At 39.0% G+C, this 60948-nt stretch overlaps 2 protein-coding genes across 2 annotated transcripts; one reads left to right on the top strand and one right to left on the bottom strand.

The window, feature by feature from the left end:
- Positions 1 to 5290: 5290 nt before the first annotated feature.
- Positions 5291 to 10696, top strand: FAM237A (family with sequence similarity 237 member A). The gene is made up of 2 exons (XM_022568280.2): positions 5291 to 5923; positions 9744 to 10696. The coding sequence occupies exons 1-2, from the start codon at positions 5512 to 5514 to the stop codon at positions 9881 to 9883; spliced, it is 552 nt and encodes a 183-aa protein (XP_022423988.1). The 5' UTR covers positions 5291 to 5511; the 3' UTR covers positions 9884 to 10696.
- A 1480-nt stretch (positions 10697 to 12176) lies between these two features.
- Positions 12177 to 56309, bottom strand: DYTN (dystrotelin). Its single transcript, XM_022568281.2, has 11 exons — positions 54914 to 56309; positions 51988 to 52189; positions 50058 to 50143; positions 49447 to 49547; positions 45058 to 45129; positions 44635 to 44798; positions 40036 to 40147; positions 38443 to 38591; positions 22304 to 22463; positions 19304 to 19811; positions 12177 to 12940 (listed from the first exon to the last, which is right to left on the bottom strand). The coding sequence occupies exons 1-11, from the start codon at positions 55011 to 55013 to the stop codon at positions 12837 to 12839; spliced, it is 1758 nt and encodes a 585-aa protein (XP_022423989.2). The 5' UTR covers positions 55014 to 56309; the 3' UTR covers positions 12177 to 12836.
- Positions 56310 to 60948: the final 4639 nt, after the last annotated feature.

The following is a 60948-nucleotide window of genomic DNA, read 5'->3' as shown; positions in this document are numbered from 1 at the left end:
CCAACATACCATACACAGATGTATCCATATCCAGAGGGAGCCTTTCTTTCTCCTTGTTCAGAGAGCAAAGCTATCCCTTCTGTGTAATGCTGACTCTTCCTTATTCCCTTATCCTTATTGCTTCTGTGTCTTCTGAGATTGTTAGTTATCCTTCTATCTTGAATTTAAACTCCCCCCTGTCTGTTGGTTTCTCTCCCTTAGCTTGTAAACATAACAAAGACCTAACCCCTAACCTCCTGTTCCAATTCTTCTCCCTCTTCTTTTCTAAACTTCGTAGAAAGTGCTTCTCAGGGGCTGTCTGCACTTCCTTGCTTTCCATTTCTGCCTCAGCTCACCATTTCTCCCCCAACACTCAGTCAAAATTGTTCTTAATAAGAAATTTGGTGACGTACTATTTTTTAGAGCCAATGGAAAATTCTTTATCTTCATTTTATGGACTCCCTTTTCTGAATCTGTGTGCTGTGGTTTATTTCTTCCCTCTGTGAAAATCTTTATCTCATTGGTTTCCAAGGCACCACATTCTCCTGGTTCCTCTTAACTCTACTTTTTAATCATTTAGATATTGACATTTCCCAGATTCTATCCTTAGGTTACTATTGTACCCACTGTACATACTTTCCTATGAGGTTTTGAACTATTGCCCACAGGTTGACAAAATCCTGAATTTAGACTTCTTTCTTGAGCGCTATGTGTGTGTTTATCTTTAGTTCCCTCTTCTTCCTTGACTATTCAGCTTCTCCATTTTGATGTCAGTCATTTCAAACTTAACGTGTTGAAAAGTAAATTCTTTTTTTTAATTAGTTTCAGGTGTACAACATGGTGATTCAAAATTTTATCTATTTTAGTCTGTTTGAAGTTATTATAAAATATTGGCTATATTCTCTACACTGTACAATATATCCTTGTAGAAAAGCATATTCTTGAGTTCCCTTTCCCAAACCTATTCCTCAAGCCATTTTTCCTCTCTCAGCTGATGGTTCCAAACCTCCATTTGCCTAGCCCCCAAAACTTGAAGTAATCTTGAATTTTTCTCTTTTTCTTGCACAATACATCCAGTCTATCAATAAATCCTGTCCTTTCTACCATCAAAATATATTCAGAATCTGATCACTTTCACCAACTGTACTGCTACCACCCTTATCTAAGCCACTATTACATCTCATCTGGATTATTGCACTAGCTCCTAACTGGACTCCCTGCCTCTGCCTTTGCTCCCCTCTAGTCTGTGTTCTACCGAGCAACCAGAGTGGATTTCTGACCACCTTTCTGACCTTACCTCCTACCACAATACCCAGAAAACACTCTTATCACACCATGTATGTTCCAAGGCAATTATGCTTCCCCTATGCTCTACCTGGAGCATTCTCTCACATACATATGCACGACTCACTCTTTCACATTAATAAATCTTTACTTAAATATCTCTTCCTCAGGAAGGACTTCTCAATATTCCATATAAAATAGCTCTTCCCCCATTATCCTTTCCTACTCCCACTTTACTTTTTCTTGGTGATCCTTTGTTTTTTTCTTATCATAACTGACACATTACACATATACTTTTCCTCAGGCTTCAGAATTATAAACACTCATTATTGACTCATCACACTATTTGTTTATTTAATTAACTAGTTGTGTGTTTGTTTTTGATACACAGCTGTAAACTCATCATTTAACCCAGAAACTAGAAACACAAATCATTATCCATATATAATTTTTAAATTAAAATATAAATTTTCTTCTCCCACCTCCACTACAGCATAAGCTCCATGAGTACAGGGAATTTGTTTTATTCCTTCTGTGTGCACAGCATCTAGAATAGTGCCTGACACACAGGCACTTGAAAATAAAGTAAGCACTGCATATTTATATACCAATATTTTCAAGGGTAGTGTAACTTTCAACATGTCTAAAACCAGAATTAAATCCCCACATCTTTACCTCTGTTCTCCTTTCTCTCTCTGCACTCCTTCCCTTGACTTCCCTTCTTCCTATCACTTGACGATTTTCCCCAGAAGCACAGGACTGCTCCCTCCCTGCCTTTGATCATGCTAACTTCCCTGCCTGAAGGAGACCATCCACCCCCCCCCCACCCCCGCACCATGGCTCCAGGAAAACTGTATAACTTTTTCTTCAAGAAGGTCACCAGTCACCTCCTCAAACACACTGTCTCTGCCCCCTCCTTCCCCTTTTCCTTTCTCAGGGTTCTCCCACACCAATCTCTATCCCTTGTGCTCACACACTATGTTTCTGTAATTATCTTCTCCAAGAAGCTGAGAGCTCCTTGAAGTTCAGGAAGCAAGTTGAAGCCCTCATTTATGATCTTTTCCTACTTCCTCAGAAGATAAATAGAAGCAGACATTAGTATGTTCAGTTCACAGATTGAGAAACTGATTTCAGAGGAAGAGAAAAAGCCCAGAACCCCTAGGAATCCTCTTGAAATCTCTTCCTACCACTTGGGTAGAGGGAATGTTCCTTGTGTCTTTGGTAAACCTTGCTATAAGCCTGGGTTCCTCCCTGTGCCCCTCTGGAAGGTAACCATGGATACTACTGAGCTGGCACAAAAGCCTTCGGTTAGTGGAGACTACCAGTGGTTTTCAGGATGCTTCGAGGGTTTTGAGGTGAGGGGGCAAAACCTGGAAACCGTGGCAAAGGTAAGACTTTTGCCTCAGGCTCTTGGTCTGGGTGTATTTCAGTTAGGGTGGGCCCTAATTCTCAGCAGAGCCCCTAAAATGTGACAGGACTGACTAGGATATTAACTAGCTTTGAGTTGAGAACCAAAGAGAATCCCAGACGTCTCCTCTTCTTGGAAAGCAGGAACTCCTCTGTGAAATCTTGAGCAGTGGGCTGACTCAAGCAATACTAGCGGCAGCTCGGGCTACTGGGGTGATCCAAGCCACAGAGCCTGGAGATAATGGGGTCTCCTGCCCCAGTCAAGGGGAGCTTCCAGTGGTGCCTTGTCCCTACCTGCATTCTTGCCTCAAGGGTGTGTTCCTTTTCGGAGCCCTGGACCACAGGCAGGCAGGAGAAATTCACACCGAGGATGTCACTGGGATGCACCTTAACTTCCTTACTGACCGCTGTGAGGGCACCCACGTGCATTCTCCGACCCTAGGAGTCCTGAGTCTTCCCTGCTATCACTTTACTCTCAAACAAGGAACGTCTGGAGAGTAGAGATCTAGGGAGCCCCACTTGCTCCTTGAAGGGCGCGGGACTGGGCCCCAACTTTCCAGTTCCCCGCCAGCAGTGTCACACCTCCCAACGTAGGACCGGGAAGCCAACCACACAAAAGGCTCAGTTCCGCTGGTGGAGGAGGGGGTAGGGGTCAGTGTCAATGAGGTGTGTGCGGCTAAGCCTCCTTGTTTTCTGAAACGAAATCTTCAGGGGAGGGAGGGAAGAGGAGGGTGCAGGAGATGGACTTGGGGGCGAGAGGTGGCGGCCGTTTCCTGGCGTTTTGACGTAGACTTGAAGAGGCGCCGAGCACTCCCACTGCTTAAGAAGAGGCACCGTAACCTTCAGGACGCTGAAGGTGGGGACCGCCGCTTGCTCAGGGAGCAGTCTGGACATTTTCTCTCCACGCACTCCAAGGAATCCAGACAGGGCTGCGCAGGTAATTGCGGAGGGGCTCCCTTCTGTGACCTGGGAGTCAAGCCGCGGAGTAAGGAGGCTAATGGGGCACGAAGGACACAGGGTGTCCCAGGCAGCTCCGCCCTGAGGAGGGAGAGGTGGTGGAACCAGGTGCGGGATCGAGATGTAGGGAGCACAGCGCGGGGCTTGTGGCAGGACACACGCAGGATCCCAGGGTTGAGGAACTTCCAGGCTTGGGGAAGACTCTCGGAAGGGGAGGGAACCTGACGGAGCCAATGTGAGCGCTGCGGCGCGAGCGGGCAGCGAGTCACGGACTCGCCAACTTCAGCACCCTGGACAGTATCCCGTCCCTGGTCTTCTAATAAACTTAGCACTGACAGCTTCGACTTGCCCCCTAAGGAAAAACTTTTGCGGCCCCTCGACTTTGATATTTTAGTTCAGAAGAGGACATATTAAATTTGATTTTGTTCAGGTAGGTATCCTGTGTAAATAATCTGAAATATAGAGGAAATATTTTTGAATAATTTTGTATCTCAACATGCCTCTTCAGGAATGTGCCTGTTCAAAGAGTTTCTGAAATACCGGTTTAAGGGAGACTCAATATGTTTTGCTGCTGTACAGAAGAGAAAGATTCCACCTCATGGTGTTATCATGAAATGTTTCCAATATAGACATATCCTCATGAGAATTCCCATGAGCTGTGCCATGCTTGCCTTCATGATACTAACATCTAAAAGATTTGGAAATATAAAACTGAAAGTCAGCTGTATATGTCCTCCTGCTTTTTCTTCACACTAGAGTTGTTTAAGTGTAATATACATTTTGTATATCATATACATTTGTGAAGATTCAGGTAAACCTTTTTTCCTGGGAAAAAAATTGGTTTGTTTTTATTATTATTATTTTTGTGGTACGCGGGTCTCTCACTGCTGTGGCCTCTCCCGTTGCGGAGCACAGGCTCCGGACGCGCAGGCTCAATGGCCATGGCTCACGGGCCCAGCCGCTCTGCGACATGTGGGATCTTCCCGGACCGGGGCACGAACCCGCGTCCCCTGCATTGGCAGGCAGACTCTCAACCACTGCGCCACCAGGGAAGCCCGGTTTATTATTATTTTAAGTACATCATTTCTCATTGGACTTGTCTGAAGTGTAACATAATAATTTCAAAGTGTGTATGGATGTCTTGGTTTTATTGCAACCGGCTGTGAAAGCCAGAAAAGCTGAATGAGAGGCAAATAATTTTTGTTAAAATTCTTGAGATTTATAGCAAGACGAGAAAAATGAGAAAAGATCATCTTTATGAAAGTTATGTCAGAATTGCAGAACATTTCAGGTGTTTGTAAAATGTTTATTAATTCTACTCTAATGGGTTGAATATACCTTGTTTCCCATACTTTTATCACACTATCTTGTGTTTATTTTTTATTTATAACATTTTACAATTCTTATGCCTTTTTTTTAATAATAAAAGGAACCATAATAGGAAAGCATCCAAGGGTAAAATATGTTCAAATTCTTAATTGCATGGGAGTCCTGGTTTAGGATAGCTAGGCTAAATTATGCAATTATAGAATAATAAAAGCCATGTAGCAAGACTGAAAATTTTCACTTAATACTCTTTTAAACTATATTTCTCTGTACTAGGGAAAAACAAGTTTACTTATTTATCTTACAAAAGAGCACATCTTAGGAATAAATCTTTCTTAATCTAAGCATCTTGGTTTTGTACTACCCGGCTTGACAGTGCATCATTTTAGATAGAATGGGGCTTGTGAGATGGGAGGTAGGATAAGACTTTTCCCAGAGATGATGGTATGTTTCCTTTGCTGGCACCAAGGTTCTTAAAGGCATAATTATTTTCTTTACTGAGTAGAGCACAAGCAGGAACTCATATGAAATATTTCCATCTTGCACAGTTTCAAGGCCATGGCCAATCCTGGGAACAGAGGAGGGATCTACCGCCACTTGAGTCTCACCTGCTCCCTGCTCATTGTGGGAATATGCTGTGTGTCTCCTTTCTTCTGTCACAGCCAGACAGATCTGCTGGCTCTTAACCAAGCTGATCCTCAGTGCTGGGAATCTTCCTCAGTACTCCTCCTAGAAATGTGGAAGCCTCAAATCTCCAACACTGTTTCAGGTTTCTGGGATTTTATGATCTACCTGAAGTCATCTGAGAACTTGCAGCATGGGGCATTGTTTTGGGATCTGGCCCAACTCTTCTGGGACATCTATGTGGACTGTGTCCTCTCCAGAAACCATGGCTTAGGAAGGAGGCAATTGGCTGGAGAGGAAGAGAAGATCTCAGCAGTGCATCCACAGCACACAGGGAGAAAAAAAGGTGGTCAACCCCAGGTCCCATGTCTTTTGAAAGGATCAATCAAGTGTGAATGTGCTGAATTGTGAGGAAGAGGGAAGTGGCTTTAGGGCAATCCATTGCCACACATAGCCTCCTCAGGGGTGAGCCCAAAGAGTACGCAAGTGATAGAAAGATAGATAGCACTTCCTTTTGTAATTTGCAGTAGGTGTTTTTATCAACATTGTCCTCATCTTCATACTTCAACAGCAGCAAAGAAGAATCAGAAAGACAAGTAGGAAAAGACATGATCCCTAAAATACAATATCAAGGTATAAAGGGATGCCCCCAAATTAATATTATTTTTTTCAGTAAGGCTGAACATTGGTAGTCATAACCTGTGTTCGCTTGCTATGGAATTGGGAAGATTTGAATATAAGCCTGGGGAAGGCTCTTGCCCCTTTTAAATAGAAAAACAAAAACAGAAACAAAAACTAATTGCTTTCATGTAAATGGGAAGGACTCCTTGAGATGTACTTACTTAGCTGATGGATAAATGGTAGAAAAATCAGCTGGCTTGCAAATTCACTCTTCCTTGTTTTTTGGAACAAATTGCAAATAAGTAATTAACTTCCAGCAAGCTGAGTAATTAATTTTTAGAAATCTGGAACTTCCTACAAATTTAGAGATTTTTCACTGAAGTAAATATGGTATTCAAATGCAGTCTTCTCCAGGGGCACTAGAATATCCTTTATAGAATTAAAAGGAGGGTGAATAAATCACTGTAAGCTGAGAATAACAGCCTTATTCATACTGTTTTTGTTCCTTTTTTGGTGTTGTTTCAACCAATGTGCTTCTAAAGCTTGCAGCAAGGGCTGTTTGGGTGGTAGTAACTATTTATGCACTAGTGGAAAACTGAAGCATAAATAATTTTTGCAATTGTACATTTGATTGTGAGAAATCAAATGATTGTTATATGTTCCTGTAAAACATCTATTAAAATAGCAATTAACAGTAATAATTATAGATCAATCTTTTCCCAAGATATTGTAGAACCTTTAAATATCTAGTTTGTTTTAACCTCAGTAACAAAAAATATTATTAGCTGATCCATAAAGCCAGATAATCCACTGTAATTATTTATAGATAAATTTATTAATTTGGCGAGTGTTATTGTCACTTAAACCAATTTCATTTTTTAGAGGAAATATTCTTTTAGCAGTTTAGTTACTAAAGCAGAAATGCAAAATGACTATCTTTAAATGTTGGTTACCAATATTTTAAAAATATTTTGAACAGAGGCTTCCCAGGCATCAGCATCAGTAGGGACTGTATATTTTCTTCATCTGTACTATAGGCTCTTTTTTCCATTCTTTTTTTTTTTTTTTCCATTCTTACTCTACTTAACAGTGGTACTCAAATTACTACCACTATTTCTTGTTTTGTATTTTGTACTCACTTTGCACTTTAAGTATCTATAGAATAAATGAAAATAATGTTTGTGTTCAACTTAACAGGAAAATAATTATCTATAATTATATATTATAAATAATTAAATTATATAATTTAATTGCATATTAAAATTACATATATATATAATCTCAAAAACAGCTTTCAGTTTGCTTGCTTGCAACAGGCTACCATAATAGTCTGAGACTACATGTAATTTTCTGAGCATACTTCAACATGGCATTTCTATCTTCTTTTTTCAAAAAAAAAAAGTAGATTTGTCTTCAGCTTTGGAAGTCACTTCCTTCATCTTGCTGCAGAGTTGCTATTGACCCAGCTGGTCTGCAAACTTTACTAGGAGTTGCTTTGCAAATATTAGGGGTAAACATTTCACTTTATTGAAGTTATTTTAATGTTTGACATAATTGTTGCAGACCAGGAAATAAGACTTTCCGTTTGTATTGTATAATCAGTCAAAGAGGGTCTTGGGTCAAGAAGAGACCCTGTCTGAAAGTTAGTTTCAGGAACATCGAGATTTCATCTCAAGAGGCTTGATTAAATCTCTAGTGGCTCAACTGGGCTCTGGATGTACCTGCAGAGATTCTTCACTAATTTTTTCTTTTGTCCCTGGGGAATTAATATTCTAGTAGGTTGGGATGGGGGTGAGGGTGAAGAGGTGTTTGTCTCCATAGTTCTCAGGGAAATCACATCATCAGAGCAGAAGAAAAAAACTAAAATGAGTGTCTACATAATACCTGGAAAGGTTCTTGCTATTTTGATGTCTTCAAGTTAAATAGTTTAAATTCACTTGAGAAATGTTGCAATGAATCATGCCTTATTAAAAACACAAAACTCCTATATAAATTTGTATGTTAGTATATTTGTTAATATTGAGTCAGCAACTATGAAAACAAGAGATATCAAATAGCTACGTAACATTGGGCAAGTTAATTGACTTATTTAGCTCTCAGTTTCTTCATCTGAAAACGAGGGATATGGGAAGAATTAGAAGGCCCTTAAAGTCTCTTCACATTCTGTGTTCTGAAGTTCTGTGATTCTATAAACAATAAATGTATGAAAAGCGTGGATTTAACTACAGAAAGAATCTGGAAGAGCCTTACTCCAAGGAGAGCTTACCGAGCTGAGTGATGACCTAGACATTGTGGTGGTTTATAACTTTAATAAGCAGAAACAGAGGTGATCCAGAAATGAGAATTCCAAAAATTCTGAGGGCCAAAGATATCATCGTTTGAGAAGACTCAAAAGAGCATTGTTATTTTGTCTAGAAAGGTACAAGCTAACAGCTGAGTGCCAAAATGGTCAGAAGGCTGAAGAGGGTATACCCAGGCTTCACTACTAAATTATGATGGATTCTGTGAAGGCAGAGAGAGAGAGAGAGAGAGAGAGAGAGAGAGAGAGAAATTGATTTAGGAAAAGAGTAGGCTGATAATATCTCCCAGATAGAAAATAACAAAGTTGAGGTTAACACAAGGGTTAGTAAAGGCTTTAATACAAATGAAAGGATTTTGAAGTACATCCTTGTTTGTGTCAAAAGTGATGATCTCTTCCTTCAACAAATCTTGCTCTGCCCCTGAGAGGAACAGAAAAACTTACCTGCCTGAACCTGGCAGTTTGGACGGTCTAGAAACATTGTGTCTTTGCTTTCCTCTGTGATGTGAAAGTTAAAATTTAGATTTATAATTTGATGATGTTTGCAGTCAGTGTCTAACTAGCCGGCAAATGTTCATAATGCTTATTTTTTAAACATTAAGCAGAAGAGAAAACAATGCTTCAGAAATATAAGTTAGATTCACAAATGCTTGATTTTCTACTTTACTCACGCTGAGAAATTTTGTAAGCAACATATTCAGAAATTACCAATCTAGAAATCTATTCTAAAGAATCATTCAGAGCTGTAGCCAATTTTGCAGTATAAGGCTCTTCACTGCAATATTATTTATAGCAACAGAAAATTGGAAATAATCTAAATGCCCCATAATAGGGTAATGGTAAACTAAATTATGGTATAAAGTATGTATGTGTAAAACTGTGGTTCTCTCTGGAAGATTGTATTATGGGTGGTTTAAACATTTTTCTTTATATTTTTATATTAAAATTATATGATGACAATTTTTTACTTTTTTAGTCAGAAAAATATATTTTAATACATATTAATCAAATAGGAAATGTATTTATTATAATCTACTTAATTCATATTATATAATTAAACTTCATAGGACACAAAGTTTTGCACAAATAAAAATTTCAAATACACCTCTGCAAAAAATCTATACAGAATATTAATAGCCGAGTGGCAGAAACAGCAAACATTCTTTTAAAAACCAAGTCATTGATACTTAATTAGCCTGAAAATAATTTGGTGACCTAATGACTAGTTGCTTTTCTCTGCTTTCAGGTGTATATCCTCAGCAACCAAGAATCCCTTCCCTAAAGAAGAAAGAGTTGATTGAAGGCTTGATAAACATGCATGTACATAGGAGTGGGTCTAAGTTCATTGGAAAAGTGACCAGTAGCCTGGAAATAAAAAGAAAATAAATCGAACCTCAGAGCTAATGCACATCTTGGAATTTAAATATATATATATATATATATTTTCTTGACTACTGATCGTTTATTTACTTGAAATGGTGGGAGCATCCAGAGATGCTTAAGCCACATTCTCTGAGTAGTTTCATTCTTTTAGGCTGCTAGCATGTTCCTTCAAATGGCGACATTACTGCCAGATCATCCCACTGTCTGAAACAGTTAAAACAGCTTCCAAAGATGAGTAGGGGATCGTGCTACTCAGATTCTTTGTATTCATCTTGATCATTGTTTTGGGATGCTTGACATTGTTAATGAACTAGAGTGCCACACATTTAACTTGAATACACTGCATGACTTTGAAATATTAACCACTGTATTGTTTATGCACAGGCCAATAAGAGACTATATTTATTAATTACCAGTTATTGGTGGTAGTTACTTGAATTTTGTTTGAAAGAATATTTTTGAATATTTTGAACTGAGTGAAGCAAAAAACAAAACACGAAACTGGTGAATAAACCATTCTTCTAATAGAAACAAAATGAATAAAAGCTCTCTACCCCAAGTAATGTTATTGGAGTCTTTTTATTTCAATATTTAATGTTACCATTAATGATAATCCAAACTCTAATAAAATAGCAGTAGGTATAAATTTTTTCTCAGTTAGCATATTTTCTATTGTATTAAATATTAAGATTATAACTGGTTACACTTTACATTGAAAAGAAAAGTAAAAATCAAACGAACAGCATTATGAGAAAAGAACCCATAAAAATATTTGCTCTCAAAATGACTAGGCTTGAATGAGGTTCATAGCAAAGAAGTCCAATTAACAAATATATTTGAGTTCCAGACACAATGCTATTTTTATCTCTAATTACGCTCATCTCTCCAATCATTCTATTATAATTGATGGTTGACAACCAGTTTGAATTTCAGATATGTTAGCATTTCACTTGCTTTTCCCAGGTCCAAAGGAAGCCTCAGTAAGTGTTTTCACTGAAGGTTTATGGCCCTCCTTAAGTGAAAAATCTTACCCAAAGGGTTATTATTAGAAGACACAGATGCATCTGAAGATTAGCCAAACCTTAACAGTAGGGGAAGCAAGTCTGGGGAAGGAACTGGGGCGGGGGGGGGTCCAGCCTCAGCTTTAACTTGATTAGAAGAATAAGCACATTAAAAGCTGCCACTCTTTGACTACCATTTCTACAGAGGCTCGTGGTTTTGCTTCTGTACTACTTTCTCTAATGTCTTGCATCATATTCTTAAAAACCATTATATAAACTCATTACCTCTTATAAATCGCTGAAGAGATGCCTGCCCCTTGTTCCTCCCACACCTTGGTACTACAGAACGGGGGCTGCCAATTTTTTCTGATGCTTTGTGGGCCATCCAGTCTCTGGCGCAACTAATCAGTTCTGTCTTTGTAGAATTAAAGCAGCTGTAGATAATATGTAAATACATGAGCACGGCGGTGTTCCAATTTTAAAACTTGGCTCGCGGACACTGAAATTTGACTCCATGTCATTTTCAACTGTTACAAAATATTACTCCTCATCTGATTTTTTCAATTATTACTTTTTAAATGTAATAATTTCACAGCCTGCACAAAACTGGCAGTGGGCAGATTTGGCCTATGGGCTGTGTAGTTTGCTGACCAGTGCTCTGGGGCATACTTAACAAACTTGTAAGGAACAAGCTGGAATGAAGTAAGAAGGAGAGTGAATATGTTGAACAACAAAACCAAAATAAAAAATTCATGATAGGCTGAAAAACAAATTCAAAAAGATTAGGATGAGACTGAACAGGGGTAACCTAGTCCTAATCCTACCCAGTTGGACATTATTTCACTCTGGAAAGATTACTAGAAGTTATGGATCATATAAATAAGAGCCCAGAGCCTCTCTGAATGTAATATGGACTGCACATCAAGAAAACAGGTGAAACAATGGAACCATAACAATATTTATTTAGAGAAAGTGCAAGCAGTGGTTAGAATACAGGCTTAGGAGCTGGGTTCGAATCTCAACTTTGTCAAGTAGTGACCAAACGACTTTGGACAAGTTACTGACCCTCTTTGTGCCTCAGTTGTCTCATAAAAAGAGATATCTACTTACCAGGTTTGTTCTGAGGTTTAAATTAGTATTAATACATACATGGTGCTTAGAAGCTAAGTGCTCTCACAGTCAAAAAATTTTAGCTACTACTTTGGACATTATTAAGCATCTATACCCTAATCATACATACAGAGGATGGAGGCACACAAGTACTTTGGCCAAATTCAATGAATGTGGGGTTTTAGTGAGAAACATTCATGTTTTTAAAATAAATTTATTTTGAGATAATTGCTGATTCATATACGTTGTAAGAGATAATACAGAGACATCCTGTATACCCTTCATCCAGTTTCCCTTCATAGTAACGTCTTGCATAACTATAGTACAATAACACAACCGGAAGATTGACGTTGGTACGATCCACAGAGTTCATTCAGATCTCACCAGATCTGCATGCACTCAAGTGCGTGTCTGATATGCACATATGTGTGTGTATGTGTGTATTTAGTTCTTTGCCGAGCCTATTCTCCAGCAGGAGCATCTAGATAGAATATTAGGTCATCAGTTCGGTAATTCAGATATGGAAGAGGATAGTTGCATGAATTCCTGTAGATCACACACTTGAATATTACTACCAATGTATTCAAAGAAAGGGCCTTTATTGGAAATGCAGCACATCTGGATTTGACTTGGCTCCTTCTTTCCATTTTCCTCTATCACTCCTCATTCCCAAGGCTTTACTCTGAAGAACAAAGACACATGTGTAGAGACATTAAAAAATAAAATTTTCTTCATGCTTCATGCCAGACTATTGAGAAAGAGGTAGAAGGTTTAGTTCTTTTAGTACAGATTTTGAAAACACGTTTCGTCATCACCACAAGGGGCCTTTGAGTCTGGACTCTTTTTCACTTCAAGTTGGGCAAAGTGATCTGATCAACAAGGGCAGAGAAGGCGCTGCATACTCGCTCAGCTCCACAATACAGGTCCATATTTACTGAAGATTGCGGGTCTGAAAACAACAAACAGGAAAGTCCTTCAGAGAAAGCACCTGTAGGTTCTCAAGCCGATCTTAATAAAGCTCTAGCACAGAGAAGGAATAAAATCCATCTCTCTGCAGTTCCTGATGGCAATGCCCTTTCTCTAAGCTAGCTTGCAAATGAGATGGGTATCATTTACCATGATCAATTACTAATTCAACCAAGTTGTGGGTTCTTTTTTTTTTTTTTGCGGTACGCGGGCCTCTCACTGTTGTGGCCTCTCCTGCTGCGGAGCACAGGCTCAGGACGCGCAGGTCTAGTGGCCATGGCTCACGGGCCCAGCCGCTCGGCAACATGTGGGATCCTCCCGGACCGGGGTGCGAGCCTGTGTCCCCTGCGTCGGCAGGCGGACTCTCAACCACTGCGCCACCAGGGAAGCCCAAGTTGTGGGTTCTTAAAGAGCATTTTCCCATAACTTCAAGCACGAATCTGAGTAGCCAGAAAGCCCAGTCTAGAGCAGTGGTTTTCAGACCCTGGTGTATGTTAAAATCATCTGGACAGTGTTAAAATACATTGCTAGGTCCCACCCTCAGAGTTCTGATTCAGAATACATGATGGTTAATTTGATGTGTCAATTTGATTAGACTGTGGTGTCCAGATATTTGTTCAAACATTATTCTTGGTGTGTCTGTGAAGGTGTTTCTGGATGAGGTTAACATTTGAATTGGTAGACAGAGTAAAAGCAGATTGCCCTCCCTAATGGGATGGACCTTGTCCAATCAACTGAAGGCTTGAATAGAACAAAAAGTCTGAGTAAGAGAATTCCTTCTGCCTTACTGTATTCCAGGCGAGACATGTTTTCTTCTGCCTTTGGACTCAAAAGGAAATATCAGCTCTTTCTAAGGCTCGAGCCTGCCTGCTTTTGCATTGGAACTACACACTGGCTCCTCTGGGCCTCCAGCTTGCTGACTACTGATCTTTAGACTTGCTAGCCTCCATAATTATGTGGGCCAATTCCTTAAAATGAATCTCATTCTATATCTATATATACATCCTGTTTGTTCGGTTGCTCTGGAGAACTCTGACTACCATAATACATCAGGGATGGGGCCCAAGAAATTGTGCTTCTCATAAGTTCCCAGGTGATACGGATGCTGCTGGCCTAGGGAAGATGCTCTGAGACCTCTGCTCTATAGTTACTGATTAATGGTTTGAGTGGTCCCCTATGACCTTTTGTAATAGGAATTGTGTTGTAGAAAGCTCTACAATTTGGCAGTTATTAACCAAAAGTTGGATACGCATAATTTTTAAGCTAAAAGTTCCATTTCTAAGAATTGATCCTACAGAGATATTTACATATGAGTACAAAGATATATGCTATAAGAATACTCACCAAAACATTCTTATGATAATAAAAAATTGGGAGCCACTGAATTACACACCAATAAATAAATTATAGTATATTTATACCCTGGGATATTATGCAGCACTTAAAAAATGACATTGCCCAATGTCTAAGATATTTTGTCAAGTGGAAAAAGCAAAACAAGTACAACCTAACTTATGTTGAGAAAGTAAAGACACATATATGCAAAGAAAAAAGTCTGAAGGAAAAACTCACTAAACTGCCAACATATTTTACCTCTGAGAAACAGGTGGCAGGGAGTGAAGGACATGATGATGAATTCATTTTTGAAAAACATGTGCACTTAGGCATTTTAATTTTACAATGAGCACGCTGTATAATATTGTTTGTATAATTTAAAAAATAAGATCACAGGAAATAAAAACATGTAAAGGCTTAGTTTGTTATACACTTTAGTTACATGATTTATTATGGCTCCATCTGTGCTGTTTTCTGTTGAACATGAGAGAGGGTTCATGTCGTTTTAATGTCTATTCTCTAACACTGCTCCAGAGCTACAAGGACCTTGAATAAATAATATTTTATTGCCTGAATAAAAAACTTTGTCCAGAGGCAAACTTATTTTAGGATATTCTATTCCTCAGCCCACAGTTATAAAAACTTTAAATATAATAAAGAAATAGAGAAGCAATAATTCATTTCATACATCTGTTCTTTTTTTCTTGTTTGGTTGTTTTATTTTTACGCTCTAGTCCCTTGAAATGTTAAAACTAGCCAAAGATATGCACCTAACACCAAGCACGTTGCTTGGCATGAACTTGGAATTCCATACATATAGGGACTGAATTAATATAGCATATAGTCAGAGGCCTAGTGAGATGTTAGATAGACAAACCTGTGAAACCAACAGTTCAGAGGAAATCACGATCGGAGAATAATTCACTTGAATGTAGTTAACAATCTATCTGGTCTCTGAATGAATTTGAGATGTGAGAGAAGGCTATCAGAATGATGGGTATAGAGGTTTAAAAGTATTAGATTATCTGCTCTATGATTACTCTTCTGGCAATTGAAATACTGAGCCCATGTCTTCCTTACAATAATAATTAATGAAGCAAACCAATATATATTGAATGTCTACTCTGGACTAAGACCTTGAGCTCCAGATTGTACATGCTGACTGTCACTCTGCTATTTCCATCTGGATGTCTCCAAGCAATTCACACTTAATGTGTTCAAAACAGAATTCTTGATTTGCTGACCTCCCTCCATCTCAGCTTTCCCAGCTTTCCTTATAGCAATAAGCGTATGACAATCTACCAAGTCCAAGCCACCACCACCTGCCCTTCTCCAAGCCACTTTCTACACAATGGCAAAGTGTTTTAAAAACATAAATCTACCCCTTTCAAAATGAATGCCCAGCATCAAGCACAGCTCTTGGCACATAATTAAATCTTGATGACTATTTGTTGAATGAATGAGTGAATGAAGGATGAACCAACTAGACATTTTTTTCTACATTCATGGAGCTTAATGCTGGAACTCTTGTGTATCTTTTCCCATCAAGAAAAATTACTTCTACTTTTTCATATATATATGTGTGTGTGTATATATATGTACATATATATATATCAGAGAGAGAAAGATTCACTAAGCGTTCAGCATATATCCTTAGGATTCCCAGGCAGCATTTGAGAAGTCTACCTTCTAAATAAGTGAGATAAAGATCCAGTGTTGAACTTCTACCTGTGGTTGCTAAAGCACTGCTCTTTCTTTTTCTATAACCTGCTAAAGTCCAAACTTTATCTTCTGATTATTTAAAATAATAGTTTAGATGATGGTTGCAGGTGGGAAAGAAAGGAACAGGAATAATTCTTCCACATCCCCACCCTCAGCCATGCCCTGCTAATCCCATCATCACTCCCTCACCTTCCCTTCTCATCCTTGAAACCTACTGTGGTAAACGGATGGCAAAGAGGGATGGAAGAGAAGCTGGGGAAAGAATTTCAGAGATGTAAGTAGGAAATTTCGCTCAGAAAGGGAAAGAAAATAATTTAATGAGAAAGTAAGACTAGAGCATTAAGCTTTGTTTTTTTTTTGTCACCACAGAAGCAAGTAGTGTTAGATGCTCTTTCAAATCTAATTCCTTTACTGCAAATTTGAACAAAATGTTTGCTACTGATTTTCAGTCCAACATGTGGAACTTAAAGAGGTTTGGGGAACCCCTTCTACACACTTTCTCTTTTCCATTAAGCTCTCAGGGTCTCCTGAAATCCTATTATCCTAGATCTTGATATTGAAAGACTCTATTCAGTTAATGTCAACAACTGCCCCCAAACTGACCATCATGCTTGCCGTTTTCGTCTTATTAAGTCTTAAGTCATATAAAGTTCATCTTAATTTCCAAAATGTGTTGACTCGTTAGCAAAGCTCCAATTCAAAAAGCTAGTCAGCTACAAGGATAATCACACACTGGGTGAATATGTTGACAGTCTGAGCAAATCTTAGTATACTACAAACAATAGATCTTTCTAATTTTTCCAACAATTCTCAAATTAAAAAATAAAAAACAGGGGCAGTAAAACGATTAGAAACTTCCTGCTGTTATCTGACGCATCTGTAACAGAGATAGAAATAAAACAAAAATGACCAATACCTTAATTTAGTTTGTTTGCCTTTCCACATCTTCATATGTGTGGTTATCACATTTCTGTCTCTGATTATGTTTGCTGTGATTTTGATAAGCATGCATAAATTACGGGGTGTATTTTTATAATGCATATTGCCAGTGGCTAAGTAGAGTTTACAAACAGAATCATATTCAATACCTGATTGAATAAGGATACAAACTTAGTAAGAAATATTTGAGTGAAGAATGGCAATGTTTAATAAATGTAGATATTAGCCATGAAGATTAACATAGATCCTATGCTTAAAAGCCTCAAAGAAATAAAACTGATATAAAAGAAATGACTATAAATCTAAATCTTGTCAATTAGTACTCACTGAATTATCACAAAGTATACAATGCAGTATAATAACAAAAAGGGAAAGATGCACTTCCCTGCTAATATCATAAGCACTTTTGTATAATAATGCATACTACCTACGGAAACATTTCAATGGTTCTATTTAAATTGTAAATGGAAGCAGAGGTAAATTTTTTGAGAATATATTTTTTATATTATCTACAAGATTGGATAATGCTAACTGCATCTTTATACATTATTGCATTATCTGAATTTAAAAATAAACTTTGCCTTTTCATGATTTCCCTTTAAATGATATAATGATGGGTGTATATATAGATACAGATACATTTATATGTATAGACCTTGATAAAGTTACTTAAAATATGCATGGATCTTTTAGGTATCAAACTGCATGTAGTGCTGGGATATTGTCTCCCAAATATGTGTAGTAGACCTAGTCTATTAGGAATCTGAAATGTACAATATAGCCTACTACATTTGTGAGGGCTGACCCAATACAATATTTTAAAAATCAACAGCTTTCATAAACTCAATTGGAGAAACAAAAAATAAAAATGAGATGAATATGTGAAATCCTAAAATAGTTTCTAAAATAAAAGTCAAATTTTTATGTGAAATTTCCCTAAAAAGGTCAAGTGGATATTGACTTTGCTTTGAATACTCACTATGACCCCACTGATGTTTAGATGGAAATAAGTGGGTGGAATCTTGTGCTGGCCTAAGAATCAGGCACAGGGAGTTCTCATCCAGTCTTTGTCTCAGGCAGCCTGAGCATGCTTCTGGTATCTTTGTGATCTTGTTTTCTCTAATACAGGATTATAATTCCAACTCTCTTCACAGTAGATATTTTTAGAATCACCAAGTAATTACTTCATTGACTTGGCTCTACCCAGTTCAATATATAACTGACATTATCATGTTCCCATTTTATAGCTCACCAACTATTATGGACTGAATTGTGTCTCCCTCCCCAAATTCATATACTGAAGTCCCACTCCCAGTATCTCCAAATGTGACTGTATTTGGAGATAGAGTCTTAAAAGAGTTAATTAAATGAAATGGAGTTTATGTGGTTGGATCCTAAACCAATACGGGCAGTGTCCTTATAAGAAGAGGAAATTTGGATAGGGACATGCACAGCGGGAAAATGGTATGAAAACACAAGGAGAAGACAGCCATCTACAGCCCAAGGAGAGAGACCTCAGAAGACACCAACACTGCTGACACCTTGATCTCAGACTTCCAGCCTCCAGGAGCGTGAGAAAAAAATTTTTTTCATTGTTTAAACCACCCGATCTGTGATACTTCATTATGGCAGTCTTAGCAATCTAATACACCAACTCAGAAATATTTTGGGAAGGCCTTCTTTGATGCAGAAACGCATGAGAATGTTATCCTTGTTTTATCACCTTGTTTTAGTCTCTATATGATCACTCCAACATAAAAGATCTTACACTTTCTTAAAAAGAAATGGATACAGATATAGATACATTAAGATGACAAAATACTCTATAAGTAAGACAATGTCACTGTAAAACAGCATAGCTGTAATAAAGAAGTATTAATAAAAAGAGCCTTTAGGTTTAACAATGAGACATAACTTACGAAGGTGATGATGATGATGGTATTATTGATCATACAGAGACCTTAGTCAATTATCTAGAAAGAGAGCATCATTCTTATCCCATTTTTAAATGGTAACATCAGGCTGCCCAGTTATATATGTTTTAGTACTGTTGATAATAACAATTGCAATAACGAAATAATAGGTATTTATTGAATTCTTGGTATGTGCCAGGTGCTATACTAAAACTTCATATGGCTTATCACTTTTAATTCTCACAATAACCCCATCAATTAGGTAACACTAGAAATCAAGTTCAGAGAGATTATTAATGTCCAAAAGACTCACAACCCTGTTACCCACTAGATGAATCGTAGCTGTAGGGCTAATACAGAGCTATAGGATCAAGTGTTTTAAAAGGCAGCCTAACTCCGTGGCCATCGCTATCTCTAGTGATTGTGTAAAATCTTACCTGAAGGCATTTCTAGAGTGAAGGCATCCATGAGTTTTGACAACAATTCTTGCAGTTCCTCTTCCTCCAGCTCATCCTTTCCCTCCTGGATGTTAACTGCCCCTTTCCTTTCCACAGGTGCCAGGGCAGGACTACTCATTTCAGCAGGAGCGATTTGGGAGGCGTCCTGCAGCAGTCCTTCCTGGGAACTGGGTAGGGAACTAAAGATTTCTTCCGAGGTCTTTTGTGCTTGGCTTCGTGCCCTGGTGCTTTGCGTTGACCTTGGCTGCAAAATGGCCTCTGGTGATTCTGAGTTTGGTAGACCATGTTCTGCATGTGCTGGACCTTGGTAACTTCCATCAGTCACAGTGGACTTAGGAAGTGTTTCCTCTTCTGAACCATCCTCAGTGGCACCCTTGATCTGGGAAGACTCTCCTCCCCTCTGAAAACTTTCTTCACCATTTCCATGGTCACGCTTGGCAACCATATTTTGCCAGGAAGATGAAGGATGAAGGGGCTGCAACACTGCCTGGGTAAAGAAAACTTTATTTATGAAGAAATGAACATTTATCTTACTTTTTCATTATGCATTAAATTTTAATATTCCAATAGGAAATTTTAATGCAAGATTTTCTTTTTTGTCTCTAAATACATTGCTGTTAATTTTATTTTATGCTGTTAATTCAATGTCAACCTAAAGGTAGAACAGCTCAGATTCTAAAACATCACAGAGAATAATCACAAGGAATTTGGGAAAATGCTAGGTTCTGAAAGCTCAGGTTCTAAAAATATCATAAGGAATATCTGGAAATGTCAGGATATCTTGGATTGATAGCTAAAAAGTATTACAATAAAACATTCATAATGATCCATTTAGGTAGGTATGTTGTGAGGGGTTTCATAATAAGCCATAGGAATAAAATCTGGGGGGTGTGCTCTCTACAAAGCACAGCCCTCAAAGTGTGGTCCACAGACCCCTGGAGGTCCCCGAGACCCTTTCAGGGGTCCATGAGGTCAAAATTATTTTCACAATAACACTTAGAGGTTATTTGCCTCTTCATTGTGTTGACATTTGCACTGATGGTACAAAATCAAGAGTAAGTAAAGCTAAAGTTGTTGGTGTTTACCGCACATCAAGGCAGCATCACCAAGCAGTGCTAGTAGTGATGGTATTCTTACCATCGTGCACTTGCAGTTAAAAAAAAAGGCAGCTCCTCTTAAGAATATCCTTGATGCAGATGAATGGGTAAAGAAGATGTGGTATATATACACAATGGAATCAAAAGAATGAAATAATGCCATTTGCAGCAACATGGATGGACCTAGGGATGATTATGCTAAGTGAAGTCAGAGAAAGACAAATGTCATATGACATCATTTATTTGTGGAATCTAAAAAACAATGATACAAATGAACTTATTTACAAAACAGAAACAGACTCACAGACATAGAAAACAATCTTATGGTTACCAAAGGGGAAGTGGGGGTAGGGATAAATTAGGAGATACACACGACTGTAAATAAAATAGAGAAACAGCAAGGGCCTACTGTATAGCACAGGGAACTATATTCAATATCTCATAATAAACTATATGGAAAAGAATCTGAAAAAGAATATATGTATTTATCTGTAACTGAATCACTTTGCTGTACACCTGAAACCAACACAACATTGTAAATCAATTATACTTCAATAAAAAAGAAAAAAAAGACTATTCTTGAAGGTGTAGCAAAAATTCTTATTTTTCTTAGTAGCACACGTCTTCTTAATATTATATGTGATGAAATGGGAAGTATGCATAAAACACTTCTTATGTTTACTGAAATATAAAAGTTGCCTCTTGTGCAAAAGAATTAGACGGTTATTTGGCAAACATTTTTTCAAAAATGAATGAAGTGAGACTGTGACAGTAAGGAAAACAATGATATGTGTTGCCAATTTTAACAGTTGAGCTTTTAAGCAAAAATTAGAATTTTGGAAAACTTGCATCCGCTACCATGAGCTTGCTTGCTTTCCAATTCTTAAAGACTTTTCTGATGAGATTCATGGTAGTATTAATGAATATGATTTTTTAATGATTTTTACATTAAATGTAAAAATGGGTGAGCATTAGGAAGTTCGGCATAGCTTGGTGAACTTCCAAATGACCAGTGTATGATGGTATAAAATCATGCCTGGATAGAAGATTCATTCAAAATGCACAACAGAATATTGTATTTTAATGAAACACGGTGTGAAAGAGATATGGTTTCAGATTCAATATTGCAACCATCCTTTAAAAAACAATCATTTATCATGTTTTGGTGTAGTATCAAAGAAGGTCTCCAATTATCTGAAAAGGCTATTAAAATATTCCTCTTTTTTTCAACTGCAAATCTGTGTGAGGCCATATGTTTTCATATTCTTCAGCCAGAACATCTTGCAACAGATCAAATGCTGAAGCAGTTAGGAAAAATGCAGCTGTCTTTTCTGAAGCCAGCCATTAAAGAGATTTGTAAAAAACGTAAAACAATGCCAGTCTTCTCATTAAATATATATAAATATATATAATTACTATTTAAAAATGTTCCATATATAATGGATTTATTATTTGCATTTTCAAATTAGTTAATAAATTTATTTTAAAACCACTTATCAGTTTTAATTTTGATTAGGGTAAACAGCAATAGATATAACCCACAGAAGCTCCTTGGGATCCTCAAAAAATTGTTAGTCTCTAAAAGGGATGCTGAGACTAAAGGTTTAAGGCTCAATGCTATAAAGAACCTCTTTGCCCCAGGTCTATTGTTTCTAAATGGTACCGATGCTGTTCTCTCCCAATGGCACTTCCTTCGCAAAAGTGGAAGATATCGTCTGGCTGATGAAAAGGGGAGTTGGTCAGGGTATGGAGAGAAGAGGGAAAGGGAAGAGGCTGATCAGAGTGAGGTGCAAAGCCTCAGGCTGCAGCCGACCCTCAGCCAGAAGATTCTAGGTCAGACTTTCAGATGGCCCAGATGGCCAGTGTCTCCCACATTCTATACCTGTAGATTCTGTCCCATTAGCTGTAGCTTCGTCCACAGACTGTCCTGGTTGGTTGTGAGTTCGTGAATCTTTGTTTCAAATCTGCAACTTTTTTCTTCCTGGCAGGCATGTATGGCTTGCAACTTGTCTTTGTATTGGTTTAACTGTTTTTTAAGGAGCCTGCAAAGAGGACAGGTCTGAGTGGGTTGGAAGGGCAAGAGATCAGCACAGCAAGATGCAAGAGCCCTAGCGAGATGTACCCTGGGTCCTCTCTGGGAGAAGATGCCGGAGTAGCCTGCGCCTCGACTATTACCTAACATTGATCAATCCTGCTTTAAACTGTTTGTTCACCATGTACAGCTGTCCTTCGTGTCTATTATATACACAATTCCCCCAAGAATTTCATTGGCTTTAGAGGTGTTTTCAAAAACTCATCATGCATGTTATGGATTACTTTTGACAGCATACCTTCAGCAACTCCTTAAATGCGAATATTGACTTTATTCATTATCCTTTTGTCCAGAAACACTCCATTTAGAATGATAGCATACATGTCATGGCTAAATACCTAAAACCCGACCAAGACCACAGGGAGGGAACAATGATGCAATTTGTGAATTGTGGGTCTTGGTTTCTCTTCCTAAGTCTAGTTGTTCACTGGTTTCAGAATGAACCAAGTAGTCAGGGTAATTCTTTTAAAACATAAGGCAGGGGACTTCCCTGGAGGTCCAGTGGTTAAAACTCCGCCTTCCAATGCAGGGGATATGGGTTCGATCCCTGGTCAGGGAGCTAAGATCCCACGTGCCTCGCGGCCAAAAAACCAAAACATAAAACAAGCAATATTGTAACAAATTCAATAAAGACTTTAAAAACGGTCCACATCCAAAAAAAAAAATCTCTTTAAAAATTAAAAGAAAAGAACCACAAAGAAAACCCATAAATCAGATCATGTTACTCCTCTGCTCAAAGCCCTCCAATGTTCCCCTCCTTATTTAGAATAAACCAAAGTCCTTATAGAGGCAGCCAAAGCTGAACAAAATGGCCAAGACCCTCCGCTTCCCTCCCTGACCTCATCTCTGCTTTCTTTTACTCACTGTCTGTTCTTCAGCCACACAGAGCTTCTGGCAACTCTTCGAACACACTGGGCATGTTCTCCCCTCAGAGTTGGCTCTTTTGGCCCCCAATGCCTCCTTCCCCCAGGTTCTTGCCCAGCTCATCCCCTCATCTTTAAGTCTTTGGTCACCATCATACTCTCAGTGAGGCTCTCCCTCACTGCTCTACTTGAAACTGCAAACCAGAACTCCTAACCTCGCCTCCATCACCTCCCATCTCCTTCCCTAGTCCTTCCCATCTCCTTGTCTCCATGGATTTTTGCCATGTCTAATTGCTACAGAACATGATGTGATCTTAGATTTTGACTTAGTCTTGAGACTTCAGACTTCTACACAGTCACTTTATATGACATACTACCTGTTTTACTTGTTATTTTACTTATATCTTACTTACTCTATTACTAATTGTTTATTGTCTCTTTATTCTGGCAACTTTTTTTCTGTTTTGCTTCTTGCCATATCCCCAGGCCCAGGCCTAAACTAGTTCCTGTTACAGTGTATGTATACAGTGAAAATTTGCTTTCTAAAGTACAGTCTTATTCTTTGACCAGTGCTGTGGTCATATTTGTGGAAGTTGTAGAAATGGGCTCCCTGGTAGGAAATGCAACAACATTTCTCAATGTTAGAGCCTTTGAAATTCTTAATTGCCACAGATCTTGGAGAGGTCTTGGAATTTAGCTGGGGCTCCTATCCAAAGCAGGCATCTCTAAAAGATGGCTCTCAAACTTCCAGGCAGCCACACAGGTGAAAAAGGAGTCTGATTCTAAAATCCTTGATTGTAATTGGAGTTTCAAGCACTTCTTTATGATGGACTTTTCAGAAAGGAGTCAGCCCAGGGATTTTATATAGCAGACAACAAAGAAACATTCTCAGAAGGCCTCTCTAGACAGTATTTTCTATACTTAGAGTGTTGTGCTTGTTATGACCAGTAGTGACATCAGTTTATCTTTCTCCCATGCTGTCTATCACCCACATCCCCTTCCTCCTTTCTGGCCCATCCACCATGTTTGAACATCTAGAAGACATGCGTTCCCATCCTTCCACAATCCAGGTGAAAGTAGGGAAAGCCCTATGAGAAGTGCAGCTCTTTTCTACTCTGTTTTTTGTTTGTTTGTTTGTTTTAGTGGAGAAATCCTCGGAGAGTCTCCAGTGAACATGATTTACCCAATGCCAATATTTCCAGCAACTGGGAGCCCCATACTTTCAAGGTAAATATCCACTGTTAACAAAACAGTTTAGATTATTTGAGAAATAATTCCTTTCAAATGATCTGAAATCTGTCTTTCCAAACTTTTACATCTTTATATGCAGTTCTGCTTCTTGGAGCTAAGGAGCTTGAATCTCCCATGTACCAGGTCTTCAAATAAACACAAAGGCAAGTTAATTCACCAGGCGAGTTAATCGCACACAGAGCAGTGGAACATTACTTTTCTTGATCAGCACCTAGCATAGAGTAATAAATAGATAACTAATAATTGAATGATACTCTTTCTTGTAATGTAGTCTGAGACTGCATTGCTTTTTAAATCATCAGTGACAAATTGTGGGCTGTTACTGAACTTACAGTTGACTATATATCTCAGGTCTTTCCACGCTATTTGTTGTGAACCTGGGCCTATAATTGTAGGATTTGCATTTAATCTTTTAAAATTTGGTCTTTATTAATTGTCCCACCATTCCAGACTGATATCTTAGTGATTCAAGACTGTCATTTAGCTTATTATCTATGCCTTTTGGTATCATGTCACACACATTTGGATGCATGCTCTCTACTATTTTATCCAGATCATTGATAAAAATAATGGGGCAGACAGGAATAGGGATAAAGCCTTCACATAGATTTTACTCACTAATCAGGCTCACACTGGTATTCTTTGTGTTGATAAATATCTTACTAGGAGACCAATGGTGTATGTAGTGGGTATGAATTATATAAAAGGAAATCATCTAGTTTAAAATAATTGTTTGAAGTAATTATTTTAAGAATTAAGTTTTAAAGAATTAAATTTCAAACTTTCCTTTTTATTTCTACATTTTAAGTTTCAAAATTGCCTTTTTATTCCTATATTATTTTCCTTAATTTTATTTTTAATTTATTTTTCTTATACCATGAAAAAGATCAAAATTATTTTTAACATTTAAATTATTATTAAATTACTTTAAAAGTGTTATTAAGCTTCTTTTCATGAGTTACCACAAAATTTTAAAATGTTCGTTATTTTTCATACCTTTGCATTGTGAAGCACATCTCATCATATATATATATATAATATATATATATATATATATATACATACATACACATATATATTAGATGCTCAGTAAATTTATTGATGACCTATTTTTATTTTAATACATATTTATTAATATATATTTACTCATTAATTTATTGAGCACCTACTAGATACCAAGCATTGTGCTTGCAAACAAAGGTCTTCCCTCAGGGGGACCTTCTTATTGAGGAGCCAGGAATTTTGTCTTCTAAAGGAATGACAACATGATACAGGAACTCAAGGGATGATTAGTCCTGGGACTTCCCTGCCTGGTGGTCCAGTGGTTAAGACTCCATGCTCCCAATGCAGAGGGCCTGGGTTCCATCCCTGGTCAGGGAACTAGATCCTGCATGTTGCAACTAAAAGATCCTGCATACCACAACTAAAGATCCCGCTTGCTGCAACTAAGACCTGGCACAGCCAAATAAATAAATAATTTTTTAAAGGAATAATTAGTCCTTTGAGACACAATAAGATGGTAGACAGTTTCCAGCCAGCATAGTAAATCTTTGAGAAAGTTAGATACTGTTGGAGAAATGTACTGATTTATTTTAGAAGCCATAAGACACACACAAGACACACACAATACTTCACTGAAAATGCTTAACCAAATTTCAAGGAATAAAATCACTCAATCAAAACCCCAAACTTAATGTAATTATCTGGGTGGTTTTAGTTATACTTAACTACTCAAATAGAGTCAAAGCCCCGTTTTACCTTCATACTGGAATCATAGCATTTCTCTGTTTAAGGAATGTCTTCCAAATTAAAGAGAAAAAAAGAGCACTGTAAAAACTTTGTAGAATTTCTTCCTCTAAAAGCGAAGCAAAATGCTATTGATGTGTCTCTGCTGTTAGTATTTGTCCACACATGGTTCCTACCTTCTGTCCCTATGGAGAGCATTAATGGATTCGTGAGTCCTCCACAGTTCATTCCTAATGCTGACTATGGTCTAGAGAAGCGAGAAATAGAGAAAATAAGTTTTTGGGTTGAATTTAACCCATATTCCTAAAAATTCATAATAACATGATAATGATATTTCAAAAAAATTTCTTTTTCAAAAAGTGACTGGTGGGCTTCCCTGGTGGGACAGTGGTTGAGAGTCCGCCTGCCGATGCAGGGGACACGGGTTTGTGCCCCGGTCCGGGAAGATCCCACATGCCGCGGAGCGGCTGGGCCCGTGAGCCATGGCCGCTGAGCCTGGGCGTCCGGAGCCTGTGCTCCGCAACAGGAGAGGCCACAATAGTGAGAGGCCCGCGTACGGCAAAAAAAAAAAAAAAAAAAAAAAAAAAGTAATAGTAGTCTTTTGCCCGAGTTAGGCTGCTGCTCAGAACGTCTCCTTCTCTAAAGGCATCTGCAAAAAGCAGTTGGGTTATTTTATTTCTCTTGGCTCAAGAAATCTTTCACTTCTACCTTCCACCTTCTACTGAGAGTTTCTTATCTTTCCATTGCTTGCGTACGGGGACTCATCACTACTCTTTGCATTCACCAAGTCTCTTTGAGTTAATAATGATCAGCTCAGTTCTCATCTAGGATTTTCTCACCAAACCTTATCTCTCAAATCACAGTCTGGTTCCTGAATTGCACCCCAAGAGCAAGTCCTGACCTGACCCAGCCTGGCTCAGGCTCCTGGGGCACCATGTACCAGCCCGTGGCACCCACTCATCTGAACGGGAGGTTGGATTTCATTACTCTACATTTATAAGCAGCTGTGGCTTTACTCTGTGGCCTTTTCTCCTCCCTACAAATGATCTGAAGAGGGACTGGCCACCTTGAGAACATTCTTCCATGGGAACAGCCTACAAGAGGAAGAGAGTAGGGAAGGGAGAAAAAGTGAGCTACAGACTTGAAGTCACATTCTCTGGTTGTTACATGCTCTTTGTGGCCCTTCTGAGTGACCGGTGCCTCTCTGCCTCTTCATTCAAATATTCAAACAGTTTCTACATGCCTAGCATAGATCACTTTGAATCAGTGAGCTTTACATCATTAATATCAATGTTATCATATGGTACATATCGTTATGCAACTGAGAAGCATTTCAGGTTAGCACATATGGACCTACCGTGGTATATCCAGAGAATAGATACCATGGTTTATTTAGTCATTTGCAATGGAAAGACACTAAGCTATTTTCAACTTTTCAGAATTATAAGCAATGTTGCAATGAACAAAGTGGTACATGCCTCCTTGTGCATACATGTGCAAGGTTCCCAGGTTTTAAGTTTAATAGATACTAACAATTTGCCTTCTTTGGGCACACACATGTACGAATATTTGAATATTTGGATGCATAGTATAAGGTCTGCAAAGATATACCCCAAAGAGATTACCTCTGGAAAACTCGGGACCAGATGTGGGCTGGGAATTAGGGCTGAAAAGGACTTTACTCTTATCTGTAGTATTTTAACTTTCTTTAAGGCAAACAGATTCAGGTCTTATTTGTATAATTAAAAACGTTTTTCTTTTGAATCAAAGAAAGAAATGTATTACATACAAAAGATAGGCTGTAGCAACTTTAAAAATGAGAAAGAGGTGACAGGGAGTAAAAAGAAAGTGAAATAAAGGAGGGAAAGCAAAACCTCTTTTAAATTTCTTGCCTCAGAACAAAGCAATGTTAAAGTGAAACAACCTGTCTCATTGTGAAAATGGCCTTTTTTCTTCTTTTATTCGAAGCAGGAAATGGAGCAGCTCTTCATTTGTCCCCACACATGTAACTCCTGCTCTCTGCCGGGCACTCCAGCCAGAGGCGTTCTTGGATGTGCAGTGAGGGGTGTCTGAGTGGTGCAGCTGCATGAGCTGCTGATGAAAACGCACACAGACCTGAAAAACCTCACCCAGAGGCAGTGCATAGGCTGCTCATTCCTGGGTGGTCACAAGACTTACTCTCCTCTTCACACTTCTACCAGGAGCAACTGCAGTATGAGAACTCGAATTTCTCTTTGATGATTGAAAAACATCACAGATGATCATATTTTGAAGACCTCCCTTAGGATCTGACTGTACTGATTACAATGATGAAGGGACACCTACAAGTGGAGTTGCACATGGGAGGGCAAGTCAACAACTGATTGAAAACATGATAAAGGAGTTGCAGACCGTACGCTTAAAAAAAAAAAAAAAGAAGCATTTCTAATTCCTTTGATGAAAAAAATTTCACTGAGATTTTTAAAAAAAGTTTCTTCCCTCTTATGTTTCTTTCACTTTCCTCTCTCATCTCTTCCCTTTGAAAATTCCTGAACATTTTCTTTATGTACAGATGAACTAATTTTCCCTTTTTCCCTACTTTTTAATTACATTGAATCTTAGACAGTGAAGAGTCAAGTTAAGGTATTGTGGGCAGAAGAAAGCCTTGTCTGTAAGTAAGCTATATTTAGAAGTTTCGGGCAGAGACTTGGTATCTATGGACACTGGAGTAATTTAAAAATATCAAAATTGAATACAGCTTCCCTTTAGGATGTAGACTTGGGAAGAGTCCCCTCAAAGCTAAACTTTATCCGTTAATTGTGCCTTAATTGTTCTTTTCCCCTTCGGACTCACCTGATGATGTGTGCTACTGCCGTTGGTTTGTTGAGCCAGAGATACTCTTTGAGGTATTTGTTTGAAGGCCTCTGTGGCTGCTGTTTCTACTGGTCTAGTTGGACTTACATACCTTGGTGCTTCAGATCTATTGTACTGAATGGAGAGCCTGTTATAAAAGTAGAATTTTATGAGAGGTTGTAATAATTTTTAATGATCAGGTATGACATTGAGGAGAGTCTTTTTAGAAAATGTCAAATCAGCTAGTCAATTTAATATCCCAAAATAGCAATAAAGTAGTTCAACTTTTTCCTCTGTGCTCTTTTCCAACTACTTAGTTGATATAGAGCTAAATAGCCAATAATAGGAACAAAAATTCCATTTCCCTCCTTCTTGATAATCTAAAAATGAGAATGCAGAGAAGTTCAGGGATGACTACAGAAAATCCCCCAGGTCATCTTGTCCAGGTCAGATACTAGGGGTTCTAAGTGCAGATGTGTGTTTATTATGTCATATCTAAAAGAGCGTAGAATAGACTAGTTTAAGGTCAGGCATATTCCATTTTATACAATTCCATTTAATTTCGTTCCCTTATTCAAAAACTATTTGAAGCATCTTACCATCTTGAGTTATTGCAGATAAAAAGACTTCTTTTAAAAAAAGCAGAGAACTCCCTGCTCACAGAGACTTTACATGTAATGAACAGACAAATACACAATCATTTCTGACATAGTGCGATTATTTCTACAGAATGCAATGAGAGTATAGGGAAAGAAGCGATTACTCTGGTACACTTTAATTATGTGTTTAAGGAGTGGGCACTTTGGGGTAGAAAAAAGCATAACCCATGACTTCTTTGTCACACAGCTTCTGAGTAACACACTCTATTCCTACCCCATCTCAAATCATTTTAACACCTTGGAGTTGTTCAACACCATCTTCTGCGTTCACACAGATGCTTACAAACAGCAAAGTACGTATTGAATTTGTTTTTGAAACAAAAATGGCATCATTCCATACACATAATTCTGCCACTTGCCTTTTTCTCTTAATGTATGATTATGAATGCCCTCTAGTATAGTAGATAGGTGCTAACATTTGTCCTTAAGTAGATTCACTATGTTCTCTTGTATGTTGTATCGTATATAATCGACCATTTATCTACCAGTGGATCTTCAGTTTGTTTGTTTAGTGCCCCACCCTCCAATGCTACAACGTTTATCTTATTTTCTATGTAGTAATGCTCTTGTTCCTATAGGACAGAGTTCCAAAAATGGATCAAGGGCCAAATCTTGTGTACATTTTTATGTTTAGTAGGTACCATTCTTCTAAAGCCAATCTCTCCGCATGTGCATAGATTCCATCCCCCCTTGGCTGCCGAATGACATTGCTCCAACAATTCCCCTCTCTTGCACCAGATCATCAAGTTTTCCTGCTACAAACTCATCCCCTTCAGTATACTAACACGACGTTATTTTCCCCATCATAACCAAACATTTCTCTTAACTTCAGATACTCTACTACCTACACTAGCTCTTTGTTCCCCCTATAGCAAAAAAAAATCCTGGAAAGAATTTTCTTGTTTGGTGTCTTGAATTCCTCAACTCTCATTCTCTCTTAAACTGCCTCTGGTCTGATTTTTTTCTACAACCACTGTCCTACAATACTCTTTTTGAGGTCATCAGTGAGTTCCTCAGTGCTAAATCCAAAGGTCAATTCTTACTTGATCCAGCAGCAGCATTTGACACTGTAGACCATGCCCTCCTCCCTGAAACACTCTCTTTACCTGTCTTCCAGGATTCCTCATTCTTGGTTTTCCTCTTGCCTCATCCATCACTCTTTCTCAGCCTCCCTTGCTGGTTTTTCACCTTCTCTCCAACTGTGTCATGTGGAGTGTCCCATGATTCAGTTCTCGGTTTTCCTCTCTTCTCCATCTACACTGTCTATTTGGTGATCTCATACAATCCCATGGCTTTAAAAACCATGTATGTCGGGCTTCCCTGGTGGCGCAGTGGTTGAAAGTCCGCCTGCCGAGGAAGGGGACACGGGTTCGTGCCCTGGTCCGGGAAGATCCCACATGCCGCGGAGCGGCTGGGCCCGTGAGCCATGGCCGCTGAGCCTGCGCGTCCGGAGCCTGTGCTCCACAACGGGAGAGGCCACAACAGTGAGAGGCCCGCGTACCGCAAAAAAAAAAAAAGAAAAACAAAAACAAACATGTATGTCAAAAATTCACAAATTTGATCTCCAATAGACTTTCTCCCAAATTCTGGACACGAATGGAAAACTGCCTACTCAACATCTCCATGTGGATGTCTGAGAGACACGTCAATTCTCAACATGTTCCAAACTGAACTCCTGATCTTGCCCTATGATTCTGTTCCACCGATAGCCTCCCCCATTTCAGATGACAGCAACTTTATCCTTCTACTTAATATAGCACCACCATGACCATACATCTAGTATATGCACAAGAATTTACCTCTAGATCTGAGGAAGAGAATATAAATTTTATGAATTGATTCAAGTATATAAGGAACCCTAATATATGACAAAGTTGGTATCTCATTGAAGTGGGAAAAGATAGATTGGTTATCCACCTGAAAGAAAGCAAGCTAGACCTTTGCTAAAATAAATTTCAAATGGGTTGAACATTTAAATTAAAATTCAAAATAGAAACATTAGGAAAAAATTTAGGAAAATATTTATATAGCCTTGCTTCTACGCTGCCCCCTTTAGGCTATTGTCAGTATTTCCTCCTTCGCTCCGTTCAGCCACACTAGCTTCCTTGCTGTTCTTTGGAGCTGCCAGGCACATTCCTGTGTGTGTCTCAGTTAGCGGTATGCTTTTGCAGGTACCTGTAAGATTCACTCCCTCACCTCCTTAAATTTGCTACCAACACTCCCTCTAAGTCTTGCTCTCTCTTACCTGGCTCTTCGTTCTTTCTTTTACTTTAGTACTTTTAGCTTCTAATATATTATTATAATTCATGTATATGCCTATTTTTAATTGTCTAGTTTCCCCAGTAGAATGAAAGCTCCTTGAGATCTTCATCTCTTTTGTTCCCTGATATATCCCAAGTGCCTAGAAGAGTGTTCACTAAAGATTTATTGAATGAATTATTTTTCAGATTATTTTCTGAAAAGTCTATAGCCATTTGTACTTCAACCAAATGTCAAGGGCACCTAATTTCTTCCATGTTCACCAGCGCTGGACGTTATTCATTTACTCTTTGCCATTCTGTTAAAGAAAGTGATAATATCTCATTGGTCCTTTCATTGGCATTTGTCTAACCACTAGTTAAGATGAGCATATCTTTGTGTGTTTCATGGCCATGTGGAATTCCTCTTCTGTGATTTTGCCTATTTATATACTTGGGGTCTTTTCCTCCTTGCCCTCACTCTCCTCTTCCTCATTTTCTTCTTCCTTATTTCCGTTTCCTTCTCCTCTTCCTTCTTCTTTTCCTCTTCCTCTTCTTCATCTTCTCCTTCTCCTTCTTCTTCTTTTTCAGTTTTTCCTATCAGTTTGTAGGGACCTTTCCATAGCATAGTTTATCCTCTTAGTGAAAATATTTTTCCAAGTCTGAGACGTAGTTTTGATTTTGTTTATAATATCATTTACCATGAGAAAATGTCTACATTCGCATGTCGTCATATATATGTGTCTTTCTATTACTTCATGATTCCTTATTTTGTTGTCTTGCTTAGAAAGGTCTCCTCTAACCCCAGGTTTCCTAAATTTTTCTAATATTTTTATTTTAAACTATTTTTACATTTAAACTTCAATCAATTTGGAATTTATTTTCGTTTATGGGGCAAAACAATGGATACCTGATGGATAGCCAGTTATGCATCTTTTTCCACTGAACTGAAATACCACCTTTCTCATATGTTAGGCTCTCATTTATGCTTGGATCATTAATCAAATTTTGTATTCTTATCCTCAGATCAATATACCCATTTCTGATTTATACTATATTATTTGGTCATGGTGGCTCTAGAGTAAGTTTTAACGTCTGTTCAAGAACAACCCTTCTCACAATTTTTTTTTAACATCTTTATTGGAGTATAATTGCTTTACAATGTTGTGTTAGTTTCTGCTGTATAACAAAATGAATCAGCTATATGTATACATATATCCCCATATCCCCTCCCTCCCACCCTCCCTATCCCACCCCTCTAGGTGGTCACAAAGCACCGAGCTGATCTCCCTGTGCTATGCAGCTGCTTCCCACTAGCTATCTGTTTTACATTTGGTAGTGTATATATTTCCATGCCACTCTCTCACTTCGTCCCAGCTTACCCTTCCCCCTCCCCATGTCCTCAAGTCCATCCTCTACGTCTGCGTCTTTATTCCTGTCCTGCCCCTCTCACTATTTTTTATTTCCACAATTTTAAATATCCTTGTACCTTTATTATTTCAACATGTCTTCAAATTTATTTTATCTTATTTAAAAAACATCATGATTCTATTTGGAAATGCATTTAATTTAAATGCAGTTCATTCTTATTATCCATGGTAGCTATGCTCTTTGCAGTCATGTGAACAATGAATTAGTGGAAACTGAACGATGGCTCCTGGGGGAAACACAGGGTTAGGATCTTGGAAGTCTGTGGTCAGAAAATTTTCATCAACCTATCAATATATAACCTTGTTTTTCATGTGTTTCTTTTCTTTTCTTTTTTTATTAGTTATCTATTTTATACATATTAGTGTATATATGTCAATCCCAATCTCCCAATTCATCCCACCCCCCACCTCCCATGTGTTTCTGTTTAAAGATATATGTATACTGTTTAATGTTTACTGTTGATTCATTAACAGTGAACCCATGTAACTCGTGTCTGAACGAAGCTTATTTCACACATGTATTTTTTGTTAAGACATATCATAGCCTTCTCGTGCCTAGGAACACTAGCCAGCACTTCAGCACCATGTTTGGAGGTTATTTGCAACAGTGAAATCACCAACAAAAAGCACAAAAATGTGAAAAACATGGCACAAGATAGACTGTGTAAAGGACGTGTTTATACTACAAGGGCAGAAATCAGAAGGCAGGGTGTCACTCAGTTCTACCTCAGCTGTGCATCAGGCAACTCACATTATTTTGCCACTCTGTGCATGTCTGCAAATGACCAAAGAAGCATCGAGAGTACTGATTTTAAGGTTAATTTTTGAATCGTGTACATTGTTATGTTACTGTCTTCTCTTTTAGGAATTTGCTATGTTTCTCCCTTTTGCTCAGGTCTTATTTTCTGTATATTCAATCAAATATTACAGCTTTCCTTATATGGGTTTTGTATCTTTTTTGTTAATTATTTTCTAGTTTCTTTAAAAAATAATTTTACAGATATTGTAAACGGGATTTTTATAAAATTTCTAGCTAGCTATTGCTGATATAGTGAAGAGCTATTTGTGCATACATATTTTATTTTCCACCACTCAAAACCAATTAATTCTACAGTTTTTGCTAGAGTTACTTGTGGTTTCTTGGGGATTCACAATCATATTAGCTGTAAATGGAAATAATTTTGTGTGTTTTTTCACAGTTTTTATATTCTTTTTTAGTTTTTAGTATATTTGTAAGAATGTTCCCAAAAAATATAATAATAGTGGTGATATTTGGTACCTGGATTTCAGTTATGTTTTTGTAAGTGAAAATATTATCAGTGTAAGCTATTGCATGGAATCCACGTTAAAAGGAAGGAGGCTTATTAGGATGAAGAATGTTTGCTGAATCAATGAATGAATTCAATATTACCATTTGGCAATAACCATGAATCTCTTAGAAGATGGTCAGTACCAATGTGCCAACTTAATAGATAGCAAGGATATGATTTTACCTATTATCACAATGTAAAATAGTAATATTCCACATTAATTTCTCCTTGACCAATCACTAATCAGAATTTTTGAATTCATCAGTATCTAGGCTAAAGTTGAAATTATTCCATTAGAATTTTACTTTGGTGAACAACTCAATTGTACTCTGGTGAACAGAATATAACACACCAACATTTAAAGAACGTTTAGCTTTGCGTAGGACATGCAATTCCCTTTCCTCATCTTGTCTCCACAAATATTACTCCGGGAATAGGAAGGACAGGTGTTCCTTATTCTCAGGTGAAGAAACCAAGTCTTAGAAACAGTCCCCGAGGCCACACACAGAGTTGGCTGAGAACAAGACTTCTGCGTCTCTCTGTCAAAGGTTCAAACTTCACTAACTTCTTCCAACACTGGGTAATTACTCCTTGAGACACTTTCATACCCCATTCTAAAAGACCCACTTTATCAATCAATTCATTAATCCCTCCATCATGCATCCATCCATTTTATTACTCGGTCCGTCAGTCATTCAACAAACACTTATTGAGCATTTATCATATTCAGACATTTTTACAGATTCTGGAAATACAACTGGAGACAATAAAAGTTTCTTCCCCCGATGGAACTTACATTATCGAAAAAAAATTTTAAATAAAAGTGAAATTTGTATAACGTCAGATGCTGATGAAGTGCTTTGAAGAAAAATAAAGCAAGGGAGGAGGATTGCGAGTGCCAGAGTGGGGACGGGGGCTAAAATGATAAATGGGTGGTCAGGAAAGGCCTTAAGGATGAGATGACATTTGAGCAGAACTTTTGCAAGTATTTAGGAGGTAGGCATCAAGTCATACAGAGAAGTGGTCTAGGAACATGAATTCTTTTTTTGCAGTACGCGGGCCTCTCACTGTTGTGGCCTCTCCCATTGCGGAGCACAGGCTCCAGATGCGCAGGCTCAGCGGCCATGGCTCACGGGCCCAGCCGCTCCGCGGCATGTGGGATCTTCCCGGACCGGGGCACGAACCCGCGTCCCCTGAATCGGCAGGCGGACTCTCAACCACTGCGCCACCAGAGAAGCTCTAGGAATATGAATTCTTTAAAGTAAAGGTTTACGTCTTAAGAGTGGGGGGATCTGGCTTAGTCTCATGGGGAGGAGGGAGGAATCAGGGCTGGAGCACAGAGGTTGGTGGGGAGATGACACTGGAGAGGTTCCCAGGGTAGCTCAAACATGCAGGAGTTTTCTAAGTCATCTTACAACTTTTAGGTTTTAGCTTAAAAACAATGGGAAGCTAATGGAGGGGTTTAAGGCACAGAAGTTTGGGAAAAATGAGTGCGTGAGGAATGCCATCATATTCTGAATTTGTAAAAGATCAGGCAGGCTTCTGTGGCCAAAAGAAATGCACAGAAGAGCATGGATCTTTGTGTTCTATGAGCATGGAGGGATTTAGACAAGATCTCAAGTATTCAATAAATCCAGCTGGTTAATTGTCTTAATTTACTGTCACCCTGTCAGGGAAAGGTGAAATAAATGGCCTGAAGAAGACAGATGAATTGGCATCTGATATCTTTGTTTCTATTTTTTAATTTAAATTATTTGTACTCTATTAAAGCTATACATCAAGATGATATCCAAATTCTCGAACCTTAAGAATACATTGGGGCTCCCCTGGTGGCACAGTGGTTAAGAATCTGCCTGACAATGCAGGGTACACGGGTTACAGCCCTGGTCCGGGAAGATCCCACATGCCACGGAGCAACTAAGCCCGTGTGCCACAACTACTGAGCCTGCGCTCTAGAGCCCGTGAGCCACAACTACTGAGCCCACTTGCTACAACTACTGAAGCCGGCGCGCCTAGAGCCTGTGCTCTGCAACAAGAGAAGCCACTGCGATGAGAAGCCCGCGCACTGAAGAGTAGCCCCTGCTCGCCGCAACTAGAGAAAAGCCCACGCGCAGCAACGAAGACCCGATGCAACCAAAAATTAAAAAAAAAAAAAAAAAAAAGAATACATTGATAACCACCTGCTAGGAAAATGTGGTACAGGTATAAGGCATGGCATCTAATGCGAAGTCAACATGCATTTTTTTTCCCTTTAAAGAGCTGTAAAAATACATTAAATTATGCCAAACTGTAAAAAGTGACAAAATGACCACAGAAATAGGGTCTGGGATCGAGAAGGAAATATGCTGGTAGATGTCTGAGAAAAGTTTAGAGAATTACAAAAGAAATTAATAAATGAATACCAATTTGATTAAAGTGATCTATTCTTATACTTCTGGTAGATAAAATAAGAGTGAATGAATTATTCTGGGTTTTCTTCTCCCAAAAGTCTGATGATCATAATCCCATGGAAACAGTACCTCTTTCCTTTATCTTCTGAAATTTTAAATTATAAAGAAGGAGTTACTTCAGTAGTTAAGGTCATGAAGACTTTTTCTTTTTTTTTTGCGGTACGCGGGCCTCTCACTGTTGTGACCTCTCCCGTTGCGGAGCACAGGCTCCGGACGCGCAGGCTCAGCGGCCATGGCTCACTGGGCCCAGCCGCTGCGCGGCATGTGGGATCTTCCCAGACCGGGGCACAAACCCATGACCCCTGCATCGGCAGGTGGACTCTCAACCACTGCGCCACCAGGGAAGCCCCACGAAGGCTTTTAAAAAGTCATCTTTAGGCTGGTGCTCAGGTATATGATGGGCGATCTCAGATACCAGTGGTGCTGGGACATCCTTTGAGATGACCCTCTGAAGCATAGTTTGGCATTCTGAATTTTGAGGATTAACAAAATTCACAACTTTTGATGCAATGGTTTTACCTGAGAGAATTTTTCTTAATAAAATATAAGAAAATGCGTGTGTAGGGATGTTGACTACAGAATTTTGGTGGGGGACAAAATTTGAAAATAACCAAAATGTTAAGGGATTGCTTGTGAATTATGGCACTTCCTTATAAGGATAAGATTGAGGTCATTGAAATGATATTTTGGAAGCTAATGACAGGGAAAATACTCTCCATTTAATGTAAATGGAGAAAAGGTTGAAAAGTTGTATCTGTAGCATAATTCCTGATCTGGTAATGCTGAAATGTGAATAGCACTCACCTGTGAGTAATAGAATGTGTCTTTCTTTTCCTTTTATAAAAAATAAGTATTAATTCTGAATTAGGCTTTCAAAAGTAACCCAACAAAAAAGAAAGATGTTGGAGAAAGTTATTCAAATACTCTAATATTAAAAATCTTCTGTGTCTGTCTGAGGTCGTTAGTTGGGATAACTCTAAATGATTGGATGGGCCACTTACAGGTATTTTTGTCTCGCGGTCTACTTTAAAATTAAAGGTCGCTTCTGGAGGGGAACAGCATCTTTACCCCTCCCCTGCTTGCTGACTTCATAACCTAGTACCCAGGCTCTGGGTTGCTAACCTGCACAACTGTCACTCAGAGACACTCACCTGGCCTGTGCCTGGTTAGCTACATCCCTTGGATTCACCTGGTCCAGCAGCCACTGCCTTCTCGCAGCTTCTTTCCTCCTACAGCGCCCTTGGAGCAGGTTGTTTCTGAGGGTCCTGAGGAAGAGTTTTGTATTGTCTTTTGTTGACATCTGCTGGAATGGCCAACAGAACAAGGGGCATCAGATCAGTCTTAAAGTGGTATTCTTTCCTTACGTGGGTGGATTGGCCGCCATGGAAGTTTCTGAAATTATTTCACTTACCATGATGTCCACAGAAAAATCATCTTACTTCCTTACTACCTGAATTTCTTCACATCCTCTCTCTATACACATACATATAGTATATGTTTCCGAATTAAATACCCCCCAACTTCTACAAAAACTCCTCTTGCTTAGAGCAACCCAGGAATGGGGAAGGTTAAAGCTAGAAGAAGGTATGAAAGCTAGAAGAAGGTATGAAAGAAGACTAAGCCTGTGGTTACTAATTTGGAGGATTCCTCTGAGATTTTATTTCCAGAAAAATCCTCATACATTTAGTCTTGTATAAAATATCAGTGGATTCTCAGACCACCTGAAGTCCCCCCCACAGGTAAGGCAAAAGGAAACAAAGCAACGAGACCTTTAATTAAAAATATTCAACCCTTGAAATCTAAAGTGTAATAACAAAATGACCACATGGTGTCAGTCTAATATCGATAAGCCCTATTTCTCCCCAGACTTTTAGAAACAAGAGGATCATAGGCCAATAATCTGAGGATCTGGGTTAATAAAATTTAGTAAAGCAATATCCATTGAAAATTATTTGGCAAGATTGAGGCACATGACTTTTGTGGACCATTCATGGTAAAGAGAGAATGAGGGGAGAACTGTCCTCAGTAAAGGTAATTAATCAATATTTTTCACTATTGTGAAATTTGGGGATGAGGCCATCTGCATGGAGAAATGGATTCATACTCAGTGATGAAAAGAGAGTGTTCTTTCGGGAAAAATTGAAATGCTCTCTGCTTTAAAATTATCCTATTTCTCTTTCTTCTTAGCAAGAGCTGAATTCTCTATTATAAATTTCTTTAAAATATTTTGAAAGTCAGCTATGAAGTCTTAGTTTTACACTTTTCCAGTCAAAACTGAGATAGAAATCTTTCTCTTTTGTTTTTCCTAAGGAAAAAATTTCTTGAATTTTAGTGCTCAGGAAAAGACATGTTAAAAAAGAAAATTCCCAAAATGTACTAACAACTAGAGGCCTTGATGCATCATTTTACCAAACCAGGGCTTTTTCCTTTGAATTTGTATCCATTTCCAATGCCTCTCCCCTCTTACCGCTCAGATATTTTCTAGTACACAGTAGGAGTCAATGGCTTCAGATTAGACTCTGGCCTTTTCTTATCCCCAAAAGGTTTATTAAAATCTACAGTGTAAAGAAAGTATATGTATATTGAGAGATATTTAAGGTTGAGCTTGCCACTTCCTTAGTCTTAAATATTATATGTATGAAAGGAGCAGAACCTGTGGTTTTCCAGGAGGAAAAGTTTTTTAATTGCTGTAGCTTTCACTGATAAGATTCATGAATACTTTGGTACATGGCATTAGGTGTTACCTGGATGCGGTTCTCAATTACAGGATGAGACTTCTGGTGAGACTTGCTCTGAAGACCAGATAAGAAACACACCTGACAGATGTCAAAGTTGAGACACTTCAGACAGCGGTATCTGCCAATTAAAATGGAAGTGTGACTTACATCACTACTAGGAGGTGAGCAAAGCAAGTATTATTCAGGTGGAGAATAAGCACCCTAAAATATACAGGAGGTGTCTGAGCTATCGAGTGAGTATAAAGTTGTCTTCTTTTGTTGGCATTTTTATAACATGACATTAAATTAATATAGTTTTGTCAACAAACTATCATATAGAGGCCGGATTCATCCTCTCCACCCCGCCCCCCCAAATACCAAGTGTCTTTTATATGCAGGGTATTATGTGCTACAACCTTTAGGATAGACCCTTAAGTCTGCAGCCACATTTGTGTAGCTGCATAATTCATTCAGGTAATTTGAATTTAATTGCCAACTTAAAGGAAACTGGGAGATTTCCAAAAAGTTTGAATTCTAGCTTCTCTGGAAAATGTGTGAGATATGATGATATCGGACCTGCATTCTTGTGTGGTGTTGGGGAAAATAAAACCATAGATAAAAATCTAAAATAAATGTGTCATTTATCAGAAATCTGTATGTAGGAAAGAATAATGTGGAAGAGAGGGCGTTCCTCACCAGCCAAGACTGAGTGACCACCACACCCAAGTTTCTTAACACATCAGTGTTGCAGACTTTCTGTTATGGACAGTTACAATCTTAAATCTCCTGTGATCAGAAAGACAGGCGGAAATCTTGAGACACTCTGGTAGGGAAGGGTGTCTCTGGGCACTCAGGGAACATGTTGTGATATTGGGGAGGGCTGGTGAGACCTCATAGTCATGAATTAGTAACTTTTTTTTTTTAAATTTATTTTTGCTGTGTTTCGTCTTTGTTTCTGTGAGAGGGCTTTCTCTAGTTGTGGCAAGCGGGGGCCACTCTTCATCGCGGTGCGCAGGCCTCTCACTATCGCGGCCTCTCTTGTTGCAGAGCACAGGCTCCAGATGCGCAGCCTCAGTAGTTGTGGCTCACGGGCCCAGTTGCTCCGTGGCATATGGGATCCTCCCAGACCAGGGCTCGAACCCGTGTCCCCTGCATTAGCAGGCAGATTCTCAAACACTGCGCCACCAGGGAAGCCCGAATTAGTAACTTTTAAGGATGAGTGGGATCATATTGTTTGTCTGCAAAATATCAGGGATCTATACTTTTTTCCTGCTATTTTAACTCCCTTCTTCAACTACAGAGGATGCGGCATAAAGTAGGGTCTTCCCCATCAACGGCAGCGATGGGCGAGGGCAAGGGGGCAGCTACACCTTTAAGACAGTCCCTCCCCAGACTACTGCCCTCATTTATACTCCTTGCCTTGCCCCCAATAGCATTTGAGTTTTCAACCCCGGTCTTCAAAGTTATAAAAATTAAACTATGACAAGATTCCTATGCTCTTCAAATTTCATATCTGGCTGCAAAGACATGATATGGAAGCTTGAGGTACTAACTAGCAAAATTAGATACTGTGTGATGAAGTGCCGAGTAAGAGGCATGGAAAATACATGCTGTAGGACAGATGGGGGACATCCCTGGGAGATGGTATGGTCTGATAAATTTTTCTGGAAGAGCTGAGACTCATGCTAGGCATAGAATTCTGGGTGGGAGATTAAAGTAGAGGAAATCCCAGGTAGAAAGATGAGGAGTAAAGTAATGCAGACTGGGGTGAAGAAGAAGGGTTAGCGCTTTTCAGACCTATCAGACCTACAGGTAACTGTGGAGAATGGAGGAATAAAAACTTGCAATGGGGCTTCCCTGGTGGCGCAGTGGTTGAGAGTCCGCCTGCCGATGCAGGGGACACGGGTTCGTGCCCCGGTCCCGGAAGATCCCACGTGCCGCGGAGCGGCTGGGCCCGTGAGCCATGGCCGCTGAGCCTGCGCATCCGGAGCCTGTGCTCCGCAATGGGAGAGGCCACAACAGTGAGAGGCCCGCGTACCGCAAAACAAACAAACAAAAGAAACACTTGCAAAGTTCCTGAGGCCAGATGGCAGAAGGGCTTCTGACCAAAGTCACTGGAAGGCAGAGCAGGAGGGTGCAAATGCCATGAGACCAACTCTCACAGTCCTTGTTCACTGCCGTCCCCGACATCTAGTCCCAGGGTAGGATATTAATACAGAGTGTTGAAGGGCTATCACAGTAGCAAACATTTTTGAGCCCTTACTATGTAGCAGGCAGTGGACATGCATTGACATAGTTAATCCCCATGAAAGTTCTTTAAGGCAAGGCATTCTTATTATTATCCTCATTTGAAGAAACTGATTCAAAGAGAGTTTAAGCAATTGCACAAAGTTACACAACTACATAGTAAGTGGTAGCATTAGGTTTTGAGCCCAGGGATACCATCTAAATGGAGAGCCAGCTATTTTAACCCCTGTTAATAGACCACCAAGGCAGGAGACTTGAGTTTGAGTCACATGCCACTGTTACTAGGTGACCTTGAAATGGAAACTTAAGCTCATTGTTTTGAAGATACCTGGAACAACGCAGGTTTTCAAAGAACATTAGTTGAAATTAAATGCATGACAGTTTCTTCAATGAAGAAAATGGGGCTAGTAGGGACCCTGCCCTCTTGGCCTTGCAAAGTTTTTACAAAGCTTTGAAAATTATTCAGCATGCGTAACTGGGGAGACATGAAGTCTATAACATAAAGTATTTTTTATAAAGATGATTTGATGAGCCACCTGTCCTGGCTGCTTGATTTAGCATTACTGTATGGTTACAGTTGACTCGTTAGGACAATACACTGACCCTAATCTTGGCTTATTTCCTCCATGCTCTGAAACTACTGACAGGTGTGTGAGAAAGGGTGCAGTGTGGATAATGAGATTGGTCTGTTGTTGATGGCTTTACTCATAGAGAACCAACTTTTTTCCCCCTAATTTCATTTCAAAGTTACATGGCTATTACAGGGCATAAATGTGACACATTCTGCTAAAATTGAACACTTGGCTTAGGAACAAGCTCTGGGCTGTGTAGCTTCTCTTACTTTAGGAGGTCAAGTCTTTGCCTCTTCCTGCTGTACTTCCAGATCTGCAAACACTTCTGCTCTAAAATGTCTTTATGAATCTCACTGAAACTAAAAGCCTTGAGGCTATTGCTGGAGTTTTCTGAGAGCCAAAAACACAGGTTTAAGGTTAGAACTGTAATACATTCAAGCAATTTCTAATAGACTCAGAAGGTTACAGCTAAAAGAAGTCTAAGTCATCATTTGACCCACCTCTCCTCTTGCTTACAAAGAAACCAAGGTCTAGAAAGGTTAAAGGCCATGCCCAGATCACGCAGCTGTCTGCATATATGAAAACTGTACATTGCCTCAGATTTCTAGGAGAAAGGAAAAGTCACACAGCGGCACTTTCTGTTTTTGTTTTTTTGGGTTTTTTTTTGCGGTACGTGGGCCTCTCACTGTTGTGGCCTCTCCCGTTGTGGAGCACAGGCTCCGGACGCGCAGGCTCAGCGGCCATGGCTCACAGGCCCAGCCACTCCGCAGCATGTGGGATCTTCCTGGACGGGGGCACGAACCCGTGTCCCCTGCATCGGCAGGCGGACTCTCAACCACTGCGCCACCAGGGAAGCCCTTTATTGTTTTATTGACAAGAGAACTACAACACCCTTTCCCTAATATGGGATTTTGACTGTCATCCTCAAAGCTGTGGAAAGGTCTGAATCTCCAATGTCCAAACCTAGCTTTCAAATCTGCCTTTTCCTCGAGGCCAGAGAAGCTCTGGCGTGAGCTGCTTCCACAAAGCCTCATCATTCCTTTGGGTTCAAGGAATGTTCTCAGTTGTCTGCACAAGGCGGCAGCAGAGCATCACGGTTGCAAAGCAGGCACCCTGGATTCGGTCGGTAGCCTCTGCCACCTGCTAACCATGTGAGCTTAAGTTTAAGTTATTTAGTGTCTCTGCAAATTAGGCATAATAATACCACATTTATACAGAGTTGTAACAGGCTTTACATGAAACGATCCATGTGAACTACACAACCTAACACTTGTTCAACATTTAACAAATGTAATAAGGTCCTACTATATAGCACAAAGAACTATAGTCAATATCCTGTGATAAACCGTAACGGAAAAGAACATGAAAAAGAATATATATACGTTTAACTGAACCACTTTGCCGCACAGCAGAAATTAACACAACATTGTAAATCAACTATACTTCAATAAAACTTTTAAAAAAGCAAAGAATGTAAACTATTGTTATTGTTATTATTATGGATGGTTCCAAAGTATTTAACAGCATTTTTTGGTAACAAAAGACAAAAAAATTTCCCCTTAAGGAATAAAAACATCTAGCGGTCAGAGTATATGTCAATAAAACTTAATATTCCATTAATTATAGAAGGTAAAATAAAATGTATTATAAGCAGGATCACTCATACAGGAAATTATTGACCCCCCAAAATCAACTGAGTTCTAGATGTGTGAGAAGGACCACAAAAAAAAAATCTGGAGAGATGCAGCTCCAACTCCAGACCCATTTGGAGAGTGACGGTCCATGTAATAGTGATGAATGACTCTACCTCAGTCCTGTGATGGGGAAGTTCCTGCAGATTCGACATCGAACAGGGTGAGTGACCATTTCAGTGGCTGACAGTCGGTAGCAGGTCGGCAGCCACAGGAGGATGGGAGGTTCAGATTGTAACCAAGATAGGAATTTCTCTTCTTTAATTGCCGAGCTCAACACCTGAAAAACGATGGCACACTCAGATGTGTTTCTAGGCAGAACTTTGGTCTCCTGTAGAGATGAAAATGTATTTTCATCTTCTCTTCTGGCTCTGTTTCTGTAGGCTCTGCTTAAGAAGTTTATCCCATGCGAAGTCGGGGCAAGTCTACCTCTAAATTAGGTTGTCTAGGATGCGGTGCAGAGTAGTAGGTCTGTGATTTAAATGGGTCAGCAGTGTTGTCTGCCCCCCAGGTCCAAGGGACATGTGAATGGCACTCACCCCTTGGAAACAGCTGCGTGTAGCACTCTCCACAGAGCCCAGAGCTCGACTTTCCCCCATGACAGTCGGGATCTACAAGAGGCAAGAAACCCCACGTCAGCGATCAAGAAATGGAGAAATAGGTGGCCACCAGTCATGCCTGAGCGGTGGCGCTTACGGCCATAGCGTCACAAGTATCTGGTGTCTGAGGCTGGATGAGCTGTCTCAGTCTAGGCAAACAGGACATGTGTGGGTTTTGTGCAGTGTTTGAATAGAGATAATGAATGAACAAGTGGGAAGAAGTGGAGCTGGGAGGAGGAGTGAGAAGAAAGTCTGGCAGTGGGGGAAATACAGGGAGGGCTTGCATTGTTTCTCTTCTTTTGACCCCAGTCAAATATTTAATCTTTCTTTGCCCTTGTGCACCTATGAATTACAAGTAACGACGATACTGTATCAAAGTTCAGGGCAGTTTTAAGGAAACCTTTTCAAACACTTTCACATCGTCTCATTTTCACAAATCCCAATTTCTGAGGTAGGGCAGTCATTATCCTTGTTTAAAGCAAGGAGTAATTGAGATCTGGTATTTTGTCCAAGGTACAACAAACAAGCAAGAAAACAAACAAACAAATGCAAGTTAGCTGCAGAATTGAGATCTCACTCTAAGACTCCTTACTCTGTTGAGGGGTTCTCCCAAAGCTTTGTCGCACCCAGTCCTGATGTGTATTCTAATGGCTTGATTTATACTACCTCACTCAATGGTTTCCATCTTTCAATCAGTCCCATTAAGGAGTTTAACTAAGGGACTAAGAACCCCTTGTGACTGCCGAGATGGCCAGGGACTTGGCCCTGACATTATCTATATGCACAGATACATTTACCTGTCACCTCCATTTATGCCCATTTGGTTGTGGGTCCCAGTTTCACATCTGATGTCTTCTACAGCACAGTCTGTCAGCAGGCGTTGCTCCCAAGCTCAGAAGTAATTTCAAAGACCCCCCTGCTGAGCCCATCAACTCGAATAAACATTCTTCTAATCAGGAAAGTGGCACTTAGAGCCACTTTGCTGACAATTAGCCAGACAGAAGTCAACAAACATTTGCGTAATCCTGACAAGATGGCTTGTACTTTAAATTGATAATAACCCCATCACCAGCTGAATAAGTACTATGCGTTATTTGGCTTTTGTCTGAAAAAATAACTCACTAACCATACTTTGACCTGAGAGTGCTGATGAGCTAACTGGAGAACTTATTTGGACGGCGTCCTTGAGCCCTGAGAAAGGGGTTTAGCCTCATTTGTAAAATAAGGAATGTGGATCAGATAGGACCCACTTGCCAGCTCTGTGATTCTGACACCAGTCAAAAGAAAATTCACTTCTGTAGTGGGTTCTAACCTACACTTTTGGCTTTTAAGTGTGTGCACAAAGATTTTGTGGATGAATTGCCCATTTGACTAATTTCTTGCAGGTGTTCTACGGAAGGATGCAGTGTGGCTGGGTAGCATGCCAGCACAGGCAGAACACCACTTGAAATGATAATGACGGTTCTTGCGCGAGGGGTTGGGATTACACGGTAGGGCCTGGAGTTTTCTGTGGGAACCCATCTCAGTGTTCTTAATGGTAGTAAATGGGATGATAATTTGCCGTGCAAATCTCCACCTTCCTAACAGCTTTCTCAGGATCCTACTAATGCATTGGGGGGGGGGGGGAGACAGCGCTGCAGGAGCTGCCATGCAGCAGCTCATTGACCTCAGTTGAGCCTGAAACAAGGGCAGATTTTTAGGGCCTCTTGGATGGGGAGCGAGCCTGGGGCCGGCTGTAGTAGTGAGGAAACAGCACAGGATTTCAGGAGGAGGAAAATGCCCCTCCGTCCATCTTCTTTCATTACATCCACCTCAACACCTTAGTGTAACAAGCCTGGTTGCACAAAAGGATGGACAGATTTTCCCAGTCTCCCTGGCTCCCTGCAGCTTGAGTCCTAAGATGTTGGGATTGATGGGGAAGTAGCTCCTTAACATGCCTGGAGTCAGCAGAAAACAGGGCCCATGTGCTACAGCAACCACCAGAGTGGCTCTTAAATAACTACATATGATGTTTGAAACTTAGGAATTAAAAAAAAAAATCATTGCTCCACTTAAAAAATATGGACATCTTACATATTCTTTGGAATTTACAGAATACATTAAATATTAATTATTACAATCAATATGAACATAAACTATTACTATTAAGGCCAAATCAAAGCAAAGGTAATTTTGGATAGGTTTTTCTAAATCATATTCCCTGTCTGATAATCTCTTTCCTTACCCACTCCCACTTGTGTCATAATTATCCCCAGTTCAGAATCCTCAGTTCTGAAGGGTATCGGAATATGTCACCCCAAAATACGAGCCCTTGGCATACGTATTGTTTTGAACTAAAGGCCATTGAGAACCAGTAGATGCAGAAAAAGCTATAAAAACAGGGCACAGCTTTTCCTTTTGTAAAGGAAATTTACATTTATAAAGCAAATTTCTTTTTACCAATAGTGTCTCCCTCTCCTTATCAGGAAGAGGAGGACTCTTAACAACACTTATTAATGGAAAACTCACAGACTTAAATCTGCCTAACAAACCTTACTAAACAACCTTTGTTCACCATCTATTTCCCGGTCACTTTCTCATAACTTGCCTCCCCCCACCCAGAAGCCCAGAGCCCCCTTCCCTTTGTTTAGTGTAAAATAATTTACAAGCCTGAGTTCCATCCACCTCTTTGAGTTACTCATCACTGGGTGTTCCCATGTGTATGCACCATACACATTTAAACTTTGGTTTGTTTTTCTCTTGTTAATTCTGTCTTTTGCCAGTCCAATACATAGGGCCCCAGTCACAGAACTTAAGATGTTTCAAGGAAAAAGAAACTTTTTTCTCCCCTACAGTCCAGACCCAGCAGAAAAATGACAGAAAATTACTATGGCTTCACAGTGAGGAAAACCTAGTTTGGGGATTTTACAGGGGCTTGAAGAAGAATAGATACATCCTTGAAATAGGGGTAAAAGATACAGGAGGACAGTGACCACTGTACACAAGATAATCCAGAGCCTGCTTAACCCATTTGCAGAAGATCTCGCTTGTTTACATGATTTTACATCATTTTAATATTTAAGAAACATATTTACTTTAAGGAGGTTAATTCCCTTGCCTAGTATGGATAAAAACAACACTACATTTGCACATTCTTAAAGAATAGGAAATGATGGAAAGCAACTATTTGAGTATTTGGGGTTGCATTTCATCTATGTTTCCATTAAGCACCGTTGAAGGCTTTAGTATCAAGAATTTTTCAAGCCATAAAGATAAATGAGATAAAATTCTTGCCCTTGAGAAGCAGCCTAGTGGGAAAAGCATATACCTAGGACATAATTGCAACAGCATTTGACAAGTGCTGTAACAAAATTATGTACAAGAGTTAAAGGAGCTTTCAGTGAGGAGGTGACTGATATTTGAGTGATCTTGAAAGACAAACAGTATTTGTCAAGTGAAAGGAGAGGCAGTGGTGTTGCAGACAGATTGCACCTGCACAAGTCAGGCATGGAGAACTTGGTGCATGTCAGGTACAGTAACAATTTTGATACGCAAGAGTGACAATGATGGAAGGAAAACTTAAACACTGTGGAATACGCAAAAGAAACCACTGGATATTGTTTCAATGGGGATTATCTGAACCTATAGAGATATGCATCACTGTCTTTGACTAAGCTATTTTATAATTTTGTAGACATTAATGTTAACTTGTAGACAACTGATCACAATGCAAATAACTCTGATCTATAGACATGCAAATAAATTCTGTCCTGGTTGAGGGACAACCCTCCCCTTCAGCCCGAAGTCAGTCTTGGGTCCACCTGCAAATTCATTGTAACATTCTTAATCTATCAGCTTGTCTGTTCTTTGGTTATTTCTTTCAACTAGTTGTAACTTACTGGAGCCCTCTTCTAATTAACAAATTAAATAAAATTTTGAATACATGTTCATTTTATATTTGTATAAGTATCATGATTTACCTCTTTCTGAAAAGAGAAGGATTGAGTCGAATCATGAAAGCTTTGCCCGTGATGTTGAGTTCAGGTTTTATTCTATGACAGAATATGGCCAACGAAGAATTTTAGGCATTTACATTTACATTTTGGAAGAGTCACTGGCTGCTGTGTGGAGGAAGAGTTGCAGAGAGGAGAGGATTGAGTTGGGCAAACCAGTTAGGAAGCAATTGCAATAGATCAGCCTATATTCAGATAATACCAGGTAAAGAGGAGAGAGGTTGCATGGACAGCTATATTAAGGTAGAACTGACACTGTAAAAATAAGATCCTTTAATAATAAATGTGACTAATATAACTGGAACAAATTTAGAATTCTTAAGTATTAGAGATTTACCTGTTGTAGATCTGTTAGTAGGTTTCTCAAAATCCTTCGAGTCATGCGTCCTCCAGAATTATAACCTCCCCTGTTATTTTCTGCATAGAGCTGAAAAAGAGCTAGACACATAAGGGGGGAAAGAAATCTTTAAACTGAATACTTGCTATATATCTTCGAAGAATATGTGCTTTGAATTCTAAACAGTTTATTTGTGGCTATAAAGGCGAAAGTTATAATTCTTGGTTATTTGCTTGCTGTTTTGAAGGCTTCCCAAACTAAATAATTTGATAACTAATGAAGACCCATTCGCATTTCAACTTTTTGATAATCTAGCACATCAATGACAAAGACCACAAGGTTGGTAAATGGCGATGTGAGCAGAGTCTGTCTTTAAGGGAATAATAACTACTGGTGTCTGAATAATCCCTATACAAATAAATATCAAGGATAACCAAATTATGAATAGTTAGAAAGCATAGATCAACATCTTGAAAAATTCTAAGTCTTGCTGAGTACTTGTCAAACCAGAGCAGTGTGGCGGGGATACAGGAGTGAGTGAAGCAGATAACGTGTTGGAGAGATTTGGTGGTCACCGCACTTCAGACATTCAAAACTCCTACATATGTTACCTCTGTATTTTGTAAGAGGACTATCCCCTGAGAGGGCAATCAGGGCGGCGGCTGCAGGTCCAAGCTTGAGAAAACCCGTTCCCGAGCTGCATGGCAACAAAACAGAGATACGAATGGGGAAGGCAGGGTTATTCTTGGTGAAGTGGTTTATAAAAACCATGACTATGAATGGACATTTCTTTCTTTCTTTCTTTCTTTTGGCTGCACTGTGCAGCATGTGGGATCTTAGCTCCCCACAAGGGATGGAACCTGCGCCCCCTGCAGCGGTAGCTCAGGGTCTTAACCACTGGACCGCCAGGGAAGTCCCTGAATGGACATTTCTGACACTGTGTTACAAGTTCACTCTTTTCATGGTCCGTTTTCCTATACTAGAATTTGACAGAACTAAGAATTGAATGAGAATATTTCATCCTTCATTTATTCATTCATTCATGTGTTCAACAAATGTTTATTGGGTGCTTTCTCTGTACTAAAGCACTGTCCTAGGCACTGGAGACACAGGCATCTTCCGGGGTCCTCCTGGGTCCTCCTGGACCAGGCAGTCTCACTTCCTTTAGGGCTCACAAGCTGGGAAACCAAACAACAGAGACAAGGACCAAAAGGCAGGCAGAAGGAGCAAACATTTATATTAAGAAAAATCCCCCCGTTCTCAGGCCCTCACTTAGAGCCTCGTCACCCTGCGCCCCACTGGCTGTGCAGTTTCCAAACCTACAAAATACAATGTATCAAACGCTGGAGGATTGTTAGAGGCAGGCATTGATACAAGAAAGGACAGCCAAAATCGTAATGCTTAAGGAGACTGAAATCATGAAAAAATAACTTGAGAACATGCTTATATACTATTTGTACAACAACAAAAATAAATAAATAATAAACTAGTAAGGAATTTGCCGAGTGGTTAAACTGTGCTTGCCTTTGCGAGGCAGGCTTTGGGGTGGTATTTCTTCTTCTTCACTCTTTTCTGCACTTTCCAAATGTTTTATATTTACTGTGAGCTTTTAGAACTCCATTCTACAGGATGAAGGCTAATGGGTCAAGACCACGTAAAATAAACACAACTGAAGTGGGGCAAAAAAGTGGCAAACACACACACAAACACACACCCCCAACACCACTGACTTAGAGCATGCATAATCAAGCCTTTGACAGGGTGTAAGCTGTTTGATGTGTGCCTCTCCAAGTCATATGTTGAAATCCTAACCCCCAATGTGATAGTATTTAGCGATGGGGCTTGGGAAGATGATCGGGTCACAAGGGTGGAACTCGTATGAATTGGATTGCTATTACTACAAAAGAGACCCCAGAGAGCTCCCTCGCCCCTTTCACCATGTGAAGACACAGCCAAAAGATGGCCCTCTATGTACCAGGAAGTGGGTTCTCACCAGACCCATCTGTCTGCCGGTGTCCTGACCTTAGACTTCCCAGCCTCCAGAACTGTGAGAAATAAATGTTTAAGTCACCCAGTCTACGGTAGTTTGGTATAGCAGCCCAGACTAAGACAATAGGTTAGCCGTTTATGCACACGTTATTCAACTTTATCCCACAAGCAGAAACTGACAACTGGTTATAAAGGAATAAGCAAAGACATATACTACTGGGGACTCAAGAGAAAAGTGTAATTTATATATATACATAGATGCATAATTGCCCTAGCAAAAGGTGTGCGTGCTTCTCTAGAGTGGAAATGAGTCCATATGAAAATGTGGATTTTCCCCCTTTTTGCTGTCCATGAATCATTCATATTAGTGAGGTTGATAAGCATGTACTTCTTTGTTCCCCTCCTGAATGATACATTTGAGGCAAACAAACAAACAAAGAAGCCTTCTTAGATATCAAACCTTGAACAAATATTAGACAACCCCAACTGGTCAATGACCAAAGGCAACTAAATACCCCCTGTGAGGTCACAGCATGGTCCCCTCAGCCTCACCTGTCATACATTGTTGTGAGAAGGCTCAGAGTGAGTTCCGAAGCTCTGGGGTGCACCTGTCCTGGTTTTTCCACCCTGACTCTCTGAAACAGCTCCTGCAGAGCCTGAAAAAGCTGCTGCACAGAGACAGCACTTTCTCTTGCCTCCCAGAGACTCTGACGTAGTAGGACATGCTGAATCAGAGAACTGTCAATCAAGTCCACTGCAGGAAGCAAAGGAAACACTGCATCACCTCTGATCTGAACAAAAGACTTCAAAAAAGTAAACATCATCTAGTCTTTAATGAAGACTGTTTTTTACGGCAGCTGTTTTTTTAAGGGAATTACATATGGCCACTATTTGGATACATCTCTCTTGTGTATAATTCAAGTGTTCCTATTCTAACAGTTGATTTGATTTTGGAAAAGTGCATCTGTTTGTAAAGCATAGTTAGAACATTATTCCCAGTATAACCTCTAGGATGTGGCTTTATAAAAGGAAATTAAAAGGGAAACAAGTGAGAAACTTGAAAATAGCTTTCCGAAGAAGTTAGGACACTGGTGAAAAGTTGGGAAAAATATTTTTATACTGTTTATTAAGTGGATTGAGAAAATTCATCTTTCATGTTCAAATATCATTTTTTCTTGTCTACAGCCTAGCTCGAGAAGGAATATTGTGTATAAAAATGCAAATGCATTACTTAAAAAACTCAGTGATCTTTATAAAAGAGCAGTTGCTGAATTAGACTCCTTAGGTCTCACCCTTGCTTTAGTAATGTTTATTTTTTTGATCTTGGTCTCCTCAGTATTATTATCCAGAAAGGCACTTAATAAAACCAAAGTTGCTTACAAAAAATAATGGTTTATTTCTTACATATTTTTTTATCACCTTCTCCTAAAAATGTTACAAGGCAATAAATATAAGGAAGAATGAAATAGAACTAACCCTATGGTTTCTTGCAGATGGAGGATGACAGACAAAATGAAAAAACACCCACTTGTGCCATCTGAGATGGGGATGTCAGTGGCACCAAGAGCTGCTGGCATTTAAAATGCTTCAGACTGTGAAGTGATAAAACCCTGCACTTCTGTCTACTTCGTAAATCAACCTCACATACACAAATCTAGCACGTATAATAAAATTTTTTATTTGTTCTCTGATACTGCTTTTAAAGGGAGAGTCTAAGAAAGTGAGGGGTATGTTTTGGGATGTGACTGTGAAAAAAACGTGGCTGCATGTGGTAGAGACTGCAAACTCTTTTATCGTTATTCAATCACAAAACCTATCACCTCGGCCTGGCGTGCTGTACCCAGGATGCTGCGTCTTCTGCCGAGACTTCTGTATTACAGCAAAACAGATAATAGTGGTGTCCATTAATCTCACCACCAGATTTGCGCAGGAACGCTCTCCGGCTCTCCAGATCCTGCTGCCTGGAGCTCACGATATGTTTATCTTGGTTTTAGGGACTTTTGTTTTCCAATTTTTGTTTGGTTATCTGTTATAGGTAGAACTTTTCAACTTCTGATTTCGTGTACTGTTACTATTTCCCATACATATTATTTATATTCACTGTTTCTGATGCAGGCGTAATAAAAAATTCAGAAAGGTACACCCTCGAATTACATTGTTTGTACACACTCAGGCTCATATGAACAATGATGGAGGCTCATGTGAGCATTGGCTACTAACTTTCTTTAATAGGAGACATTCTCCAGGAAAATAACATGATTGAAGGTAAATTTTTAGTGAGCATCTTCTGCCTTTTGTTGATTTCTGGAATAATATAAGTAATTTGTCTATATCAGTGATTTAAAAAAAATTTTTTTTAAGCCAAGAATCCCTTCTTCAAAGGATACTTTCACAGAAATGCAATATGGAAGATAGAGCAAAACAGAGCTGTTCTGGTAGAGGAGATAGCCTTTTGGGTTTTCTCTACTTGCCTCTACTTCCTTTTCCCACCTCGCTGGCCCTTTCTTACCCTACTTCACACCCATGTCCACTTTGTGAAACACAGTTTGAAAACCACTGGTCTATCTAACTTATTAGGCAGAGGCAAAATATTAAAAAAATTTCAACCTTTAGGAAAAATGACATATGTATGTGTGTGTGTGTGTGTGTGTGTGTATATATAAAATACAATTTATATATATATATAATACAATTTATATATATATAAAACACAATTTTTTTAGGTCTGCTGTAATAAATGTCATAAATTATACAAAGTGATTTTTTAAAAATGCAATACAGAACTTATTAGAAATCAGTAACTTCAGATATGCTGAATGCCTGTCGTTTTTCATAGCCAGGACCCAAGTCACTTCATTTTGGAGAAATTTTACAGGATAAAAATTTTTACTGTATTTTACCTAGATAACGGTATAGGAAAAGAAACCATGGCATTCAATCAGATAAAATTTAATGTAAAAGAGTAGTTCTCATGAAATTCTCAAGCGATTTTTAAACTTTATGGCCTGAGGATTATTCATCTGAACTTACTTTAGCAGGTTCAGAAAGAGATGGGGGTACAACTTAAAAATGCAAGTCTTAGGTAGTAGAAGGAATTTAGAAATGTTTATATTTGAATCTACAAGTTATATTAAACTAACTTATTTTGTGATTTTATTTTGCATCAATATTGGTATCCTGAAAAGGAAATAAACAAACAAAAACTTTGCAGAAACCAAGTAGGAACATTTTTTTAAAGAATTAAAATCCTCATCCATGAATTACTGTCTATTGTCAGTCAGCGAAGCTACATGTGGGTGGAACACACAGGTATATCTTCCACACTCCATCTTCTCTGTTACAAGTAGGGTAGATGCACAGGTCCAACCTTCTAGATCCAGCAGTCACTCACATGGGGGGAGTTTTTGGTTTTCTATGAATTTTACATTACACATCAGGGTCAGATTATTTCAAGTGTTTCAAGAGAACCTGTACTTACATTGGCACAAGGTTTGCACTGATCGTAATTTGAAGGCTGTTCTATAAATGGAATTCTCAATACTATTAAGAGCATCTGTAAAGAAAACATGAAATATCATAGATAAAGGACTGTCTCATTAGATAAATCCCGTATCCTAGAAGGAAATCCTAGAGAGCATGTAGCCCTACTTTATTTTGCAGGTGAGGAAATCAAGTTCTAGAGCTCTCTTTCCTACCTGGGAACAAATAATAATGGACTACGCTATCCTAGACTGCAGGTGACCATAGAGAGCCTCCTCTGAGCCCACCAAACTAAGGGATCCCCCAGTGAGGAGACTCCTCCATGAAGCTGTCCACTTTTTATATAAAAATGAAATAGCCTATGAAACAATAAGACAAAAAACTATCTGTAGAATATAAATTCAGTTTGTTAATATATTCTAGTCATATGTACACACATATTTATGCATCTATGAAAATGACTATCCATCCATTCATTCAGCAGATTTTTATTGAGCTCTTACTATATGGCCCTGGCATGATTCCAGGCTCTTGAAATATAGCAACTAACAAAACAGATAAAAATTCTTGCCCCGTGGAGCTTAATTTCTAGTGTCATTCATCAGATTGTTAACAGTGGATATCTTTGAGTGCTCGAATTCTTAGTTATTTTCTTCCTACTTGTCAATATTACCTCAATTTTCTATAAAGAGCATAGAAAGAGCTAGAGCTCTAGAAAGAGCTCTTTCTAGAAAGAGCATAGAGTTATTTTTATAATCAGAAAAGAATTATTAATATACCTTCTTTTACCCACCACCAACATCACTACATCAGTGGCTAGCATTTCTGAGCGCTTACCAGGCACTGAGTATGTATTCACCCCTTTCACAGTGTGGAAAAGAGAAGAGGAGAAGAGAAGAGAAAGCTCTGGAGCCATATCTAGGTAATAGAAAATGTATATGTAATATACAAATGCCCTGTACATTTGTATATGTAACAGAAAATGTATATGTAATAGAAAATAGAAATGATCAAAACATATGAAAAAAAAGTTGAAAGACATTACTATAGAAGACTTTTTGACGAGGAAAGACCGTCATCAAAGATAAACAACCATAGCAGAGATAGTTTTGCAGGCAAATTCCTTTAAACTTTCAAGGGATAGGGGAATCCCTGTTACTCAACTCTTCTAAAAACTGGAAAAACTCAGAAAACTTCCCAGTTTATTTTAGGAGGCTAACATAACTGTAATACCAACATTTGATAAAGTTTTATTGAAAATATTGTTACTGCTGAGAGAAACTAGTTAAATTCTGATTTCAGACTTTGAAGGAAATTGGTCTAATTGGCCAAGGAAAATTGTCCAATATGGGACGGTTTCAGCAGCAACTCAAAAGTCTGAAGTTTGAAGTCTCATCTAAATACCATCTAAATCAGATATATAAAAAATAAACAAATCTTATTTAAGATGAAATCAAAGATAAAACATAATATATTAGCAAACATTTTCAAGAACATATTAAAGAATTATGTTCCATGATATGGAAAGATTTATTTCAGGAATTTAAAATTTGTTCAACAGTTAATTAATATATTAAGAGAAGGAAAAAAGTTACTGAACCAGTGGATTCTCAAAATGCATTGGTAAAATTCATCAGCCATTCTGATTTTTTTAAAAACTGGTACATGATCTAGGAAGAGAGGAAACATCCTTAAAATGTCAGAAATAAAAGGCAAATTTCGTATAAAAGTGAGATAGACAAAAGACATCCCTGTTAAAGTCAGGAAAAAATCACCCCCATCCCCCTTTTCACCACTGTGATCCAACTCTAGTCTGAAGCAGAGGAGTAAAATACAGGGCATCAGGGCCACCCCTGTTCCCTCCACACTGTGCCAGATAGGGCGGAATCTCCTTGATAGACCTTGAAGGATAGCCCTCCAGGATGTCCGTATGAGTCCACTGGAGCTGGCATATAATAATAGAATCGGAACTTATTTGCTGTCCCTGTTTTGGAATTCTAATCTACAAAAACAAATAAAAATAAGAGTTATAAATTTTAGGAAGGAAGAGATGTACAGATGTTCTGATTGCCTCTCTATCCAGATAATTCATGAGGATCATCTGCAGGTTGGCTGGATTTAGGACAATTGTATGAGAATCAATAACTTTCCTTTATATCAGTGGTTTTCAAACTTTATCTTGCATCAGATTGCAGAGCTTACCCCCAGAGTCTGGGTGGGGGGGGGCCTGGGTATTCCATTTCTAATCCCAGGCGATGCTCATGCTTTCGGTCCAGGAACTATACTTTGAGTACCACCGCTTTATACCAAGAATAATCAGTTAGAACAGGTAATTTTTAACATCTAAAAAATGCCTAAAGCAAACAAAACTATGTGTAAGACCTTATAAAGCTTTATTGAAAGCTGTATTAAAGATAATATGAATAAATGGAGAGATCTATTTCCTCCATTACTGGATATTCCTGGATTAGGAATGTTCAATAGCATAAGGATATGAATTCTCCCCTATAAATTTAAAGCAATTCCAACCCAAATTCCGACTACCATTTTGAACTGGACAAAATAATATAAAATTAATCTGTAAGAATAAACGCAATGTGTGCTTATTTCAGGAACAGATAGAGTAATGGAACAGGACAAAGTCAGAAACTGACCTATGTGTACATAGGGTTTTAGCATATGATAAAGATGATGTTTTAACTCCGTGAGGATCAACAACTTCCCTTCATATCGGTGGTTTATATCAATGAGGAAATTATAGATTATTTAATAAACAGTGTTGGGGCCATTGGATGAATAACTATTTAGAAAAATATAATATAGGCACTTTAGTTCAGATCATAAACGAAAATAACACCAGGATGTATTACAGAGTTAAACATGAATTCTTAAAACTCTAAGACAATTAAAAGAAGAAATTTTTGTCAATCTTGAGGTTGAAAGATGTTTTAAAGCATGATTATAAGCCCAAATCCACAGCAATGTGTCTATAACTTAGTATGGTCCTATTTTTGTAAATGATAAAAACTAATAGCAAGAAAGAACACAATAAACACAGTAGGAAAGGTTATATATCAGACTTCTGTTTATCTGGGTACAGGAGTACATCATGGGAGGGGTTTAATTTTTTACTTTCTATAACATGATAGTGATCTGAATGGTACTGGGGAGAGAAAATTGGGGGGAGATATGAGGCACAGTTTTCTAGGGAAATTGACAGGGATTGGTGGCTGATTGGATGTGGGAGGGAGACCAAGTGTAGGAAATAATGGGGGAGGATAAAGGTTTTGCATAGAGGTGGAATGGGAATTCATTTTCAACATCTGAGTTTGAGGTTTCTGTAAGACATCTGACTGGAGATGTCCAATAGGCAGTTGAAACTACCTCCCAGACACTTGGGAGTCCAGGATTCTGGAACTGGGACTTGTCCCCAGAGACTTGGGCTTGGAGTACAGGGAGTTGGAGGGCATGGTCCTTGGACTGCAAATCCTGGAGCTAAGGTGACCTGAGAGAATAGGCAGACATATTGGTCAAGGTATCTTTCTGAGAAGGCTTGTGGATCAAGCAGAGTCCAGGTGAGAGGCAACAGGTCAGAAACTGGGAATGCTGGACTAGAGCCAGAGGGTTCCACGTGGTGATGAAAAGGAGAAGCTTAAAGAGATTTCCCAGCATGGAGGGAGTAGCCATGAGAAATTTTTAGAGTATTGCTGTCCAATAGGAGAAATACACTATGATTCAAGTATGTCACCTTAAATTTCTAGCAGCTACATTTTAAAAAGTAAGAAGAAACAGGTGAAATTAATTTTAATGATTTATTTCGTTTAATCTATCAGATTATTTAATATGTAACCAACATAACAATTATCAATAAAACATTTTCTGTTCTTATTGTCTTCAAAATTCAGTATCCTTTTTACACTTGCAGCACATCTCAATTTGGACTAGCCATATTTCAAGTGCTCCATCGCCACATGTGGCTAGTGGCTGCCAGACTGAGAGCTCAGTTTTAGAGAATACTGGCTGGGAGGGGGAGCTGTTCAGGGTGTTGAACAGGACTCAATTTTTGATTCTGTATCTGGGGGTCAGGGTTGCTATTTAGGATGGGATAGAGATTTAGGAGTCATTACTGTTGACTGTGGGCAAAACCATGTCCATCTACTAGGTTGCCTAAGAAGAGTGCTTTAAGTGAAGAGAAAATTAGGCTAAGTAACAGTACGCCTGAGAAACATAATCATTTAGGTACCAGAGGAGAAAGAGAAACCTAAGAAGAAGAAGAAGAAGAAGAAGGGAAAGCCAAAGAAACCAGGAGACAGCAATGGTACAAAGGCCAAGGAAGGTGAGTTTCAGAAAGTAGAGACAAGCCAATAATTCAGTATGTGGAAGCCACAAGGAGATGAGCTATGTGCTAAAAATTAGTCTCTGTTTTTGATTAACTTGACTATCAAAGCCTTCATAAGAGCACTTTTATGGGGATATGGGGTCCGAAATCAAATTACACAGGATTGATCAATGAATGTAAGGTAAATAAAAAAACACAAAAGCAGACAACTCTTTCAAGATCCTTAATCTGAAGGGAAGAAAAGAGGGCCATCGCTAGAAAAGCACACAAAATCAAAACTAATTTTCAAAGGCAGGAGAGATTCTAAAATGTATGTATGGGTCATGGAGGAGGGGTCAGGAGAGAGGATGAGGTTGAGGGTCCAGGAAGTAGGGTTCCAGGAGGTACTTGATATAGCAAAGTCTGTCTCAGAGGACAACATGTTCCCGTAGCCACCCAACATCCATTCACATTTCTTCTGGTGAACCACCTTCCCCTGAACTTAGTCCGTGAAATTCTAGTTGGGTTCATTCGAATTCTCCTATTTCCATGGAGGACATGTGGCCCAGGCCTACACGATCAATGAGAGCATCATTGTCCTCCCCAGATGTGGACTCATAACCAGAGTCAGGCAAAGAATATACCAATGAAATTTGGATCAAGGACTCTTTGTTCAAGTTATCAGGGAAGAAGACTTATTTTTTCCTGTTGGACTTGAAATTGGAATCATAGCTGGGAGCAGCAGTTACTCTCCTGTTGGGATGTGTACCTTGAGCATGAAACCAACACACGAAGAAGAGTAGAGATGATCTTGGAGATGGAGAGAAACCACGTCCTACTGACGTCGTCTGGGCTCAGAGCAAGCTAGTCCTCCCTAAGGTAATTAATTATATAAGGTAATAAAGCCTCTTTGAGCTGAGTTCTCTCTTACAAGTAACTGAAATGTAGCTAACTGATACAATCTCTGAGGTAGAGGCAATGGATGGGGGAAGATGTACAGGTGAAGGAATTAGCTTTGGCAAGAAGCCCCTGAGAGGACTTCCCCTCATTCCCTGAGAGGAAGAATAAAAGGATATGATGGTGGGTGTGGGAAAGAAGGCATGTCTGAGGGTTTCTGTTTTCTTTATGAAGTTGGGGACAAGTTCACTCAGAATTAGGAAGAGATGGTAGAGCAGAAAACTTGAGGAATGGTAAAGATATGGTATTGTTACAGCAGGCAGTGAGAGAGGAAACCAGTCACACACTTTGGAAAGAACTGCCAAGCAACGTTGCATCTCTAATATTTCTTGTGATAACAATTTTCAACTAAATAGACTTTATACCCATAATGCTCACTTGGAAGCAAGGCTTCACATGCAAACAAGCTTTGAGCCCAGGACTTACTTGTATTTATTATGCTGAAGGGAAGATGCCTTGAGGAAAATAAAGCTATTTTCAAATTTATTGTCAGCTGATTACCATAAAACTCAGGCAACTGGGAGTAAATGGTTTGTGTGCTGGAGAAGTGCTTGTGACTAGAAACACAGCAGTCTCTTTAGCCTTTGCTAAGCAGGCCCTGAACAAAACAAAACAAGGGATTGTTGGGGGCATTTCATTGATTCAAACATATGTGGCAGGATAATTTATGGTGATATTAATTTCTTACTTGTTCTTGCAGCAGTGGGAGAATTTAAAGAATGAAAAGGCAATGTTTCCATGTCCATTTCTGTGTGTGT

Source organism: Delphinapterus leucas, chromosome 8 (assembly GCF_059928025.1).
Source record: "Delphinapterus leucas isolate spDelLeu-1000000601 "Yukka" chromosome 8, BTC_Dleu_Yukka2, whole genome shotgun sequence".
In the NCBI taxonomy this organism is placed as follows: Eukaryota; Metazoa; Chordata; class Mammalia; order Artiodactyla; family Monodontidae; genus Delphinapterus; species Delphinapterus leucas.
Note: the sequence above shows the minus strand (reverse complement) of the source record. Positions and strands in the feature narration are given on the sequence as shown.

Excerpts from the sequence above, each read along its gene's own strand:
- FAM237A (XM_022568280.2), top strand. The coding sequence starts at position 5,512 with ATGGCCAATCCTGGGAACAGAGGAGGGATCTACCGCCACTTGAGTCTC. Across the intron at positions 5,924-9,743 it reads GCACACAGGGAGAAAAAAAG|GTGTATATCCTCAGCAACCA; the intron begins GTGGTCAACCCC and ends CTCTGCTTTCAG.
- DYTN (XM_022568281.2), bottom strand. The coding sequence starts at position 55,013 with ATGATATTTCATGTTTTCTTTACAGATGCTCTTAATAGTATTGAGAAT. Across the intron at positions 19,812-22,303 it reads TAATGGGACAGAATCTACAG|GCAGTGTTGCAGCCCCTTCA; the intron begins GTATAGAATGTG and ends TTCTTTACCCAG. Across the intron at positions 12,941-19,303 it reads CACTCTAGAAATGCCTTCAG|ACCCGCAATCTTCAGTAAAT; the intron begins GTAAGATTTTAC and ends TGTTGTTTTCAG.